Below are 72089 nucleotides of genomic sequence, written 5' to 3'. Positions count from 1 at the left end.
TTAATGAAATAAATACCTTGGTAAAATAGAATTGGTTACCACATTCTAAAAGTTATATTGGAGTGAGCAAGTTTTTGTACCAAAATCTCTGTGGGATTAATTCATAATAGTCCCTTTAGACAACATGTAAATAGTACACTGTAGTTCGTTTCCACACAAACGGACAGCTTTTCTAAATTTACAACAGCGGTTTCATATATACAAAAATTGAACTGGCATTTACTCACGCTATTGAAAATAAAAACATTATTGGTACTAAGTAAACATATGATTTGTACACTTTGACATACTCATCACAGTGTTCTGCTACTCGTCCTGAAGAAATTCATATTAAGATAAGTCGTCTCTAAAGTTTATAACCGCACGAGAACATGCGATTCGTCCTGTTAAGTACTGCTTGTGGGTGGAAAGAATCAGCTTTGTTGTTTGTACTTACCACTACATGGGCCCCGTTTAATTTGAGAGGTCTGGGGCTAATCAACGGTGAGACCATGTACAGTAGAAGTACAAAGGCCACGATAAAAGCAGCAACCACCAGCAACATAACGAGAGGCAACAGAAACCACCAAGAATGTATGAACTGACAGAGCCAGTCCGGGAGAACAGAGTTCAGACCTTCCTCCTGCAGCAGCTGCAAAGGCCAAAGCCAGGGGGAGCACATTCAGATCGAGCTCTTCAATCACTAGAGTAGCAGTAAATTCAGAGGCACTGGCTCTCCTCGACTTAGGTGTGGTGAGGAGAAAGACGTTAAGAGGAGGGGTGAGCTAAACACAGCATAGAATACAGTACACACTATATCAGTTGTTACCGCAAGCGTTTTTTTTAACAAAAGGCTACACCAGGAAGCAAAACAAGGGGAATGGTAAACAGTCTGTGCGCAAGTTCCGCCGCAGACGAGGACGACAAGTTGCGTGGCACACAGAAGTGCATTTCGGGAATTGTAGTTTTTTATATATTCGTATTTGTGCGTTCAATGAGCAGAGCTAGAGTCATTTTAAATAACTACTTTTACTTTGTTTATATTCTAATTGAATTATGAACTGTACTGCTGTTACCTGTGACAACCGATAACACAGCAGACAGTGAAACACTCATTACTGGTACGTTTAGTAAGGTACTTTACCTAGATTGCTCCAGTAAAAACCCCACTATATAAATGGGTAATTGTATGTAAAAATAATGTGATATATTGTCTCAATTGTAAGTCGCCCTGGATAAGGGCGTCTGCTAAGAAAATAATAATAATAATGTATCATAAGACATACTAGATACTGTATTATAGAACACTGATTCTATCCATGTAACATATTTATTATACTGCTGGAATGAACATGGTATGTTCATGTTTAGGTATCTGTTCAGGATTCACACATATATTTGAATAATTGTTAATTTGCAAAATGTTATTACATTATATTGTAGCTTTTCACAGGAGGCAGAAAACTGAGAGACACTTGCTTTTCTTTTCAATTTCTTTATTCACCAGAGTCCACAGCTCTGTCAGCTTCTCAGGTTACACACACACAAGAGATGACCGGGTCCAGCCCTTTTTATACCTTTCAGGGTACCGGAGCTCACGCACATCCCATTGGTCCTCGGCCGCACACTAGGACCAGTGGGCACAGACAAACAACAACCAATGGGGACAGACAGATAACAGCCAATGGTAACAGACCAGGGAAAGACAAACAAGCAGGCATGTGACATTATACACAGGAATACACACACAAAAGGTAAACAAAACAGCGGTGAAATACAGCGGGGAGGGAATAAACACGGCACGTAAACACATATAAACAGCGGGATTTACAGTACACGGATTGCTACATTGCCATCACCATAGTTCCTTTTTGTCCCCAAAAAGTTTGCAGGGCGCAATGCCTGAGAGTCCAGCTCCACAGTTAGAGCGACACTAGTCCCGCTGGCATCGCTGTGATCTGGTACAGATTTTGCTAGTAGCTGCTGTCGGTTAACAACAGCGGCAACAGCAACGCAGTCAGGGTGCAGCTGGCGATGCAATGGGGTCCTCAAACTCCGGAAACAACCCCTCTCCCCAAGTGTCTGTAGCGCAATGCGCTCAGAACCAGTACAGTTTGGGTGCCCAACTGGGTTGTGCGGCAGAGGACACAAAGTCCCTGTACTGAGCAGGTAGCTGGCGGCGTCGCTGCGGCCTCGCCTGCACTTGGGGAGAGTCCCTTGCAGGTCCCGAACTGGTGGCTGAGGTCTGTGGTGCTGTTGGCGAGTAGGGGGAAGTCAGTGGCGTGGTAGCCGGTGGGGTGGCTGCTGGTGAAGGGGGTCTCGCAGCTGACTCCGGCCCATGATAAGGGGCGAGACGGTCGCAGTGGAGCGCAACTTTGCGGTTTCAGAGTTGCACCCGATAGACCACCTCACCCACTTGTTCCAGCACGATACAAAGTCCCACCCAGGGAGTGTCCAGTTTTGGGGACCGCCCCTTCTTTCGGCAGGGGCTGTAAATCCACACCAACTCCCCAGGCTGAAAGTGGTGTCCTCTTGCCCGCAGGCCGTAGTCCCGCCGCTGTCAGACCCCGGCAGCTTGGAGCTGTTCCATGGCAATGGGGTGAGCGCAGTACAGGCGGTCCTGCAAGTGCTGGGCGTACTTCATCCCTGGCGGCTCCCTTACCCCTGGTGGTCGCCCATATGGGAGTGCAGTTGGCGTTCGCAATTCCAAGCCCATCATCAACAGGGCAGGGCTGCAATGTGTTGACTCCTGCACGGTGATGCAACACGCCAGCAGGATCAGCGGTAGGTGCAGATCGAAATCCTGTTGGTGCTCGCTGGTGGTGATGGCCATCACTTTGGGGGTGAAGTGGGGTGGTGCAGGTCTTGCTGATTCCCAGCCAGATGCAGATGTCGCTGAAGACCTTGCTCTCAAATTTTCACCCCTGGTCAGCGTGGAGCTCCTGAGTGACTCCGAACCTGGAGAAGAACCCGCTGATGAGTGCGTCTGCCACCATCTGGCCCTCTTGATTTGGTAGCATGTGGGCCACTGGCTACTTGGTGAAATAGTCCACCGCTGCCAAAATGAACTAGTTCCCGCTTTCAGAGGTGGAAAAAGGGCCCATTAAGTCAATGGTCACCATCTCCATTGGTTCACCGACCTGGTACTGCTGCAGAGGGTGTGTGACTGCTCGCCGGGACCTATCTTGGTGATGCAGTCGTTGCACTTCCCGCAGTTCCAAGGCGGCCCACTACAACCACAATCCTTTCACAGCCTTGGAGAGTGGGGCTACTGCATCCCAGTCGGGCCGGCGGGCCTCCTCCTTCCACCTGACGAGCAGTCCAAGCTCTGGGTCCTGCTGTTGCCGCTTTTGCCAATCTGCAGTCGACAGGGGCTGCACCTCCCTTACCGTCACCGCGTCCCCGTCTTCTCCCAGTGCCTCTGTCCTCCATGCTTCTTGCTTGTCAGAGTAGCGGTGCCGTGCTTCACCCCTGGTCGAGGCTGGCTGTCCAGCCATGCTGATCTTTGTCCAGGAGGTGTGCAGGGGGCTAGTGATGGTTGCAAATCCCTTCATGAACTTCCTGTAGTAGGACGCGAGGCCCAGGAAACTTTGGAGCTGCCTTGTATTGGCCGTGGTGGGCCACTGCTGCACGGCGGAGACTTTCCCAGGATTGGTGGCAATGCCCTCCTCACTGACCTGGTGACCAAGGAAGATTGTTTGTCGCTGGAATAGGTGGCACTTTTCGGGGTGCAGCCGCAGTCCAGCAGCTTGGATCCTCTGCAGCACTTGCTGCAGGTGGAACAGGGCCTCTGAGAAGGTCGGGCGTGTACCAGCAGGTCGTCCACATGCCTGTCTGAGGAACCAATCCAGTACCTTCTCCATCAACCACTTGAATGTGGCGAGGCATTGCATAATCCCAACATCATGACATTGAACTGCCAGAGGCCCGGTCCAGTGGAGAAAGCTGTCTTTGGTTTGGCGTCAGGGGCGAGCTCCACTTGCCAGTAGCATCTCTGCAGGTCAAGGGAGCTGAACCAGGAGGACCCGGCGATGACCTGTGCTCTGCTCTTGGTTCACGCCTTTTGCAGGAGCCCTTGAAAGGGCTATCGCTTGCCGGGATTTGGGTGGGGAGGGGGATACTGGATGCGATGGTGGCAGGAGCTGCTCTGGCTTTTTGCCGGTGCTTCACCCCTGGTCAAAGCCGTTTGCAGGAACCCTTGAAAGGACTGGCATTTACCAGGGTACCCGTGGACACTGTTGCGCTGGAGATGGTCGTTTGCCCATCTAGGAGTATCGGCAGCCCCGCTCCGAAGGTCACTGTCCCTCTCGCCAGATCCAGCTGCCCTCTCGCCTGCTGAAAGAAGTCAAGTCCCAGGATGCAATGATCCTGGATGTCCGTGACCCAGACCTCCTGGTCGAATGCGGTCTCATCCAGGTGCAGCTGCAGTAGTCCTGTCCCTTGCATCGGGGATAACTATCTCATCACCATCCGCAGTTGCACCGCCGTGGGTTCCACTTTAGCCTGGCTGGTCCCGCTGGTCCGCTGGAAGATGTCAGGTCTGAACAGGGTGACGGTGGACCCAGCCGGGCCCCATGCGTACTGCCACCAGTGAACGCCGTTCTCAAGACTCCTCGCTCCTTGCTCTGGGTATCCGGCACAGCACTCTGCAGGAGCCCCATGCGCTCTGCTGCTGGTAAACGCCATCTTCTAGCACCGGCCAAGACCCGTTCCTCCATCTGGGCGATCTCCTTCTTGCACTGGAGCAGCTGCTCCAGCGTGCCGCGCTTCTCTTCATCTCCTAACTGCTCCTGCTTGACGCTCGGGGGTTCCATCACGAATCCCGTTTCTGACGCCAGGATTTCGGAGTTTCACAGGAGGCAGAAAACTGAGAGAGACACTTGCTTTTCTTTTCAATTTCTTTATTCACCAGAGTCCACAGCTCTGGCAGCATCTCAGGTGATCGTGTCAGCCCTTTTTATACCCTTATGCAGAGCAGGGTACAAGAGCTCACGCATATCCCATTGGTCCTCAGCCGCACACTAGGACTAATGGGTACAGACAAACAACAACCAATGAGGACAGACATATAACAGCCAATGGTAACAGACTAGGGAAAGACAAATAGACAGGGGGGTTTCATTATACACAGGAATACACACAGCGTCGAATTACAGCAGGGAGGGAATAAACACACAGAACATAAACATATAAAAAGCTGGAATTACAGTACAACGATCGCTACAATATGTAACACTGTTAAAATTGAAAAATATCCCAAAAGTAAGAAAGGCCTGACTTTACCCTTGTGAATATATTACAAAACAAAGGATGCCATACAGTAGTTACAGTTAAATAAATCTTGTGTGCATTTCCAATAAAAACATAAAGTAGACAATGCATTTTTTTTAACAATCCCTGCCACTGCAACTTCCCCATGTGTGTAAAGATCACTATTTAGCAGCAAGTCATGTGTGCGCAGCCTAATCTGGACTCATTTTATTGATAGCCATATTAAAAAAGGGATTATATTTTGGTAAATGTGGCATATAACCCCCCCCCCCCCCCCCCCCCCTCCAACATCTACCAAATAATAAGCCTAAATCAGTGCGCTGACTGATCTTCACTAGCCAGGAAGTGGGCGCCCCGCGGATCGGTGGCGTGGTCAGCGTGCTGGAGTGAACGGGAGAGCCTGTACTTTTCCACCCAGTGAGGTTACCCGCAGTCAGGCTGGGGCCCTGACCCCTCCCTTTTAGAAGGTTCTATGGATCCCTGGGCTGGGGAATTTCACCACAGCTGCCAGCCTGGGACTTTCCGGCCCGGGACTTTCCGGCCTGGGACTTTCCAGCCAGGCGAGGTATCTAGCTCCGAATTGGCTGAAGCGGGCACTCCCTCCCTCCAGCTCCCCTATAAAAGGGAGTGGGAGCTGGATACCATGGTTAGACTGAAAGAAGGAGAACAGAACAAAGAAAAGGAGCTAAAGAGAGAAAGAGCTAAAGAGAGAAAGAGCTAGAGAGAAAATGAGCTAAAGAGAAGAAAGAGACGACTAGTAGAAGTGTGAGCTGTGGCTGACAGCAGCTTTGTTGAGCAATAATTGAAGCTAAAACAAATAAAAAGTTTAGCCTTGCATCCTTTTTGACACCACCACAATATGTATATAAGATGCCCCCCCCCACACACATTGACATACAGTCTCATTTTTCTAAATAGTTTGGGAACCGGAATCAGATTAGTTTGTTATTATTATTGTTAGAATTTATATGTATTTATAAATATGACGGCAAAGCCGTAGGTTTTGTTAATGTTTAAATGTGTTCTGGCAGATGCGAGGTCGGCAGCTCATCCTCTGCCAGTAGTATTTAAATAAAGAACCTTGTGGTAATGTGTCGCTGTTGGCTAGTGCTAGTCGGCAGTCACACGTAATTAATAAACTCGTGCAGATTGTGGCCGAGGGGTAATATAATAATTACTAGTTAGTTAAACCCCTCGGCCACAGTATATAAACCGGCAGCGCTCTCAGTTCAGTGTGGGTGTTCAGAGGAGTGAACGAGAGAGAGTAGAAAAAGGAAAAGAAAAAAAATCAGCATAGGATCAGTGAAAGCGATCTGCCCAGCCTGACCGGTGTGTTTGATATTTTGTGTTGTGTTCGAGATTTGTTTTGTTTAAAGCCTTTAGTTTGCTCTGTGAGAAGTGTTTTTTTGTTAAAATATTTTATTTATTTTTGTCATTTAAAATTAAAAACGTTTTGCACCGCAGTATTTTCGTTTTGTTTGCCTCTGGCCTGACGTCACCACATCGGCCAACCCTGTCACAATAACACACACCCTGTCATGTATTATTGCTTAAACATATATTGCGGGGCGCCACGAGAGAGCGCTCTGTTCATTGAACGCACCCCGCCTTTGCACTTCTACTCCTTGTAAAGTCCACAGTGAACCTTTTGATTACGGTCGTGCTCTATTTCAACCACAATGATTTTTGGATTAAATATCTCACAAAGTAGAAGTATACGCAGCCGCAGAGTATATCCGTAGCTAGCTTTTTTTTTCGCTGTGCACAGGTTTCTTTTGTCAAAAAGTGAGGGGGCAAGGCCCCCCAGCTCCTGCGGCCCTGTTTCAATGGACAATATATATATATATATATATATATATATATATATATATATATATATATATATATATATATATAACAAATTAAATCAGACCGATTAATCAACTAAGAGTTGATCGAAGATTAATTTTTGTTTACTATTTAATCGGCCATTTTGAACTCCATTTCCCAACATCCCCTGCTGAGAAAGAATGCGTGAGAAGGCTTCCCGCATCAGTTCCTATCTAGTTTGTTGTTGCTACACGCACACACACACACACACATACACACACACTTCTTACATTTTCTGCACTGTCCAGAACGATCCTCAATGTCTGCTGCCAGCTTGGAAAAATATGTCTGCATTTACTACAATCAAAGCAGACTATTCATTTTAAAACTATGTTGGTGAAAAGGGAGTTTTTATATTTAAGTTGGATGTACAAAGTTAATTTCAATGGATGGATTTTTTTTTCCACGATTCCTTCATTTGGCCTGGCATGGTTTCAGGCGAGTACATAGCTGTGACTATATTGTTTTGTTTTATTGATGTTAGTACTGTTAATATTACATTACTGTTCAAGTTGTTTATGTATACCGATTTTTACTAGTTTATATTGTGGAACATGGGTAGGAGAGTTGTTAACCGGTTTCATAGTCCTTTTTTTTGTTTGTTTTTTAATGCGGAAGACCAGTAAGCCCTAAATACAATCTAAAAAAAGGATGATATATGTTTGCATGAAAGACAAAAAAATCCATTCTCAGTTCTTGTGCATTATATTTTGCTATTAAACTCTTTCATGGATTGACGTTGTTCTGTGAAAATATAAAAAAACGTTTTTAAAAGGATGAAATGCCCATTGGGCGTATTTTATTTTTAAATTCTATTGATTTGTGTATGTATTACTATGCAGGACAGCCACTATAAATTACCTTTGTTAAAAAATGTGCAGAGTTGAATTTACAGATTAATCAATTAATGCCCATAAATTAACCCATCAAAAATTGTAATCGAGTGACAGCCCTAATACATATATATATATATATATATATATATATATATATATATATATATATATATATATATATAGTGGTTTGCAGAAGTATTCACCCCCCTGCAAAGTTTTCACATTTTGTTGGCACCTGAGCGTACTCCACGACGCTTTCAAATTAGACTTTACATGTAGAATCTACACAAACTACTTCACATTAATAAAGTTAAAAAATACATATAGAATATAAATAAGTAAGATTTACAGAGAAAAACTGATTAATCTCAGTTGCATAAGTATTCAACCCCTTTGCTACTGCAGCCCTAAATCAGCTCAGGTGCAAATTATTTGTTTGAAAGGTCACAAAATTAGTGAAATGGTTTCAGCCTGTGTGTACTCAAAGTGGTTTAACTTGTAGATCATTTCCCTCAGGTATATAAAGACTTTCAAGCTGCAACTCACATAGTGATCCAACAAAGCAACCATGAAGACCAAGGAGCTTCCGAAACAAGTCAGGGATAAAGTGGTAGAGAGGCACTGTAAGGAAATTTAATAGTCCATATACATTGTTATTATACATTGTTTGTATGGTACTTTCAATGGAGAGATATTGAGCAGAGAGTTTAGGTGGGGTATTTTGGAATGCAGAGTCTGTCTCAATACATTGCAGTTTGACTAGATATGACCACTTATGGGCATTTGTGGAAAGGGTCTCTGTTCTGCTCTGTTTTGGTTGCATGGGGGGGATGGGAGAATCTCAGAGATGCAGAGGGATGTTTGTGAGGCTTGGGGACTGGCCACGTACACAGGTTTAGGTGGGGAGGGTCTCAAATGATGTCATTATAGGGGAGTGTTCTATGTTATTAAAAAGAGATTGCTGCCATTGTCTGTTGCACAGATTCCATCCGTTGTGACCCAGAGCAGTCGAAAATTTATGGCGAGACTTGTAGATTGCAGTCCATCGACGATCCCCAGCAAACTTATCAGAACTGGAGCAATTCACCCGTGAAGAATGGGCAAAAATGTCACCATCCTACTGTGCAAAGCTAGTAGAGACCTATCCAAAAAGTCATAGAAGTAATTGCTGCAAAAGGTGCTTCTGCCAAGTACTGACTTAAGGGACTGAATACTTATGCAACCAGTAAATTTAATTTTGTACATTTTGTTTGCAAGTTTTGCTGACATTTAACCTCCTCCTCATATAACTGTGTTCAGTTTAACTACTACAGCTTTGAATAAAAAAAGTTTGTTTGAAAAACTGTGCATAGATGTGACAGGATTGAAAGGAGTCCCTGTCGTAATTCGCCCCCCCCCCCCGAACCACCGGCAGCTCTGTGTAGGGTTGACCGTGATTGGGTCAGGAGGCCGAACTCTGACCAGACCGGAAGTTCCGTGTTGGGCGGCCATCTTGGCCCAAGGTGGAACCATGCATCCGCCGAGTTCCATCATTGTAATCAGCTTGGCTGACGTGAGGCAGAGTCCTGATTGCAGGGATGGGACTTGGCAGTATTTAGGCAGCGTGGTTTTGCAGATCGGTCTCCCTGTCCTGAACTGAAAACACGGAAGAGACGCTCTGTGCTTTGTTGTTTTGCTTTACAAACCTGCTGTAATTCACAGAATCCTGAAGCTTTGGAAAACCTTGGTGGATTACCGCGGTGGAATAAAACCAGGACTAGTCTTTATTCCTTGGAAGGGAGACAAGAGGCGGTGAGAGGAAACCCACTGCAGTAGCACAGAGAAACCCAGTGCTTCCTTTGTTGTTGTTTTTTGTAACTGCAATGTTTTTGTTTACTCTTTTCATTTGAAACCTGAGTTTACCATTGGTGGTATCCCAGGTGGTTATCTTGTTTGTTTTCTGCAATACTGGACTGTTTATTTTTGTTTGGTGTTAAAATAAAATCCTGCCCAAATACCATTGTTGGTACAGGGCTCCAGGACTAAACATCACTTCCAGCTCCTGTGTGCTGTCATTTCTGGTCCTTCCCTAAGCTCCACCCACTACCCTCCTACAATACATTATTTGTAATTCAACAAATTGTGACATTATTGGCTGGGGGTGAATACTTCTGCAAACCACTGTATATATATATATATATATATATATATATATATATATATATATATATATATATATATATATATATATATATATACCGGATTCTGCTGAGTCAACGGCCAGGCAGTGTAAAGTTGTCGTTAAAGTTGGTGGGGATACTGTCTCTTCATCTTGAACTAAGCTGAGCAAGAATGCTACATTGGTGTCATAGAGCGTGAGATAACGCCTCTCAGGAAGAAGCAAGGGCCAGAAGCAGCCGAAGAACCCGCGGAAGGGACCTCACCGCTTCCCTGGAATGGGAAGAAGGCAGGTGGGCAACCGCCGACTGATGTAACTTAAAAAAGAGGATGGTGAGTAAGTAGATTCAAGAAACTGCACAGAGTCCTTTTCTTCAGTCAGTTGTTAGGTTTATTGAAATATGCAGGGAGTCTGGTCCCAGGTACAGGACACAGAATACTCGTTCTTACAATTGTTGCATGACATTAAATACCCTTCTGCATAGGTGTCTCTCTCCTCCTCTTTCTCTGACACTTAACCAATAGAAAAGGTACAACTCATTATCCTGTTGCCATATATTCCATTTTGTGTGAGTGTGTGTGTGTGTGTGTGTGTGTGTGTGTGATCTAGTGTGAAGATCTCTGAACTCAGTGCTTTCTTCAGACCCTGGTGTCACAAAGGTCCATACATCTGGTTTTTGTCATCTTCCTTGTTCCTATCTCTCCGATTTGCCTAAGACCCTTTGATCCCAGTATTATCTCTTTTTGGATCTCTCTGAAGTCTTAGAGCCTGGCTCTTCGGTCCCCTTGAAAACTAGCTTTATGACCCCGTCATAAACCAGCTGTATTTTCTAAGCAAAAACCTGTTAACTAGTTTTATACCCCAGTGGACTCCTGAAGGGCAAACTTCTTTCATGTCAGGGCTGGAGATCAAAGGACTTGTTTGTACAGCCGTGTGCTGCTGGCCAGCCATTTGCTTTGACACAAAATAATCTTAACTTCTCTACCATATTGCAGCCTTCATCTATCACAGCAGTGCTTGCATTTTTGGAACTAACAGTTTTTTCTATCCAATGTTAAATCACTTTTCAGAAAAATAACATGAATACAGCCGTCATTCCTCATGCGTAGCAAACTGCTATTCAATACTTGTTCCATGTTTTCCAACACCGACCACGGGAAGGAAGACACGGTCCCCAGGACCCAGAGCAGCGAAGACGTCAGGAACCAGCAGCCGCCACCCTCCCCCAGGGCGGAAAGCGGGCTTCTGCCGAACAGCCTGAACTCTCCCCCAAGCTCCAATGGCAGATGGCGGGAGCCTTCTTCGAGACTCCGGCCCAGCGGCAGCCAACGCTCCATCCCAAGCTCTCCCCCAAGCTCCAGCGGCAGATAGTGGAAGCTTTTAGCTTTTTTTGAGGCTCTGGCCCAAAAGCCGTAAATGCCCCAGCCTGAGCGCTTCCCAGAGCCTCAGCGGCAACTGGACGCAGATACTCCATTCGCTCCAGGTCGGCCCAGTGACCGTAACTTCCACCACCTCCAGGCCGGGAAGTTTAATGGAACCTCCAACTGCGAGACCTATGTGACCAAGTTCCAAGTGGTCGCCAGGTGAACGGATGGAGAGCCATGGAGAAGGCAGCCAACCTGATGGTGATCCTGGAAGGGCCCACCAAGCAAGCTCTGCGTAACCAGCTGTACACTCGAATGAGAGAAACCTGCAAGAAGCTAGGCATCCATCTGCAGCCTATCTCCGAACAAACTGCGCTGCCATATCTGGTTGGTCAATCCCAGATCCATAACCCAAGCCCTGGAGAAGGCCGAGGAGATGGAGCCCGTCTTGATGGAGGAGGCCAGGGCCCATCACCGCAGCGGAATCAAGGCAGTCAGGGCCGGAGTCTTTGCCAGATCAGACGAGAGCTTCCCTTGAGTTCGTCGGACACCTCGGTCAGGGGAGGAGCCTGTATACCCTGTGCCAACTCAACGGGCTCACGCTCTCAGGGCTCATCTACACAGGTCCACCATCATCCACCCTGGCACACTCCCCAGTGACAGAGGGGGCGACCTGGAGGCCTGGCATGCCACCATGGCACAGATATAGACAGTGAACGGTCAAGCCGCGGAACGAATGGTGCAGGAGATGGCCGCATCTGGGGTCATCGAGCCTTCCAACAGTCCTTGGGCAGCCCCCCCGCTCTGCTGGTGAAGAAGGACAGAACTTACTGGTTTTGCGTTGACTACCGTCGCCTCAACACAGCCACTCAGCTTAGCCTGCTACTTGGGACACGACTGTGAGGACGCTGCAGCAAGCACCTCCGCCAGTCCTAATCCTGACTCACCTGGCCTGGAGCTCAGCCACCTCGAAACCATCACTAACCCAACCAACAGCTCTGAGCCTGCCACCAGGAGCCCCCGTCCACAGTCAACACGCCTGAGCCAACGCCATAGAAGACCGCCAGCTTGCCTCAGCCTGCAGATGGATCACTACTCACAGCCGGGATGGCTGGGAAGCGAGAGGGGGCAGTATAGCAAGCCGGTGGATCACTCGCACTACCTCCACCTGTCAGACTGTCTCCCCACAAACACAGCAATGGAAGAATCTGCTGTGACAGAGCCACCAGGACCCGAGCTATCCAGACAATGCTCATTTGCATGAGCAGCGGAGCGGTGCATGCTGGGGGACACTGTTGTGATTGTTTGGCACTGCTCTGCCGAACCGGGACTCTTCATCATGAACCATGCTAAGCAAGAATGCTACAAAACTTTGCAGTTTAACCCTTTACGGTCCTATATCAGACCTGGTCCGACATTGCAATTATTCCTATCAGGTCCAATGTCAGACCCTGTCCGACATCATCAAAAAGACGCAAAAAACGGGTTTTTAGTCGTTTTTCCTACGGAAAAAGCCGAGAAAACCATTCAATGGCCAAGTGGGAGCGACAGGAGCCGAGACAAGCCGAAAAAACCCCCCCCAAAAAATGGCGTATCCCATGAATAGTCATACTTGCCCCTGGCATCAGATAGGGGCAGTCATAAGGAAACAAGCTGGATGGTACTGCATCAGCGTTCAGAGAATATCACAGAAATTTGCAGAGCTTTTTTGAGATGTTATAGTAATAAAATAATGACTTGGATCGCAGTATTGAGGAGTTTGGTGATAAAACGAGTGATCAGGAGATGATTGATTGGTTGGTACGACAATTTTTATTATTATAATTTATTTGTTAGCATATGTGAAAGCTATAGCGAACGAAAGGGTGGGGCGGGGCTGGAGATGCCTAGTGAGTGCTTTGTTGATATGCAGGGCCTTTTAAACCCGTTTGACTGTGGAAAAAAAAATACTTTTTAACAGCGCCTGACGCGCACTTAATAAATTGACTGCAAAGGGTTAAAATATACTTCTTCTATAATACATTTAACACAGAAATAAAAATAAGGGGTCACCAAATTAAAAAGAGATTTATCCTGCCTCTAAGGCAGCTTATTTAGATATTTTTTAAAGAATGGTCAATAAAACAAGGTTGTGATTTTTTTTTAAAATAAATTAAATGGGCACCTGGATACCTAAAACTATTGTATTTAATTATTGGTAAAAACAACAAAAAATGTATACTTAAGAAATAATAAAGAAATAAAAAAATGTTTTGAAACTTTTTTACAACATGAATTTCACAAATGTAGTTTTAAGACTTCTTACATAATGTGTAAGTAATACTACAACGATGTATCTTTATTAAGAAAGATAATTAAATTGCCGATACAATCCAAAAAAATCTGAATTTTATTTTATCATCATTTATGTTATTAAATTAATAACTTTCAAGGCCCTGTGCATATTTGTACATGTGAACTGATACCTGGTACCTTATACAGCAGTAGTGTAGATCTATTACTTATTAACTAAGATTTGATCTCAACCTACAGTTTGTATATCACTAAGCAAAACATATTTCTAAAAAACAAGTGAGATAAGTAATAATTCTGTTGTTACCGGTACCGGAAAGCTGACGTTTCGACAGAGCGAAATGGTTGAAGAGCAAGAGCAATCCACTCCAGTATAGCGTGATGTGATTTTCCAGATGGCATTCCCGAAAAAATCTTTTAGCTGAGGTTGCTTTTTTTTTGCTCCTGAAGTATTTTGTTGTAAACACTTGAGTGATGTCTTTCCAGGTGCCTTTTCCAGTTGAATGTTTTCTCACCAAGCTTCTCATGGCACAACTTGCACTGCGTGTTACCCATGTTTCACCCTGTACATATTGAAAACAAGTTGTAGGTTTGCTACCTTTTACTCAGACCAAACCCGGACATATTTCTCAGTCAGCCTAGGTCTATCCAAACTGCAGTATACTGTAATACAGTCTAACACAATACCACCAGATCTTGGTACAATCAATAATCATGCAGTATACACAGTATTGTGCTCTTGATAGTTCCAGCAGTCAGATAAGTAGTAGCTACATCATTGTATGTTAGAGGCTAATCTTAGACAGTAGCTGTAGTGATGAGTAGCACCATGGCAAATCAATGCATTTCTGAAGCGACAATCCTGTCTACCTGCATTTTTTTTTTACAAATAATTTTTCCAGAAAGTCACTGGATTTCTGAGCATAATTATTTCACAGCCTACTGTGTAAAGGCAATAATATGTTAATAAAAAAAAATAATAATAATGTAATTGTATGTAAAAATAATGTGATATCTTGTAACAATCATAAGTTGCCCTGGATAAGGGCGTCTGCTAAGAAATAAATAATAACATATCAGTAATTGGAAAAGACTACTAACTGCAGCACACTTTAACGATAGGCATATGCTAACTCTCAGTTTTAAAACGTAGCTCTGGTTCTCTTACATAACACAGTGGAATGATCACAGTATCATTTAATAATTGAACCCTAACATTCAACGTCCTTGACCAATCAGGTTTCAGGAAAAACCCTATCCATATTGTAATATAATTTAAAAGCACTCGCATTTTATCCTTTAGATATATTTCCTTCTGGATTAAATCTATAACATGTTTAAAATATTTAATTGAATTGAGGTTTCATTTAGACTACTGTGCTGCTTGTCAGAGAAAGTAGTACAATTAAAACTGTAGTTGCATGAATTCAAAAGATAGTAAGTAAAGTAATGCATCTTTTTCAAGCCGAAAGGATTTCCCAAGGAATGAGGTTTATTTTTATTTTTTGTTTTTGTGAAAGCCAGCTTTTCTATTTACACTGTATTCCCCTTGTGTATTATACCAGTATAAATAGGAAGCTGAGCTGAAAAACCTGGGGCACAGCTGGGGAACCATTGAAAGACTTGCCAGAAACAGACAGGAGTGGAGGAGCTTCGTCGCTGCCCTAAATGCCAGAGGCGTAATGGGTAGTAAGTAAGTAAGTAAATAAATACAACATTAAAGTAATTCTGAAATTACATTTAGGGAGCTTGTGTGCATTCTACTGTATAGAATTATTTATTTTATTAATTAAAATGTTTAAACTTAATATGTCAAGATGGTTTATTATATAAAAAGTCAAAGGTAGGAGAAAGTGGAGCAGCTCCAGATCCTCAGCTGCTCCGGTGAACCTGACTCCAGCTCCGCTCCGGCTCTGGCACCCCCAGCTCCAGCTTCGCTTCGGCTTTGGAGCACAGCTCAAAAAACGGGACAGCTCTGCTCTGACATCAGGCCTCGGAGCTCGCTCCGGGTTCCAAAGCTGAAGCACGGCCAACCCTACAATGAACACAGCGGAGCTGAAGGGAACTCACCTGGGAGAAGGAGCGCCCGAGCAGGGGGAGCTTGATACAACTGTCTGGGACAGAGAGTGGATAAAGGCACTTTATAGGAGAGAATACAAGACGCTACCCCGAGATGTAGACCTACAGTGGGCCGAGGAAGAAGCTTCAACCAAGCTGGAGAACCAGAGAGATGGGCGCTGGCACAGCAGAGCCTGGTCTGAAGCAGACACCACGCTGGAGCTAGGAATGTTCTCGCTGCTGACCACTCCACCCTCAGCTCGACTGGGGAAGATGGCGGGCAGAGTAAACATGCACCCGCTGGGGAGAGACGGTAGCAGAGCCCAGCTACCAGCAGACGCTGTGTTGGAAACAGGAACTTTCTCGCTTCCCGTACGAACCTACAGTGAACCACTGAGGGGAACGACCGGCGTGCAGCCAAAGAACTACAGCCCGCTGTATGAGAGACACACCCAGGGGCAGCAGCAACAGTATGAGGTGCTCGAATCAGGCAATCAGACAGTGAGGGAAATGAGAGAGAAAGTGAGAACGGCATTAATCGAGATGAGAGTGCGAAAAAAACCCTGTAACAAACAAAACGAAAGCGATCGACAACTGCACCGTGAGTGAGATGAAAAAGAATGCAAGCCCACCATTAGATGAGAGGAGAGAGCTGGCAACTGTGCGGGCGTACCAAAGACAACCATGCCGTGAGGAGAGTGCATGGGAGACTCACCCATTGAGTGCAATGCGAACGTCCAAGAATCAACCACCCAGCGAGATGCAAGGGAAGGAACAGCCGCAGCAGGGTACAGTAAATGCGGCCACAAGCAGCGCAACCATCGAGGCCCCAACTAAAATACCAACCCAGCCACTGCTGTTATCCAGTGGCTTTCACATTCAACCGTTATCTAACCAAAATCCGACATCAGAGTCTGACGTTTATACAGCGTCTTTCCAACTGACTGTGCCTGCTGGGCCAATAAAGCGCTGTGAACACGGTTTATATTTTCTGCACTCTTAATGATAGTTCATACACTACAGGGTCATATGTGTTCGTGGGTTGCTTTGAGCTCCCTATGAGATATTCAGATACAAACAAGCCCAGCATAAAGCTAATTTGATCATATGCAAAGTTTGAAATAGGTGAGCACACCGTACATCGTAGGAACCTGTTAATTGTCTTCAAATTGAATTAGATCATTTATCTGAGCACTTTACGTAGGCTTTTTTCTTTGCTGATCATAGCTGGGCATGAGGCTTGTTAAACTGTGCATACCTTTATTGCCTTGTACCATATGACAGAAATCACATGTTACTGACGGGAATACCTATCACTCATCCTGGACACAGATGCTAGTGACCATGGGATAGGAGCCGTCTTGTCTCAGATGTGGCTGGATGGAGAACGCATGGTTACGTACTACAGCCACTCCCTCAGCAAACAGGAGTGGCGATATTGTGTGACTCTCAGGGAGCTGCTGTCCACAGTGGTAGTCCCCAAACAATTCCACCCCTACCTCTGGCGCTAGCATTTCACTCTCAGGATGGAACATGCCTCCCTGCAATAGCTCCGAAGAACCTGAAGGACAATTGGCACGTTGGCTGGAGCAACTGCAGGCATGTGATTTTGCCATCCAACCCAGCAAGAGAATGACCCAGACTTGGCACCAGTATTCCAGTGGCTGGAGGAAGGTACGAGACCCAACTGGGAAGACGTGGCAGGCCAGTCAGATACACTCAAAGGACTAAGGGCACAGTGGGACTGTCTGGCACTGAGAGAAGGGGTGTTGCAGCACCGCTGGGTCATCCCCTCATTGGGGGAGGAGGAGTGGCAGCAGGTGGTCCCCGAAGACCTGTGTCAGGATGTCCTGCAAGTAGTCCATGGGGTCGTGGGGACAGAACATTTTGAGGTCAAGAAGACCCTAAACTGCCTGCAGCGAGGCTACTACTGGGGCCATTGCTGGCATGACGTGGAAGACTTCTGCTGCAGGTGCGACCTGTGCACCGCCCACAAGGGCCCTTCTGTCCGATCTCATGCAACGATTAGGGATTGACATCCTGGGGCCCTTCCCAGTGTCCATGCAGGAGAATAAGTATGTGATGGTGGTGATGGACTACTTTTCAAAGTGGTCTGAAGCATATGCGCTCCCTTACCAAGAGGCTGGCACGATCATGGAGGCTCTTATTGGGGGCTTCCTTTCACACTTTGGAGTCCCTGAAGAGATACATTCAGATCAGGGAAGGAACTTCGAGTCAACAGTGTTCGCTGAGATCTGTCACCGCTTGGGAGTAAGGAAGACTCGCACCACCCCACTACACTCTTAGAGCGATGGTATCGTCGGATGGTTTAACCAAACTCTCCTCTCAACTCGTCGTCGCCACCAGTCATCACTAGAAGGACCGGGACCAGCAGCTGCCTATTATACTGCTCGCTATTAGGAAGGCAGTGCAAGAGTCCACAGGCTGCACCCCTGCCCTCCTGCTCTTTGGCTGGGAGCTCCGCACCCCGGCTGAAGTAATGTTTGTCTGTCCCCCGGATACCCCTAGGCTGGAGTACGTTCATCAGCTCCAGGATCATCTGGATGCAGCCTACAGCTTCGCCAGGGACCGACTCCAGGCTGCCGGTGTACGACAAAAGTGGAACTACAACCTGCGGGACAGGGGACGACATTTCGCTGTGGGACAGGTAGTGTGGGTTTACGAATATTTTTTGACATGTACTTGGATACAAAATTCAGATGTTCATATTCGCTAGAAATGACAAAAATACCTTGTACTTATTTACCACCTCACCAGAAGTTGCTTGACAGTTTCAAAAATGGCAAATGAAAAAGAGCTCCTTGTGATATTAATATATATATATATACAGACGTGCTCAAATTTCCTGGTACCCTTACAGCTCATTGAAATAATGCTTCATTCCTCCTGAAAAGTGATGAAATTAAAAGCTATTTTATCATATATACTTGCATGCCTTTGGTATGTCATAGAATAAAGCAAAGAAGCTGTGAAAAGAGATGAATTATTGTTTATTCTACAAAGATATTCTAAAATGGCCTGGACACATTTGTTGGTGCCCCTTAGAAAAGATAATAAATAATTGGATTATAGTGATATTTCAAACTAATTAGTTTCTTTAATTAGTATCACACATGTCTCCAATCTTGTAATCAGTCATTCAGCCTATTTAAATGGAGAAAAGTAGTCACTGTGCTGTTTGGTACCATTGTGTGCACCACACTGAACATGGACCAGAGAAAGCAAAGGAGAGAGTTGTCTGAGGAGATCAGAAAGAAAATAATAGACAAGCATGGTAAAGGTAAAGGCTACAAGACCATCTCCAAGCAGCTTGATGTTCCTGTGACAACAGTTGCAAATATTATTAAGAAGTTTAAGGTCCATGGAACTGTATCCAACCTCCCTGGGTGCGGCCGCAAGAGGAAAATCGACCCCAGATTGAACAGAAGGATAGTGCGAATGGTAGAAAAAGAACCAAGGATAACTGGCAAAGAGATAAAAGCTGAACTCCAAGGTGAAGGTACGTCAGTTTCTGATCGCACCATCCGTTGCTTTTTGAGCGAAAGTGGGCTCCATGGAAGAAGACCCAGGAGGACTCCACTTTTGAAAGAAAAACATAAAAAAGCCAGACTGGAATTTGCTGAAATGCATATTGACAAGCCACAATCCTTCTGGGAGAATGTCCTTTGGACAGATGAGTCAAAACTGGAGCTTTTTGGCAAGTCACATCAGCTCTATTTTCACAGACGAAAAAATGAAGCTTTCAAAGAAAAGAACACCATATCTACAGTGAAACATGGAGGAGGCTCGGTTATGTTTTGGGGCTGCTCTGCTGCGCCTGGCACAGGGTGCCTTGAATCTGTGCAGGGCACAATGAAATCTCAAGACTATCAAGGCATTCTGGAGCGAAACGTACTGCCCAGTGTCAGGAAGCTCTGTCTCAGTCGCAGGTCATGAGTCCTCCAACAGGATAATGACCCAAAACACACAGCTAAAAGCACCCAAGAATGGATAAGATCAAAACATTGAACTATTCTGAAGTGGCCTTCTATGAGTCCTGATCTGAATCCTATCGAACATCTATGGAAAGAGCTGAAACTTGCAGTCTGGAGAAGGCACCCATCAAACCTGAGACAGCTGGAGCAGTTTGCTCAGGAAGAGTGAGCCAAACTACATGTTAACAGGTGCAGAAGTCTCATTGAGAGCTACAGAAAATGTTTGATTGCAGTGATTGCCTCTAAAGGTTGTGCAACAAAATATTAGGTTAGCGGTCCCATCATTTTTGTCCATGCCATTTTCATTTGTTTTATTATTTACAATATTATGTTGAATAAAAAATCAAAAGCAAAGTCTGATTTCTATTAAATATGGAATAAACAATGGTGGATGCCAATTACTTTTGTCAGTTTCAAGTTATTCTTCGTTTTTTGTGGAGGGGTACCAACAAATTTGAGCACGTCTCTATATATATATATATATATATATATATATATATATATATATATATATATATACAGTGCTGAGAAAAAGATTGCGAACCTTTTAGGATTTTCACATATTTCAAACCTAAAATGTTATTAAATCTTAATCTAAGTCCTAATAATAGATAAAGATAACCTGATTAAACAAATGATACAAAAACATGATACTTTTTCAACATTTATTTATCCACAAATGATTCAACATTCAATATCCATGTGTGAAAAAGTATGTGAATCGTTTGAGATTCATTAACTGGTGGCACCCCCTTGAGTAGCAATGACTTCATCTAAGTTTCCTGTAACTGTTGGTTAGTCTTTCACATCGGTTTTGAGGAATTTTGGCCCATTCCTCCTTACAGAACTGCTTCAACTCGGTGACATTTGAGGGCTTCCTTGCATGGACAGCTCGCTTCAGGTCCTGTCACAACATTTCGATGGGGTTTAGGTCCGGACTTTGACTAGGCCATTCTAAAACGTGGAATTTCTTCTGCAGCTATTTTTTTGTATGTTTAGGATCATTGTCTTGCTGCATGACCCACTTTCGGTTCAGTTTCAGCTCACGGACGGATGGCCTGACATTCTACTCTAGAATCTTCTGATACAATGCAGAATTCATGGTTGTGTCAATGATGGCAAGCTGTCCAGGTCCTGAGGCAGCAAAGCAGCCCCAAATCATCACACTCCCACTACCATGCTTGACGGTTGGGATGAGGTTCTTCTCTTCGAATGCAGTGTTTGGCTTTTGCCAAACATAACGTTTCTCATTGAGGCCAAAAAGTTCCACCTTTGACTCGTCTGTCCAGAGAACATTGTTCCAGAAGTCTTGTGGATCATCTATGTGCTCTTTGGCAAACTTCAAACTTCAGACGGGCAACAATGTTCTTTTTAGAGATCAGTGGTTTCCTCCTGGCTATCCTTCCATGATCATCATTCTTGTTCAGTCTTTTTCTGATAGTTGAGTCATGAACACTCACATGGCGAGAGTGGCCTGCAGATCCTTGGATGTTACTCTGGGGTTCTTTGTGACTTACTTGATGATTCTCTGGTTTGTTTTTGGAGAGATTTTGGTAAGATGACCGCTCCTGGGTAGAGTGACTGTGGTCTTGAACTTTCTCCATTTGTAGACTATCTGTCTGACAGTGGATTGGTGGAGCCCCAAATCATTAGAAATGGTTTTGTAACCCTTTCTAGACTGATGAACATCAATAACTGTTTTTCTGAGGTCCTCAAAGATTTCTTTTGTTCGTGGCATGACGTGTTTCCACACACCTGTATGGTGAAGACCAAACTCATAAAGTTTCTGATCTTTATATAGGGTGGGGCCTCCCAAACTCACCCCTGAAGATCTACCTAATTATTTAAACACCTGATTCTAATTATCCCCTTAATTGAGCTGATAAAACCAGGGGTTCACTTACTTTTTCACATACCCTGAATCTTAATTACTCATTGTTTGTCCAATTCATACATCATTTTGTTTCAAAAGACATGGAACTGGTTAATATAAACCCTATTGGATATTTAAGAAAAGACTGGTTTTCATTCAAGAAGGTTATCATGGTAAAACTATGGAATTTCCATAATTATCATTGGGGTTCACAAACTTTTTCTTGGCACTGTATATATGTATATATATATATATAAAACAAACAGAGGATCAACACAGCAGCTCTTGAGCCTCTATTTAAAAGTTTCAGACATCAAAAACAAACCAGATTATGCGTGTGCGCATGCACAGTGATCTCTATGGAATGCCATCTGGGTCAAAAACGTGTTAAAGCGAGTCAGAATCTCATGGGACAGAAAAAAGGCAAGCATGTCATCCTGAAATGCCTCGCTTAAACAGTGCCCAACTTGCTGGAAATGTTGCATAGTGATTTTTACATAGATTGTATATATTATACATTTTTTGTTGTGACTTCCTGTTATGTGAAATGTAATAAACAAGAACCAAAATGATTCTTTTTTTTTCCCTTCAGTTTACAACGGTATTTCCATGTTTATTTTATTTTAAGTGTTTCAAGTTGAACTTCTGTTTTCGTTTGCTTGTTCAGCTACAAAAAGGCACAAGTAAACCTCATGTTATTATTTCATGAAAAGGTGTCTGGCCAATGTTTACTGTGAAGAAACAGCAATGGCAAGGAATGAAAAAAAAATAAATAAATAAAATGCAGTGTCAACTTTATGTACTATTTATTTCAGGAATAAACAAAACAGCGTTTAACTTGAACTGCTATTTGTCATCCTTTGTTTTGTAGTTAATTCACTGGGGTAAAGTAAGGTGTACACAATATATTCTTTACTCCTGGGATATTTTTGTACTAGAACATGTTACATTACATATTGTAACATCTTGCTGTAAAATAAAGGCACACACAGGGACTACGTCCCCCTGCCCCTGCTGCTATGCTATTTCTGCCTGCGTTCTGAGCAACATAATGGCTTTTATTACTTTTTGAAACTGAATGAATATGCAAACGAATATTTAAATTATGAGCGAATATCCGAACATGAAAATCCTGTGTTCATCCCGGCACTAATATAAACTCACACATTTGGTCACTTGTTTGTGCCATTTTTTCTTTTAACCTTTTTTTTTTTTTTTACCCGCTATTTTTGATGTTTGTGTCATGCATGACCAGTTGACTGGAGATAGAACTGGCGGCACAGTTTTACAGACTGGTTTCATGGTGCAGATGGAAGCATGATTTTAGGTAGAATTATTTTGACTCCTCTGGCTATACATACATTTCATACAAATGGTGGTTTATGACGGAAATTAGATGTGTTGCCTTTTTTCAATTTTACATGGGGCCATTGTTTTGCCATTCAGCATTCAAGGTTGTAATACAGCTTGTCAATTCACGCATCACAAGCTTTCAGATTATATAGACAAATGTTTGAAAGCTTACATTTTCATTTAACTTTTTTTATTTAGTTTTGACATCAATCTCACTCCATAAATCTACATTTGGTGATTAAGGTACATTTGAACATTGGAACAAAAAATTTGTGAAACCCTCCATTCAAAATAATGTATTATTTTGTGACACAGAGATCATGAATATATTGATTACTTACATGGCAGTAATTCAGTAAACAATGTGGAGAGCTTGCTGATAGAAGAATGAGTGAGACCAAGTATAAATGCTTGCTGTTCTAAGACAAAAGTTTTTAGCAGATAAGTATAACTTACATCAGACATAATACGTTTCAATATACTTTTCACACAATGAAACAAAGTTTGAATACGTAATAGCTTTATTTACATATGCATGAAAAACCAATGGAAAAAAATTTAAAGTTTTGGGATTTGAGATATTCTTAACATCTCTTGTATGAAGTAATTCTTACCATGGAGCACTGAAGGCATATATATATATATAATTTAGCAGTATACTTCATAAAAGTACTACATGTTAAACTAGATCGCTATACTTTCTTTTAAAGGATACAGAGTTTTATAGGAAAGCCAACACCTTAAGTGCATAGAAGTACAGTCTTGTATAATCATTGAGCACAATTGTTAATGAAAGGTGCAAATCTTTAAAAGATGCAATATTCCATATCAACCTGACAGAAGAGTACATATTGAAGATGCTACTCACTATTAGACAAAAGTCATTAACAGAAATATGTAGTAAGTAACCCATAGTAAAGGCACATGGTCTAAGCCACCACTAGGAGTGCTCAACAGGTAGCAGTAGATCCCAATTACAAAAAAACCTCCATGGTTTAATTCCGGGGGTTGTATAATGGATACATACTCTCTTCTGTTTATCTGTGAACTCTTCACGAGCCATTTACAGGTGTGGAATACAGATACTGTGATATCTACAAGATCTTTTTTTACTCCCCCAACCCTAATAAGTAATCTACAGCGAAAGCATTCTCGCATATCAAAGGTACAGCATGCAGAATACCTTTAAGGCGTATCAGAGTTGAGCTACACATTTTCTTAACAAGATGGAACATTTAAGATGAACTTTGCTGAAAAAAAAAAATATTTAAAACTATACTGCTGTATCCCATGGTTTACCATCTGCTACAAATGATCATGACCTGGTCCGTCCTGCCTAATGACCTGAATTAAATCCAAATTATAGTTCGCCACTGTGTCATAATGGCTATAGAGCGCAATAGTCATGCTATTTTTTTTATAAGGTCTATAAAAATAAAGAAAATGTAGTTGATTTTTATTGGCAAATCGAGGAGTATTAAGAACATGAAAAACATAGCTACACACCTCTTGTCCACCCCTCAAGACTGCTTTAGAAAATCAGTCAAGTTGAATTTCCCATAGAGAGCTGAACAGTATTAGAATGCCACCTTTAGATGAAACCATAAAAGTAAGAGAGAATGAATACATTTATTTTATTTTTAGGTTTAGCCCTCTTGGCCGAAGTCATCTGTAAACTTCTTCAGTTTCTCCAGGTCCTGCTGGTTAACGGTTGGCTTGGTGCTTGTAAGGGATCTCAACATGTCAGACTGTAAAAAAAAAATTAATAATAATAAAAATCACATATTCTGACAGAATTAGTAGGTCTTTACTATTAAATACTGCCCACCACTATAGACTAATAAAGTATATAATTCATAAGATTACAAATGTAATTTCTCTGCCATTCACTTTTATTGGGATTCCAAAACCATGACATTTGTTTTTTGGAAGTGAACTATCATCACTAAGACTGACAGCATAGCATAGCAGCCTGTGGCTACTGGCTAAAAGTCAGGAAACGGCATACAACTGATTTTTTAAATTAAAATTCTGGATCTTAAAAATAATATACCAAAGCACTTGACATGTAATAGCTAAACTATAAGACACGGAGGCCCAGATTTATAAAAGGATTGCGCATGTAACTGAGGGTTCTGAATTCTTGGATGCGATTTATAAAACACACGCAATGGCATAAACATGCAATTAAGACGTGGTTTGCGGGGGCAATGTCTCTGTGCGCTTTAGCCCTTGATGCATATGTAATTATATGCATATGTAATTCTGGGGCGTTTCTGAACAAAACCGCTAAAATTGGGAGGGGATTTTGCAAATGAGGTCTATTAAATATTCTGTCTAATTTATTAAAGCTGCCGGTAATTGCGGGCCTCGTATTTGCTTGATTATTTTAAGAACTCTGAAAAGCAGGTGTTAATTTGCCGCAGTCACACAATAGGCTATATAAAAGGCAAGGTGATGTGGGAGACTTGTCTGCAGCAAGAAGGAGACTTCGTTTTCAAGGAGAAAAAAACATTTACTAACATTTTGCAAAGAGCTAATTTTTTAACCCTTCTGATCGTCAGTTTGTAAATTGTGGTTTATAATACCGTATTGTTTTGCAAACTCCAATTTTCAATACATGTTTCATAGCTTACATGACAATAAAGAAAGTCTGCAAATAGAGAACATAGGATCCTTGTAAAAAAAAAAAAAAAAGGTTCTTAGAAGCACCTAAAAAGGTCTCCCCACAGTGGCAAAGCAAAGTTCTAATGAGAGCCTTTACTTCCAGAGTGTAGGCATTATTATAAGAACGGTGGAGGAGATTAAGAAAAGATGGAACGATATTCCGAGGCGCACTAAAGAAAAAGTCTCATATACATGTAATACAATGAGGGCTCATGCTCCACCGTTATTTTAGTAATGCCTACAGAATTTATGTTTAGTAATATTGTATTCTGGTATTTAACAATACTGGTTCAGGCAGTATTGTTAAATTCGAATTTGAAAGAAAAGGATACAAAAAAAAAAAGAAAAAAGGGACAGATGACGCAGTTAGTTTGTAGCTAGAGCAAATACAGTACAGCTGGTTGTAGGCACATCTGAATAATGTAGCTATATTATAGACCATACAGATCTGCTTTAAAAATCATACAGAAAGTCAGAAATACATACATACATAAGACATAGGAGAGTTGTAACTGCATAAGAAATTAAGAAGATATAAGTCATAGTTAAACTGAAGACTGTTCATATGAAGCTGTATGGAGTTGTTGTTGGACATATTGCTGTACAATGGAAGGATTTTCCACCCGTTTGACTGCCATTATTGTTCTTAAGTTTGAAAAGTCTATACGCCTGGAATTATTTATCCAAAATAAGAAGTTGAACTAATATGCGAAGCACAGTTCTGGATAATGCGTCGTAATGTATAAGCAACCTAGACTACAAACTCTAAAGTGGTACATTTGTTTATTAAGAAGCCACCACACACTCCATATTTTATTCCTTTGTCCTGGTGATGTATTTTAAGCTAGTACTGCTTGTACCAAAATCTCCAATTCCTTATTGGTAAATTTCAGTTTTCGCTTCCGAGCATCCTCATCACCATGGCTAGTACCAGTCTGAGGTCTTTATGTGCCATTCATTTTATTTTGGAATGTGTAACCTACACACGCAGGGTTGACTCAAACCTGCTATTTATTGTGAGAGGTGTGTAATTCTCCACCGCTAATTGCAGTGAGGGATATTAAAATTGTTTGATGGCGGAATCGCCGCTTCACCTAATTAGTCTTATAAAATAGGTTGTTATTTTGATGCTGAGTGCGGCCGTACTGAACACACACATTGCGTGGCTTTTTGCGGTCGGTTTTTCCCCCTTTATAAATTTGGGCCTAAGTGTACTTGGATCCAATTGTCAGACAAAAAGGTGAACTACCAGTAGGTAGACTGAAGGGTAGATGTACTAAGATGGGCCAGTCGCAGCGCAAACATACCGGAATTTGCATTTATGTTGCAACTATTCGCAAAATATACATTTTGTCGTATGTACTAAGAGAAAATATGTTAATAACAAGAGCTGCAATATACTAATTTAAATATTTGTTGCATCATCTTAACGAGATCTCTAGCATTGCGAGAGTCGTGCGGCATTTTTTCGAATAAATAATGAAAGGCAATTTAATCCCATCAGATTCTATAGTGGGGCCCCCACCTTCACTGCCAAATAAAAAATGTGTTTTTATCATTAAACATAAATCATACAATAGCCCCTCGCTAAACCGGACATGTTTGTCCGACATAAGGTGTCAGGTTTAAAAAAAAATACAATAAAAATCGCAAACACATACACTTATAGTGCTCAATGTATTAATCATTGTGCAAAATGTGTTTTGGGTAGGCTACACATTACATTATGAAAAAAATATAAATCTGTACAGTACACCTATACAGTACAGTTGTAAAATCAAATGAATACCTAGCGCACTTTCTTTTTACTTTAGCCTGTAGGCTACCGATAACACAAAATAAATCATGTTGCTGCATCGTACAAATTGGTGTACAATGCGAATAAAAGATTATTTTAAACTGAAACTAAATGATTTTAGCGTTTTTTAATTATTATTACAAAATAGATCATGGTGCCGCATTGTCAAGTTATGATACTTACAGGAGGACAGTCCTAAATTCTCGTTAATACGAATTTCAAGGGACCAGCAACAAATGTTGCATAACATCACTAATTTGTATTATCATAAGTAGCCTATAAGCCAAATGTATGCTGTCAGTTTTTATTTAAGTTAGTCAGTGGTGCAGTGCTAAATTGTGCACAATTACACACCACCTGCACATTAATAAAATAGGTGTTTCCTATTCCTATACAGATGCTCAGAATGAGTTGGAGGGGTTAGCAGCACATGTGTGCAGTCTATTGCTCCCAACACAGGGAAACCAGTAATGTCATAGAAATTTGTTTTCAAGGCTTGTAAGTAAACTCTGCTTTTAGGGAAAAATAGGCATTTGGGTGTTCACCTCAAAAATGCACGGAGCACAACTTGCAACACACGAGAAAAAGTGAACTGGGAAATGCCAGCAACAACTGTGACTGTTTTAAACATGCTTTCAAAAGTTCTTAATAAATTGATGCAATTGTAAGCATCACAACTGTCAGCAGCTTTAGTACATCTCATTATAATATTTGAGAACACCTATTTGCACTATCTCCACCCTCTTTTTGATAATTTATACAGGAACGCCTATAATTACATATTAATTTATGTTTGAACTGGAAAGAAAAACTGCTGCCGCAAAGCACTCCCTAAAAAAGTCGCTAACAGCATTGCGCATGTTTAGTACATTTCACCCTAGACTGACGACTCATTTGCAAATGGTTTGCGACAGCCACAACACTTCAATACAATCTACCCCTCAGTCTATTCTATAAAAGAAGAAGAGAATTTGGCTTGAAACCCAGCCTTACTGATCCACTGGTTTGCACTAGCCATACAATTGGTCTACATGTACCTTTGCTATATCCCTGTCACCAGGGAGTAATAATGTAATTATGTTTCTTACCATGGAAACAACTGGCTCCAAAAGTTTATCCCCAGGGACTTCCATCCAGGTCATTTCTATAGCATTGGGATCTCCTGGAGAGCATGGGGTCAAGAAGTCTTCTACCAGCCGTTCTGGGTCCTCTCTTGATGATCCTCGTACCTGTACAAGGTAATCGGTGCCACTAGAGTAAACATGTACACTAACTGCATAAACTAAACTTTACCCTTAAAAGTTGGTTGTTTCGTATTCAAGAAGTATGGTCTTAGGTCCAATTAATGTAACAAAAATAAAGCAAATGTAGAACTTGTCTGGTAAAACTGTACATTGCTAAAACAGTGCTCCACATTTATGCATCAATTTCAACTGGCTGATGTCTGCGGTTTAGTTTAAAATGGAATGGCTCAACATTTGCTTGCACTAAACTTAATTGAAGTGTGCACACATTCAACATGGAACCCTTGTTGTACTCCACCATTTCCCTTTACTCAAAATCCTACCCATCAACAAAATATGCAAAACAAACTGACCTTTTTAAAGTGAGTGGCTGACTGCACTTTTCTGACGGGCTGCATGAGGGCATCTCTCACGATGATGCTGACGTCTGCTCCAGAGTACCCGTCAGTCTTTTTTCCCAGGGTGTGGTAGTCTGCTTCAGTCAGGCTGGTGGGAGTAGTGCCCATGTGTAGTTTGAACACGAAGGTGCGGGCATGTTCTTCTGGGAGGGGAATATAAATACGCTTCTCAAACCTGAAGAGAAACAAAAACAAATACCCAATAAAAAAAGGTGTTAAAAACAAGCCTCGCTCAGGACAACTGGAAGCTGCTAGAGACTGGAAAATGCTGGCAGATGTTGGTCAACAGCTTATTTTTCCACCTGAGATTGCCACCACTAACCTTCGACCAGATATTGTCTTGTGGTCTGGATCAGCACGCCTTTTTCACCTGGTAGAGTTAACAGTGCCATGGGAGGATGCTGTAGATGAGGCGTATGAGAGGAAGAAACTACAGTATGCTCAACTAGCCACTGAAGCGGAACAGCGAGGATGGAGAGTCCGGGTCTATCCAGTGGAGGTGGGTTGTCGAGGATTTGTGGCACACTCTACAACCCTGTTTCTCAGAGACGTCGGATTTAGTGGCCAAGAGTTGCGTCGCAAAGTGAAGAACTTATCTGAAGCAGCAGAGAGGAGCAACAACTGGCTGTGGTTGTGACGGAAAGATTCTGGTTGGGGATCTCAAGCACAACAAAGAAAGAAACGCTGATGTACGGGTAAGTAAGCTGGGCTGAGTTGAGTGGGGGGTGATGCTGGGACGCCAGAATCACCGTCGAGCCCTCTTGAGGTGTCGTGGGCTAGTCAACGAAACACCGAGGATGGAAGGTGCCCACTTGAAGAGATATATATATATATATATAATATATATATATATATATATATATATATATTAAATATGTAATTGAATGGCACTACACTGATGGCCTAACTCTTTAAATTCAGTTGGATAGCATGGCATTTTAATATTTGTGCCACTAAGCAGAAATAATTATGCATCTCAAGTTGCTCCACACTGGATTTAATCTCTTGTAATTTTAGTTGCCCCTTCATTTAACATGGAGAAATGGTGATCCAGCCTTCTTTCAAACACTCAAAGAGAACTAAGCATTTTGATGTCCAAGGATTTTGCATTAAACAAACTATTAATGCAAATGGAACTACAAAAAAAGTGTAGAGTAAAATAAATTCTCCTTTACAAGTTAATTTGCACATGCTCTTTTATCCATGAATGTGACAGCTATCAATTAGGTGTTGCACTTGGTGTTTTTTTTTGTGACTGTTAAAAAAATAAAAATTTGGTGACGTTGGTGTTTTTAACTGAACTGTATCCCGTTAAGATCGCTCACGCAGCATTTGACAGGCTGCACAAAATGTCAGTTTATCAGCCGAGATGATTATTGGTTGTTAGTTGTGTTGGAAATTAATTCTATCTTGTGATTACTTAGTAAACCCCGGCCACGCAGCATTTGACAGGCTGCACAAAATGTGATTATAAGCGGGTTTATGAGGTGATATTAAGAGAGGTCATTTCACAAAGAACCTATGGTGCATAGAGAGTGGTTTTTGAAAAACTGTGATAATAAACGGGGCATGATATTAACACTAGAAGCCCCGCGGCAGTCATTTTGGCGTTTTTGTGTTTTAAAATGTAATTTCCTCCAGTTGTGTAACACATATGGGGCTGCGCATTCATGTACCTTTCAGTCCTTATGTATTAACTATTCTCACAAAGCATGAAACACGGAAGTGCAGAAATAAAGGAGATATATTACATTATACCTAAAAGCCCCGGGAGCAGTCACATTGACGGCCACACAGAAAACAATTGTATTTTGATTATACAGAATGGTATTGTACTTTATCATTTTTATTTACCAGACCGCAATGTGTTTAGCTGTAATTAGATTACTCTCTGCCTGAGTGAATGACTGACAGTCTATTGTTTTTTCAATCAGCCTTTTCAAAGGCTGGTGCCCGTTTGCCAGCTATGCTGTTTTGGTCAGTCAATTAGCATCGGGACAATAAATACCAGACACCGTGGGGTTTTACAACACAAGAAACTTTGATGTTTTGATGTTGATGTTTTGGATCAGATGGCACAGAAGTATTACATGAAAGCTGGCTCCCGACTGTGGCCTTTTCACGTGTTTTACAATGTATTGGACCTAGCAGCCATCAACTCCTGGGTACTTTACAAAGAATGCACGGAGAAGAATTTACCAAGGAGAGAATATATTTTACAGTTAGCACAGGAACTTCGCAAGAAGCATTTGGAACAGAGGGAGACTGCCAAGCGTGTACCCACAACTGAAGCTGGCAACCCTGATGAGAGCCGCAAGTGACGCCAATCCCAGGTTGGCAAGTGCAATAAAAATAAAACTTCGGGCAGCTGTGCCCTGTGCAGAAAGGCGGCGTGGAGAAGTGCATTATCTGTATTGACTGTGAACAGCCTTAGACTCAAAGTAAAAAAAAAAAAAAAAAAAAAGAAATACATTTTTAAAAACTTCTTGTGCTGTGCGCTTCTGTAAAATGTTTTCTTTAAGGTTATTTATCTACGTTATTCAGTTGCTTTTGCGCATCTGATAATAAAACGATTGCTATTGAAAAGTTAAAAATGTATTGCTATCGTTTCAGTTTTATAAATATGTATGTTGTAAACTGCATGTCTGTTCAGATGTTTATTTACATTTTCTTGTTTTGATTTGTAAAGTAAATGTTCATATGTATATAATATGCTTCAGTTGTTCAGATGTTTATGTAACGTACTCAATAAAAAAAAAAAATACAGACTGTTTCTCCTTTCGTTATACAAATTTACAGTGTTTTGAATACAACCGTCAGAAAGACTGCTGCGGGGCTTCTAGGTATGAGTTTATCTCCAGTCTTTCTAGTGTTAAGCGAGGTGATATTATACGGGTTCATTTCCCCATGCCAATTAATTTAAAATCTTTATTGGTGCTGTATCATACATAGCACTGTATTTATTAGGGAGGATAAAGCTCGGAGCCGGCTACTAGGCAGCATCACAGAACTCACAGTCTGGTCATCGATTGCTGACTTAATGAGAGGGTGAAATTTTAAATCTAACTAAATCAGTACGTTTACATGAGCAAGTTTTCAGAAAACGAATAATTGGAAAACTGAATTAAAAAAATTGTTTTTCTGAAAACGACACGGTCACAGATTGGTCGATGGTGACGTCAGGAATCAGGATACTGCACGCAAAACACAGGTAGTGCAGGGTGAAAATGCTTTGTTGCACAGTATTTTTATTAAATGAAACAAAATACCTTTCAAAACACAAGATAAAACAGCATGAGGGCCAAATAAAAGGTTTACACAAAACACAAACAAATCCAAATAAATCACAACAAAATGAATACCTTTCAGAATATTACAGACACTTTTCTGTGTTTACATGACTTGGAATAGATAATCCAATTACAATTCTGATAAATTAAACTGTGTACATGATGGGAACAGACAGGGCTCAGTTCAGTCTGCATTAAAGACTGAGGCATGAATTATCAGGTATTTTAGTTTTAGCGAAGTTGCATATTCTTATGCTGTATTCAACAGATTATTATCCCGTACATCTCTCTTGTTCAAACTGTCCACGCCTTGCAAGCTCATCCTTTTCTTCATATGCTACTGTACTTTACATACAGTACTGTAAAATCTGAATGCATTTTACCAAGCTAGAATGAATTTGCTGCTCCAACAGTATAGACAATTTCTGTGTGAACAACTATAGTTGTAATAATGGAGTTTTCTTTTGATCAAATATCATATTACTTTGATTTAATGCCGCAACATTTATTTTAAATTGCTAAAAACAGCTGCGGCGCTTATTCAAGGGTGGCGGTAATTAGAAGTAATATGGCTTTCAAAAGATGCAATTTTTTACTGCGATATTTGAGGGAGGCATATATTGAAGTTTATTTCTGCGGACACAACTTGATCAGGATGGTGAAGAAGTCCTACAACTTTAAACTGAAAGCTGTTGAGCTCGCAGATCAGATCAGTGTTTGACAACGTGAGGATATATACCAGTGTAGCGTGGAGAAGGAAATAATAAGACTTCTTTTCTTATATTAATATAAACGCACTGAATGATGTTGCCATTTCGTTTTGAAAAAATTGTCACAATACCTGCCACATACAGTATAAAAAAGTCACATACAGTATCAACTAAATATGTTGTGGAATTTAAGCAAAAAGATGTTTCTGTTCAAAGTTAACATTATCTTAACTAACTTAATTTTAATCCAACAAATAAAACAGCATTTACAATCCCTCAATATTTAACTTCGATTTAGCTACTGAGATAAAGATGCCAAGCATTAAAATTACCTCCTTCTGATTGCAGAGTCTAGTGTCCATGGAATGTTTGTAGCCCCAAGTACCAATATTCCATCATTATCTACCCCAACACCTAGAGAGAAATGAGTAGTTACATATCTTTAAGGAATAGCACACATCCCAGGAGACTTGTTGACAAATAAGAGAAGGATCTGAAAGGCTTCAATATATTTGCACTTTAACACAAACACTGAATGCAGGTAATGGCCAAGAGACACTTGGCCACTTTAGTAGAACAAGTAGCTAATTTCAGGTTGGGCCAATGTTGCCCTGACCAGTCTTGACAATTAGGTGTAAGACATTGGGAGGGGTCTTTAAGGACGTTAGTCCATTCAGTCATTCATTTTTCAGACTTAACTAGCCTCTCTATCCATCACTAAATGTTTGAAACCACAGCTGTCACTCTTATCAACCACTTTCCCTTTCACTCTGATGTCTTAGAAGTCTACCAGCATGACTCTCCTTGCTATGTTGGTACCCTTTTTTTTTATCTTTGCCTTTTCCCCATTTATGGTAGATTGCTTGCAATCGTACTGCTTTCACAGCTTTATAGTGCTGTAGGGATCATATGTCACATCACAAGATCACAACAGCAATCTAATTTACATCACTAGTTCAGGGTGATACCAAAGCCAATCAAGAAGACAAGTCCTAATAAAGTTTCCAGTCAATTATAACGGCCAACAAGGATTTAAAGTATACAGTGCCTAGAGAAAGTCTACACCCCCTTTCAAAATTTTCACCTTTCCTTGCGTTATAGCCTGGAATTAAAATGCATTAAAATAGTTTTTTTTCCATTTATCTACACATCCTACCCCACAACTTAACTGAAAATTAATTAAATAAAAACTGAAATAGCTTGGTTGGATAAGTGTCCACCCCCCTTGTAATAGCAATCCAAAATTAGCTCAGGTGTAACCAATCGCCTTCAAAATCACACACCAAGTTAAGTGGCTTCCACCTGTGTTAAATTGTAGTGATTCACATGATTTCAGGATAAATTCTGCAGTTCCTGTAGGTTCCCTCTGCTGGGTAGTGCATTTCAAAGCAAAGACTCAACCATGAGCACCAAGGCGCGTTCAAAAGAACTCCGGGACAAAGTTGTTGAAAGGCACAGATCAGGGGATGGGTATAAAAAAAATATCAAAGGCCTTGAATATCCCTTGGAGCATGGTCAAGACGATTAAGAAGTGGAAGGTGTATGGCACCACCAAGTCCCTGCCTAGATCAGGTTGTCCCTCCAAAACTAGATGACCGAGCAAGGAGGCTACCAAGAGGCCAATGGCAACTTTGCAAGAGCTACAGGCTTTCATGGCCAAGACTGATCAAAGTGTGCATGTGACAACAATATCCCAAGCACTCCACAAACCTGGCCTGTATGGTAGGGTGGCAAGAACTAAATCACTACTCAAGAAAGCCCACCTTGAATCCCATTTCAAGTATACAAAAAAACATATGTGGCAAAAAGTTTTGTGGTCTGATGAAACTAAAATGGAACTTTTTGGCCTAAATGCAAAGCGTTATGTTTGGCGCAAACCCAACACAGCGCATCACCCAAAGAACACCATCCCTACTGTGAAGCATGGTGGTGGCAGCATCATGTTATGGGGATGTTTCTCATCGGCAGGCACTTGTCAGGATAGAAGGGAAAATGAATGGAGCAAAGTACAGAGGTCCTTGAGGAAAACCCGCTGCCCTCTGCAAGAAAGCTGAAACTGGGTCGGAAGTTCACCTTTCAGCATGACAACAACTCAAAGCACACAAGCCAAAGCTACACTGGAGTGGCTAAGGAACAAAAAGGTAAATGTCCTTGAGTGGCCCAGTCAGAGCCCTGACCTAAATCCAATCGAAAATTTGTGGCATGACGAAGATTGCTGTCCATCAACGATCCCCAAGGAACTTGACAGAGCTTGAACAGTTTTGTAAAGAAGAATGGTCAAATATTGCCAAATCAAGGTGTGCAAAGTTGGTAGAGACCTATCCCAACAGACTCACAGCTGTAATTGCTGCCAAAGGTGCTTCCACCATGTATTAACTCAGGGGGGTGGAGACTTATCCAATTATGATCTTTCAGTTTTGTATTTCTAATATATAATTTGTTTTCCCCTTAACAAAATGTGAAAAAAGTTCAAGGGGGTGTAGACTATCTATAGGCACTGTACATAATATCTGGAGATACCACAAACAGTTTGACTTCAAGAATCATTATGAGTGAGCTATGAATGGCTTGTGTGGTTGGAAGAAATCAGGTCTCACATTAATACTTATGGCTGGGTTAAAGTATAGAAGCGATACATAATTAATGCTGTACACATCATTATAAAATAGCGTGGATGAATTAAACACCATGATTGGCTAAACAAGATCACATGGTCGTGCAGAAAGAACCATCTTATACATGGCTAGCGAATCCCCTCTGAACATCAAAGTGGGCCTGGGTCAACAGCTTTAAAAAATAAAAATAAAAAAACTCTTGACGCCACACTGGCAGTTAAGTACTTAGGGCCAAATAGATATTCAACATTTGTATTTTTATTTATAGTCAAACACTAACAGAAATTTAATAGAATGAATCAATTTAAAGTTTAAAATGCTATTACTTTTGTTTTCTTTATAAAATAAACATTTTATAAGTGCAATAACCCACTCCAGGACATATCTTACTGCACTTCTCGGTGGTTGAAGACACTCGGCCTATGGCCTAATGCAGTGTTTCTCAACTCCAGTACCTGGTCCAGGTCCATACAGTCCAGGTTTTTATGTTAACCAGGGATCTAAATCTTTTGTAAAAAAAAAAAAAATGAATGTGTACTTTAACCTGATTTTGGCAGAATAACTACCACGACAACAGTCTAAAAGGTTTTGAGTACCATATTTTATGGTCTGTATTGGAAAGCAATGCAGATTTTAAATTAAAGTGTAGATTCTGGTTAAGACAAAAACTTGAACTGTATACTGCCACCAGGTACTGGAGTTAAGAACCACTGGCCTAGTGCATCACAAGGCACCCAGGTTATTGCTTACATATACAATTCAAAACATTATAGTCTTACCTTGCATCTGAACAAGAAATTCTGTTTTAATGCGCCTTGCAGCCTCACTTTCATTTTCACTCCTGGATCCACAGAGGGAATCAATTTCATCAATGAATATAATAGAGGGCTTATTCTCTCTAGCCAGCTGGAACAGGTTCTTTACCAGCCTGAGAAAAAAAATATATAATGTGAGATATAAAATAAATATGTGTGTGTTTGTGTTTAAGGGATACATATACAGTAAACTTGTTAATAAAGTACATTTTATTGAAAATACCATTTTAAAAAGAACGTATTGCAACTAGAAATCTGATCACAGGCATTTTTAAAACACAAAAGCAAGGCGTCCTCAACATCAGGGTACTGAGCAAATCTAAAGTAAGCCTGTATTTTTGTTAGAGCTTGAATTTTTCAGTTTTTATTTTTTGTTCTGTTCAGGGTTTTTTCAGTTTTTTATTATTATTTGGCCAGGTAGGACTTTCCAGTTCCAGGTGGGCCAAACAGGAGAATCCCTCTCCATGGAGTTCTTTTGCCTTACCAAGTTAAGGTTGAAGTAAATGTTACATAACTGGCAATGTATTCCCATGAATTAGCAAAACCATGAACTTCCCAAACCAGGGCAATCCTAATAAAAGTGGGATTAAACGTTTAAACAACCATCTACATTTAAAGTAATTGTAGCAAACAAAATAAACCATAACTAATTGTGAACAGCCATTAACATGGGTCTCAAATGCGCAGTTTTGCAAAACATTTAAAACAAAAAAAATGTATTTTCATTTTAAAAAACAGTATCTGATGCTTCTTTAGGTGAGAAAGTTCTCAGTTTCTATGCCTTATTCTCAGGTTAACTGTTACATTTGCACTTCTAGCGTCTTCTGGCTTGAAGCTTGCAACTGGCTATTCAGTATTCAGGAAGGAATCAACTGGTTGGTTGACAGTATAAAAGCCATTGAAAGGGTAGGGCAATAGATGAAATAAACAAGACAAACCGACTCGAGCCCGAGACCTTTGAAATATTTGCATACCCGACCCGACTATCTCCACAAACATATTCCAAACATACGCTATTGAAACTAAGTACCTTCAGTGTAGAGTATTCATAGTTTCCAGTTAAATAAGAAGAAAAAATCAATTAATCATATCTCATTTACTTCCTTTCCTAGTTATCCAACACTGCATGATTTAAAAGACGACAACAAGAAGCTTCTTCAAAACTGTTACCATAAATAGCCACACATTAAGATGCTCTTGCAAATTCGCATACTAATTTTGGACAAGCCCGGATTCCGCCGAGTCAACACCCCAGGGGCGCAGAGTTGATGTTATAGCAAAAGTGGGGGAGAGGTGTTGACTCAAGACAGGGGCGAAATAATATTTTTAACATTAGCAAGATAGATTACGTTTAGAATTAGGCATGTTTAAAATTGAAAAGGTAAAGCACAGCACACAGTTACACTAAAGAATCAAGAACTGCAGCTACAGCGCTTCGGCAGAAACATTTTGATCAGAAATCTACTAAGCATGTAGCAGCAGGCTGCAGCATCCCAACCTGGATTCTGTGCTGCACTGAGTGACACACAAGCAAGAGAAAACATGTTACTTTCATTTTTACAGTTTTGTATGTACATATACCTGTTTACAGACTAGTTTCTTTTGAAATGTTTATTTTGTTAATAGTTTTTCATTTTTTGAAGTAGTGCTTTATATGTGGTAAGTTAGAAAATAAACCTTTTTATGTTTAATTGTTCATTTAAATACGGCGTTTCGGTTGTGCAGATGTTTGATATGATATGGTTGAATAAAACTGGAGTTGTATCTGATAGTTTGTCTTTCATTTTAATATTGATGTTGTTTAAAAATTAACCATCATAATGACTGCCACCGGTGGTTTTAGGTATGAGTATAAGCGCGACGGTTCTAGTATTAAATGGTGAAATACAAAGTAAAGGGTTTGTCTGAAAAAAGGGTGCTGCGGAAGTCCACTGTAATGTCATTTTATACAGCTCTGGAAAAAATTAAGAGACCACTGCAAAATTATCAGTTTCTCTGGTTTTACTATTTATAGGTATGTGTTTGGGTAAAATGAACATTTTTGTTTTATTCTATAAACTACTGACAACATTTCTCCCAAATTCCAAATAAAAATATTGTCATTTAGAGCATTTATTTGCAGAAAATGACAACTTGTCAAAATAACAAAAAAGATGCAGTGTTGTCAGACCTCGAATAATGCAAAGAAAATAAGTTCATATTCATTTTTAAACAACACAATACTCCTGTTTTAACTTAGGAAGAGTTCAGAAATCAATATTTGGTGGAATAACCCTGATTTTCAAGCACAGCTTTCATGCGTCTTGGCATGCTCTCCACCAGTCTTTCACATTGATGTTGGGTGACTTTATGCCACTCCTGGCGCAAAAATTCAAGCAGCTCGGCTTTGTTTGATGGCTTGTGACCATCCATCTTCCTCTTGATCACATTCCAGAGGTTTTCAATGGGGTTCAGGTCTGGAGATTGGGCTGGCCATGACAGGGTCTTGATCTGGTGGTCCTCCATCCACACCTTGATTGACCTGGCTGTGTGGCATGGAGCATTGTCCTGCTGGAAAAACCAATCCTCAGAGTTGGGGAACATTGTCAGAGCAGAAGGAAGCTGCCCGATTCCAGGCTTGCTGAAGCACCCCCAGATCATCACCGATCCTCCACCACATTTCACAGTGGGTGCGAGACACTGTGGCTTGTAGACCTCTCCAGGTCTCTGTCTAACCATTAGACGACCAGGTGTTGGGCAAAGCTGAAAATTTGACTCATCTGGGGGTGCTTCAGCAAGGCTGGAATTGGGCAGATTTGTCTTTGTGAAGGACGCATGAATCAAGCCAAGTACAAGGTTGTCCTGGAAGAAAACTTGCTTTCTTCTGCTCTGACATGTTCCCCCTCTGAAATGTTCCCCAACTCTGAGGATTGGTTTTTCCAGCAGGACAATGCTCCATGCCACACAGCCAGGTCAATCAAGGTGTGGATGGAGGACCACCAGATCAAGACCCTGTCATGGCCAGCCCAATCTCCAGACCTGAACCCCATTGAAAACCTCTGGAATGTGATCAAGAGGAAGATGGATGGTCACAAGCCATCAAACAAAGCCGAGCTGCTTGAATTTTTGCGCCAGGAGTGGCATAAAGTCACCCAACATCAATGTGAAAGACTGGTGGAGAGCATGCCAAGACGCATGAAAGTTGTGCTTGAAAATCAGGGTTATTCCACCAAATATTGATTTCTGAACTCTTCCTAAGTTAAAACAGGAGTATTGTGTTGTTTAAAAATGAAAACACACATTAACCTTTAAAGCTGAAGTCTATTGTAAAAAAATTTAAATTAAAAAAACAGACTGTAGCTTAACAGGAAAGCGTAATCAATTGGACTCAGAGTCTGTATTGTCGGACCCAAAACGAAAAGTGCTTACAATTTATTCAGTCAATGCACAGAGCAACTACTGTACTGCACAGCTTGTTCTACTCACTTGAAGCACAAGACTTGAAATCTCAGGCATTATTTGAACATGGTTATTTATTTATTATTGCGCATTGTTATTAGAAACAGTGAAAAATTGACACAGCTAAAAGCGGGGGTGGGGCAATAGTTCAAACATGGGCGTTGACTCGACAGAATCCAGTATATCAAATCGCTAAATTAACGTTCAACAACAAAAACTACACCACAACTATGGCTTTTAAAACAGCTACAGGATGAATACATCACTTTTCGGTGTGCACTGCAGAGATTACTTATATTAATCGCTGAATACAACAATGTTGTACTTTTTCCAAACATTGGATTTAGCATATCCTTTCCAGTAACGGAACACTGCTACACATTCTCCTGTTAGTTTTTACTCCATGAGCCTATATACAGATAAACCCCTTTATATCATGGTTGCCGTGCAGGCACAATTCGCGGTGTAAAGCAGGTCATGATATAAACAGAGTTTCACGTTTACCAATACAGCTCATTACAAGTGTGAGAAAAAAAAGAAAGATAACTAATGGTGAATTAAAGAGCAGTGTTTTAATACTGTACATTTAGTCGTTCTTTACATTTAAACAAATGCATATAGTTTACTACAGGACAAATACGTTTTGTATCATTAACTGGAATTAAACGTTTTGTGTGTGCATTTGTATAAGACTGTGTTAAAATTTGGTGACGTTGGTGTTTTGCAACTGAACTGTATCCTGTTAAGACCGCCCACGCAGCATTTGACAGGCTGCACAAAATGTCAGTTTATCAGCCGAGATGATTATTGGTTGTTAGTTGCGTTGGAAATTAATTATATCCTGTGGTTACTTAGTAAAGCCCGGCCACGCAGCACTTGACAGGCTCCACAAAACGAATAAGCGGGTTTGTGAGATGATATTAAGACAGGTAAACCTCAATGGTGCATCGTGAAGCAGGAGTTTTAGGAAGCACTTTCACACAGAGGAAGAAAAAAATACTCACTTAAAATTAAAAACGCCATAATCCACTCACTGAGAACACACTGACCCAACCTGAGCCCGAACCATAATATACAAACTACACTTATTGTCGGGTCCCGTCGGGCTTGGGTCGGGTAGCAAGGCTCTGTACTGTAGTAATTAAATCTCAGCCAGCATAGAAGAAGTTAATTACAATTTTTCCTAAAATTAAACATTCGTCATGGTGCTTTAATATGCATTAGTAGAAGCATAACTGTACGGCCATTTTTTATATTTACAATAACGTTTTTGGTTCAACACTGAATAAAAACTTAACACCATAAAAACGAACTTGCAACACCATATTGCTGGTTTGTTTACAACCAGGTTCATGGCTGTTAAGCCTGTGCTAAGCAAATGACTTTCCTAGCGTATTATGTAGGTCCACAAAATTGATCAGTAGCATGTCTTTGCAAACTGCCTGCTTTCTGAAAGCCATTTTCTTTATGTAGAAACAGTCATGAATGATTGACATTATTTAAAATATATTGCCAAAACCCAGGTTTAGCCCTAATTATTAACTCACGGTTTTGTTTGCAGCAATGTTTAAATCTGTACAGAGGTGCATTATTCACACCTTTCAACACGTCCACTTTTGACTGCAAGGATAATGCACTTTTTTGTGCTGGCAACTCATTTCTATGCTTCATGGACATGGAATTGATGCGTGAGCATTATGGCAACTCGAAATGCATTACAGGATCAGTAATCCCAAAACAGCAATACATTTCCCAATATCCTTTGCACTCAACTGTTTAAGCTTGGGCAATTTGTTTGGAGAGCTCCGAACTAATTTTCACAAACAGGAAATTTGTGTCAAGTGAATTTGTATTATTTACAGTAAGTGACTGCTAAATTTGGCCAGGACCATACAGAAAATTCATACCATCAGGAAATTTGTGACATCTCAGTTAGTCTTAATGAGAATTGAATGTATATCAAAACAACATTGTGATACAGACTGTGCTTATTGTCAAGTCTATTCCCATATGAGTGGTACTCCCCTTTCACCTAAATGAAATCACTGCAATGACCTTTGATGGCAACCTATTTCAGATGCAATTGCTTACCTCTTTTTTAGCTCAAATACTGCTTTTTCTTTTTCTTTTTTGTCCTTTACATTAAAGTGTATGTGGATTTTAAAACTACAATGCTGCAGAATAAATGTTAAACTGATACTTTGATATGGAGCCTTACTCCAACAGTCTTTCTGCAACTGCAAAAAAAACTTTTAAAAGAATTCTCTCAAATGAAAATAGGTCTATGGAAAATCTGTACCACACTCCAATTTAGGGGTGTTCCAGTTTAACCTGTAACGGTCACTTACTTTTCACTTTCACCAAGCCACTTCGACACCAGATCCGAGGAAGACACAGAGAAGAATGTGGAATTGTTGGCTTCTGTTGCCACAGCTTTGGCCAGGTAGGACTTTCCAGTTCCAGGTGGGCCAAACAGGAGAATCCCTCTCCATGGAGTTCTTTTGCCTTACCAAGTTAAGGTTGAAGTAAATGTTACATAACTGGCAATGTATTCCCATGAATTAGCAAAACCATGAACTTCCCAAACCAGGGCAATCCTAATAAAAGTGGGATTAAACGTTTAAACAACCATCTACATTTAAAGTAATTGTAGCAAACAAAATAAACCATAACTAATTGTGAACAGCCATTAACATGGGTCTCAAATGCGCAGTTTTGCAAAACATTTAAAACAAAAAAAATGTATTTTCATTTTAAAAAACAGTATCTGATGCTTCTTTAGGTGAGAAAGTTCTCAGTTTCTATGCCTTATTCTCAGGTTAACTGTTACATTTGCACTTCTAGCGTCTTCTGGCTCGAAGCATGCAACTGGCTATTCAGTATTCAGGAAGGAATCAACTGGTTGGTTGACAGTATAAAAGCCATTGGAAGGGTAGGGCAATAGGTGAAATAAACAAGACAAAGCAACAGTAACGGAATGCATAGCTTGTAATCTAGACATTTGAGACCTATATAATGACTAGGAGAAAATAATGATGAAAACAATGTTAAATAGTGCATCACACATTTATTTTAATAAATATCTACATTTCCCTAGAAAGCACCAATCTGATATGTATTTAGATATGCAAGTCACAGTTCACTTAATCTTTATTTACCTGTGAAGAGATGTGGAAATTTAATGGGCAAAATCACAGCCTCTTTCAGGGCCTCTTTGGCACCCTCCAAACCAGCTACATCACTCCATTTTACATTGGGCTTCTCCATAACTATGGCGCCTGCAATACAATTATAAGGTATAATTATGAAAAAAATAGCCAAAAAAAATAGATGACACATTGGGGTTTACAAAATAAATTAAATTAATTAAACTGGTTTTCCTTTCCCAGCACTATGGAGGCAAATGTTTTTCTGCTAATAAGCATGTTGTTTAATAATAATAATAATAATAATAATAATAATAATAATAAATTAGGCTGTCAAGCAATTTAAAAAATGTATCACGATTATTCTCATGATTAAAATTTTTAATCTCAGTTAATCTTGGTTTTTGGTATATTTCTTGTACAATTACTGCATCCATCTCATTCAAGTTTGTTTTATTACTGATGCTATTATTATTATTTTTTTTTATTATTATTTTAAAGTTCTTCTTATTACCTATAAGGCCTTACATGGTCTTGGACCTTATCTTCAAGATCTGCAGACCCCATATGTCAGTGGTTGTTCCCTGAGGTCAGAAAATGCTAATCAGGACATTTAGTTGCCCCTCGTCTTTGGAACTTGCTCCCAATTCATATCAGGAATGCTAGCACAATTTAATCTTTTAAATCCTGTTTGAAAACTTATTTGTTTGGGTCTGTTTATTTGTAGCTGGGTTATATATCAAGACACTGGCCTTTTTATATTTATTTTGTAAAGCGCCCTAGAATGCTTGCATGAAGAGCACTATATAAGTGAAATTTGTATTATTATTATTATTATTATTATTATTATTCAAAAAACAACCCAGTACAAAAAGAAAAAACCTTGTGTCCTATTTCTGGATTAAAATTGTTGCCCCTTCTTTATAGTTTTATATTTATTTACACAGAATTATACAGACAGACTCCAGCATTCGATGTTACATTGTTTGAACCAATTGCTAAATCACAATGGAGTCACTTTATTGCTCACCTTAAGGCATTTCAAATTATACTTCATATTTTCTTATCAGTTTCCTTTACTGATGTTTTTCATTGCCATTTTTTTAAAAAAAATCTCTTCTTAATTTAAAATTGTCTAAATAAAACAAAGCATTCATTGAGTAACGGTTATATTCTCTTTAATTGTAAATACTATTATAGTATTATACAAGGGTTTTCAAAATAAAGAACAGCGAAAAACTAATATAAAAATACACTTAAGGATTGTGTGTTGGACATAAACCATTTAACAAAATGCCGTGAAAATAAAGAAATTGGATAACTGCTGTTAATTGGGAACAGCCACAGGATATAAAAGGGATCTTGAAGCACCATTAGAGGAGACTACCAGGCAGGTGGGAACAAAGGTATGTGTTGAGGCTAAGGCCTGTGTGAAGCCTAGGTGTGTGCAGACCTGGAATAAAAGGTATTTAATGCTTGTACTTTAATAAGTGTGGGGTTTTGTGACCGGTAAACAGCTTAGCTGTCCGGGACAGTTTAGAACTGAAGAAAAGTTTAGTTTAGCGCTCCTGGAAGGAGTTAGGCTTTTTGTTTATTTTGTTTTGTGTGAAAATACATGTGTGTGTTTTAAAATGGTTAGGTTCATTTGCTTTCAGAATATTAAATAAGACTATAAACTTGATTTATACCACAACTGCTGAAAGATAAAGCATTGAATAACATTTTTGAATTCAACACTGCAGAGCTGAATTTATTCAAATCCAATGACAGAATGACAAGGCATTTTTCCAAATTCAACATCTTTTCAATAAATGCACTTTATTTTAACAGAATAGTACATGAATGTTCATGTGGTGCTGTGTTTATTTCACTCACGAGGACGGCCGTAAACAAAACCCTTCCTTGTAACATACTGTATAGGGAGTGTATACCTTGGAGCTGGTTTTGGAGCTTCTTTTTCTCTGGGTCACCATCTTCGTCACTTTCATTCCTAGACACAGTAAAACAAATAAGAGTCTAACAGTGCTGAGTTTAGTGGGCTGAAACTGTACTTTTTGTACAAAATGTAAATAAAACAAGTGGTATGCTAAAACTCAATGAGAAACTTGCTGAGGTCACAGGGCTGACACACAAAGATGAAATAACTTCCTACCCTTTTTCATCTGGCTGTGATTCTTTTACAGGCTTAGCTGGAGCCTTTTCCTTCTTTTTCAAGTACTCCTTTAGTTTTTCTGCTCTGTCCAGGTATTCCGCACATTTCCCTCTGATGCTCTGTTTGGCTTTGTCACCCTGTGCTTCATCTAGAGGGGGGAAAAAAAAACAGGAGAAATAATCCTACATTCTTAATTGTATTTCTATTTAGAATATCCAACGATGTTGCCCCAACAGCTCAGGAGAACTAAAGGTCAGTGGTTGTCCACTGATCCCACAAGCTCGAGAGAGGATGTTGGCAGGCTACTGACGCTGTGAGGAAAAACAAGCCCTGAGGAATACCCAGTGAGATATGAGCTTTGATACAGCAAACATATATTGTGTTGCTAACACTGTTTTAGTGTGTCTAGCAAACATTTTGTATATACAGTAACTTTTATACTGTATTGGGGCGTGTCAACTGATGAGCAAGTCAAGGCATGGAGGGAAAAATGAATGACAGGCACCAGTCAACATAACCATCTATTTAGTTTTACAATATATGATCTGGGAAATCCAGACACCCTACAAAAGCAAATAACTACTTGAAGATAATGGTACAGGACATATCAATTGAGGTTCTATTTTCACAATCTTGCACAGAGGAAGTGATATATAAGATTTTTTTATGCCATGTGCAGTACTGGAATTTTCTTCAAAATATGCTCAAAGCGAACAAGATCATTAGTTACTGGTTACGGCAGATAACATACTAAGATCCAACCAGAAGAAAATATGGCTATGAATGTCTCGAATTGTAACTAAATTGTAAATAAATAATACCAATAATAACAAATACTCACATTTCACTACATGTAGGAAGTACTGCACAGCATGCTGGTATAAACGAAGGGCTTCTTCATAATTCCCTGCTTTGTCTTCTTGAGCAGCCTTGCTAGCAAGGTCTATAGCTTTCTGAAATAAAATAGCAATACAGAAACAAATGTGAGTAACATACATCCCCTGACAAAGTGTGTTAGACTTAGGTAATGGCTCAAAACAAGAACTGAGTCTAACATAGTACATTCTCTCAAAAAACCCTGGTACTCTTAAGGCAAAAGATTGTCCTAAATTGCTTTTTTCAACCTTCTACATTTTGTAATCAACGATTCGTGGTTTCAATTTTATCAGCCAACGTACCCCAGCCCTGCAGTTGTAACTCTGTTGACAAACTATCTAATTGTGTCATTCACCTGCCTCACAGTTTTAGTAAAGCAAGATGGCACAACATGCAAACAAGACACTGTCTAAAATTAATTTTAAAACTCAGATTATTTTGTTTATTTTCCTTCTAATGCTGCACAATTTTAGCTGTCATTTTTCCTATCACCAAAGTTTAATCAAAGGCTTACATATCGTCTAATTACAAATTTAGATTTTTGATCAATATTAGCTTCACACTTGCTTTATAGTTACACAAGATGCAGGTATCTGAGGAATGCGTTTTTAGGATTCCTCGCTCTGAACTGCTGTGTGTTTGAGACTGAATGCAAAAATAGAGCAGTTAGACAGCAGTAAAATGGTTAGAAACAAAGAACTTCCAGAGTGTAGACAGGGCATGACATAGTTGTGGGTGCCTGACTAATCTCTGGTGCATATTTACCCGTATCCCAGAAAATATCATCTGGAAACCAAGGATCAATGTGTATGGTGGCAACTAAAACTGATTGGCCTGTGTGTGGTCATAAGTCACCGCTGACTGATAGGGAAGACAATGATAGACAATAATTGTCAAGGACTGTGAAACCTGAAATTGTCAAGGAATAGGCACTATAACCCTGTGGCAGGATGGCTGATGTGGTGATGTGTGTGACGTCAGGTTCCAGGAAAGCAGTACACCAAAGGCAGGAATGCTGGGCAAAACACTGTGTGGCTGCGCAGTTTTTTTATTAAACAAAATAAAGACTTTTCAAAACACAAAATAAAAGGGGACAAGGGCCAAACAAAACAGAGCTACAATACAGAAAATAAACATAACAAATACCTCAACAAAACAAAGGTAGAAGTCATTTTCTCACAATGCTGTCTAGCTTCTCCAAACTCTGTTCCTTCTCCTAACTCCAACCAACACTAATGAGCCTGGAGCTGGGCTTGTATAGCAGGTGGTTAGGAGTTAATTGCACAATTGACAATCAATAAACTCCTAATCACCTGCACCTGAACCTGGACAATCATCCCTGGATGGGAATTAAACCCATCCTAGCCAAACACTAATATAACTGCACTTTAACTAAAACATAGCCGTATACAAAATACCAACAATAATAATAAATCATAATAAAATATATAGGGGGGCACCCCGTCACAAACCCAAATATTGAATTATTGCAAGCTACATTAACCAGAACAGTTGTTGGTAGCATTCACTCAACTTACTCCTTAAAAAAAAAAAAAGAAAAATAATATAGATATATCACACTTATTGTGAAAACACTACCATATTACAACTACTTTTGTGTAAATATAGAAAGGTATTAACTGTAATAGGTTAATACGATACATATAACCTTCGATATCAAGTACGCTTATGATGCTTATCATCCATGACAGGTTACAAAATCAGGCATGGTGTGACAGAATAAAGACAGCTCTCATTTCACTAGCAAAACCAAGTTTGAATTCTGAAACTATATTTGAAGTACTGTGCTTGCCTGGGCATGCACAAATGATTTTAGCTCACAAAACAAGGAAACGTCCATCTGAAAGGGGTACGATGTACTGAGTTTGGCCCTTAAAGTTCTTTTTAATATATATATTTTTCACAATTCAGCAAATATGTGACTTTAACTGATGAGCAACAAATTGAGTTATCTAAAATTGTAAACACATACTATTTTGTAGTTGAACTACAGTTTGTCTTGTTCTTAGTGATTTGTGCTGTAGTCAATCACAGCACTAACAGGGTACCATTTTCTGACGTCACACGGGCCAAGTTTTGGTACGTCTATCCTATTCTGACGATGTACCACTTTCTGGCCCTACGCCGGTACTTCCATTTTTTTTGTTTATTTTTTTCTAAAAACATTCTCTGCCACTTGGAAGTTGGTTCAACATCACGCTCTGCTATACATATATGAACACTTTTTTTTAATTTTATAAAAAAAATAAAAAAAACCCGAAACAAAGAATGGTAACATTCACTAACTAAACTAACAAGAAACACAAACAATACATACAAAAAAGCGTGGTACGACATACAGCATTTTCACGTAGAACCATGGAAAAAATAATTGATTTAATAATAAAAACATTTAGAAATTAAAAACAAATCAGCAAAAGGGATGTGTCTTTTAGAACAATTTCCTTACTCCCTCCCGAAAACAAAAGTAGTGTTGTTATTGTTGCTTTTCGTACTCCTTACCTGTAAGTTGCCATTGGTAGCCATGGGCGCTGAGAGTGAACCGACGGGCAATTCAACAAATAATACCTGCTAGTCTATTAAAAGTACATTAACGTATAAAATGCAATTCTGTGGCCGTTCCTTCTTTCTTTATTTTGTTTCCTTCTGATACAGCTGGATTATCACAGAATAAAAGCTCTTCCGCATCAAGATGTTAGACGTCACTTCCGTCTGCTAGCCACACGTGATCAAAGGAATGACGTGACGTACAGCCTTACACGCATAACTGCTGTGGCGAGTCGAGGGATAACTCCTGCAGGAACAGCTAAAACTAAACAAAAATAAGATCGAGGGAGACTAAAATGGAACCACAAAATTCTTTTAAAAAATCACATTGCCAGTCACATGCTTTTTAAGTGTAAAGGATGATCTGCTGTTATTGTTACATTATTTATGATTCAATTGCGCTGATTGGATAGGTACTAGCTATGAGGAGATACAGATTGTGGTTGGGAATATTACTGTATATGCTGTGGTATTCTTTATATTTGTGGTTTCTGCCAGGGGTATAACGGTTTCTGTTTTTACAGGTTACAGTAACCATCTCCAACTTCTTAAAAGCTCAGGTAAATATAAAAGTGAGGAAAACAATTAAAAGCACCTCCTGTACTGACTCATACATTACAGTCTAAATATAGTTTATTGTTATGTTCTCAGCTGCATGGTGAGTTGGAGCTTAATTTCCAATGTCACAGTCAAACTGCTTGCCAACAAGATAGAAAAGACAAAGCTGATATGGTAAAAGCTATGGTATAGGTGGCTGTGTGGTCCAGTGGTTAAAGAAACAGACTTGTAACCACGCGATCCCTGGTTCAAATCTTGGCTCAGCCACTGACTCACTGTGTGACCCTGAGCAAGTCATTTAACCTCCTTGTGCTCCATCTTTCGGATGAGACGTTGTTGTAAGTGACTCTGCAGCTGATGCGTAGTTCACACACCCTAGTCTCTGTAAGTCGCCTTGGATAAAAGTGTCTGCTAAATATTAATAATAAAACAAAATCAGCATCACAACGCAAGACAAAAGTACCTGTAGAACTTTCTTAGCCAGCAAAGACCATATTGTTAAAAAGGACTGATGTGTCTGTGCTATATAGGGCTGCCAACTTTCCATTTTTTTACATCGACATCCCGATAACGACTGTGCATCACCATGCTGTAAAGTGTTTCAGCCAGTCAGAGTGCTGCATTTCTGTTCTTTCCCGAGTTCCCCTTTCTAAAAATGAATAAAAACAGCACAGGGGGCAATGGGTTGTCTCTGCCGTGGCAAAGAGATTGACCTGGGCTTCCCTGAAGAGTTCCCAAATGCGGGTGAGAACCCTCCCTGGAGAGGAGGTCCGCTGCCCAGTTCACCACTCCTTGGAGGTGTACATCCCGGAGGGACAGAAAGTGTCTCTGTGCCCAGATCAGTAGCTGAAAGGCTATGCATTGTAACCCCAGGGACCGAAGCCCTCCCTGGTGGTTCACATATGCAACTACTGACACGTTGTCTGTGCAGACAAGGACATGTTGGTTGCGGAGCACACGGAGGAAATGTTGCAGCACGAGGTGAACCGCTTTCAGCTCTAGCGCGTTTATGTTCAGGGATGTCCAGCGACCCGACCAGGATCCGCGGACTCCTCTGCTTGCCCAGACCGCCCCCCAACCGGAGTTGGATGTGTCTGTCGTCACCACTTGACGGTTGTAAATCACTCCCATCCTTACGCCTTCGCGTAGCTGTTTCCAACATAAGCGAGACACTGTCAGCCGACAGTGTCTGTCGTGCTTGGGGTGTAGCTGAAAGGCACTGAGCCACGCTTGAAGCGGGCGCATGTGAAGAAACCCCAGTTGGATGGCTGACGAAGCTGCGGCCACACCGTGTAACAATTCTTTTTTTTTTTTTTTGTTCCTGGGTAGTAAGTGTTATTTCCTAATTGCTTATGCCTCAAAAGTATAGAAAATGGCTATTATTCCCCACAAACTTTGCTTTTTTGACCAGGACAGTGATATTTTGAAATTGACCTATTTCCAATGAGAAAACGGGCGAATTTGTGTCTTTTCGTTCATATAAAGTCAGAAAAAAACAACATATGAATCCAAATTAACATGTATTTATACTAAAGTAATACAAAAATGACTACAAAAGATTTAGAAGTGAGTAGTTTTTCGAGATTTACGATTATACTGTAAATCACTTTCAAGAATCAGCCCCCAAATGTAGTCTCCCATCATGTTCTCGTTATACTGTCCTTCATTGACAGCTCATCCAGGAGCCTCAAAGCCGTGCTGCTCCATAATGGTAACAAGTCTCCCGGCCAGACAGACTGGAGGATGTGTTGATGTGTGACCATCTGGAACCTCCTCTGTCTCAAGAACCCATTGAGGTGTCTCAGGTCTAGGATGGGGTGAAGGCCGCCATCCTTTTTTGGCACCAAGAAGTATCTCGAGTAGAACCCCTCTCTTTGAGATATGTGTTCTACGAGATGCATGGCTTATTTTTGAAGTAGTGTTTCTACCTCTTGTTTGAGGGCCAAGACCTGGAAAGGGTTGTTCAAAGATGCGACCGTGATCCCTCGAAAGGGAGGAGGTCCCAAGTGGAATTGCAGTGCGTAGCCGGTGTGTACGGTGGCGAGCACCCAGGAGTATTGCAGATGGTGTTAAGCAAATGGGTGGGTCTGAGGCCGCAAGACTTCAGGGCCCCTGCTGGGGCTGCTGAGGCTGGGCGGAGGCTGCCTTGGAGGCTGCCAGGGGCGGTTCCGTTGGAACTGTCTCCCTGGGTGCTGGTGTGCTGGGGCCCCATATCCGGCGTTTCCCCATCCTTGCTGACTGCTGGCGGAGGGGGGAGACCTGAGATCCCGAGGCTGAAGACGGCTTTCCCAGGCTAGCCGCAAGGGTCTCGCCTGCGAATTGCACCATTCTATTCTGTAAGGTTTTATCTTTCGATCTGGCACAAATGGAGCAGGATGTCCTATATGCCAAGGCAGCAGAGGTGTGTTCTATGCCCAGGCACTTGACACACAGGGTGTGTTTGTCCTGTGGGGGCAGATTCTGCCTGCAGGACGCGCATGGCTGACAAACACCGAAGCGTCGAGGCGTCGAAGCTCTGGAGCATTGACGAAGCCGAAGCACCGAGGCGTCAAGGCTATAGGCACTGAGGCACCGAAACCCTCACACCCTCACTGGTGCAATATGTGATTTTTGGGCCGAGGGCGTCGATGCACCGAGGCGTCGAGTCCCTGGGGCACAGAGGGTGTCGAAGCACTGAGGATCCGGGGTACTGGGGTTGAGGGTGCTGAAAAACACAGATGACACTGCTGTAGGGAGCTGTGGTGCGTCGCAGGTGTCGAGTGCCAAGGAGACGAGTCCTCGAGGCACCGAGGGTGTCAAAGCACCGAGGTACTGAGGCTATGGAGCACCAGAGACCCGCAGGTCTCGAGGGTACTGGAGCACAAGGCTTAAAAGACCTAGAAGCATCAAAGCGCTGAGGCGTAGAGCTTATATGCCTTGAAGGCATCGAAGTGGCGAAGTATATCGTCCTTGAGGCACCGAGGGTGTCGAAGCACCGAGATACAGAGGCTATGGGGCGTCAGGGCACTGATGGCACCGATGCGCAGAGCTTATAAGCTTCGAAGGCATCGAAGTGGCAAGGCATGGAGTCCTCGAGGCACCAATGGTGTCAAAGCACTGAGGTACCGAGGCTCTGGGGCAGCGTGGCACCGAAGGTGCTGCTGCACAGGGCTCGAAAGGTCTCGAGGGATCGAAGCGTCAAGGCATGTAGCTCTCGAGGCACCAACGCTATGGAGCACGAAGGCACAAAGCCACCAATGTCGGGAAGCACTTGAACACCTAGGGCGCTGAGGCACCGTGGCGTCGAGGCTTTAGTGCACCGAGGGCGCTGAAGCACTGAGGCTCTGAGGCGACGAGGACCCGAGGGTGTCGTGGCATCGAGGCCTAGACACTGGGCGCCGAAGGACCGAACACCAAGTACCGAGGGCAAAGCACCAAGGTACTGGGCTGTATGTCTGTGTCTGGGATGCTTGCAGTCACACAACCAGGAACAGCGTGTAGCTTGCAATGGTGTGGAGCGTAGCCTACAGATAGTTGCAGTGCAGTCACACAACCAGTGCAGTGCGAAGCTTGCAGTGGAGTGGAGCAGCTAAGATGGCATCTGGATCGCGTGCAGCACACAACCGGTGCAGCGCGTAGCTTACAGCGGGGTGGCACAGCCTACAGACCTGGAGAAGAGAGAAAAGAGAGACAAAAGAAAAAACACTTGCACGCAATTTTTTAAAAACATCTTTAAACCTACTCACCTCTTTATGGGTGAGTGGATCAATGTGCTTATCTATTCAACAATAGGGCCAGATATTGGGCCTAATGGAGGAAGTACAAGGTTGTTTTTATTATTATTTTTTTAAACTGCAAGGCTGTAGTACACACAGACACTCAATGAGTGGGCTTGCCGAGGTCACCCAGAGCCCTTGAGTCAACAGCGGCGCAGGAGGGTCGCGTTCTCCCTTCTCTTTTTTTTTTTTTTTTAGCTGCAAAAAGCAGAGAAAAAATACAGAGAAACACATGCAGCAAGCTGCAGGGTTAGAAAAGCAGACTAAGATCGCTATGCGGTGTAGGCTGTTGAAGATATATAAATATATATTGTAGCAACTTCATAGGCTGTGTAGAATATGCATACAGTACTTTGTAGCGGGACAGTATTTAAACAGAGACAAAATACTGTGAAGATAATTCCAAACAGGATGGTACCTGTTAGTGCTTTATTTACGTGTCCATACAGAATAGAATAGTCGATGAAACAGGCAAAGGTTCATACACAATCCAGGATCTTCAGTCCAGGTATAAAGCACAAAGAAGACGGCCATCTTGTTTCTGGTATGACCGAAGCCAATCGTCACTTCCTGTTTGTCAGCCATCTTGCTTCCGGTATGTCTGAAGCAAGAATTTGCCATCAAGACTGCCCTAATGTATCTCCCATTTCCCACCAATCCCCTCGTTCTATATCTCCCCCCCAGCTTGAGCTTCTGGGGTCGAGCTACTGTAGAAAAGAAGGAATGAATTCTAGAAAGTCCATCAGCATTCCCCATTAGTTTCCCCACTCTGTGTTTTATGCTGTATTTATACTGTTGGAATGACAAGAACCAACGCATTACTCTAGCGTTTTTCTCTTTTGCTTGGTTCATCCACGTTAGGGGAGCATGGTCAGTAATTAAGATGAACTGTCGTCCCAGCAGATAATACCTCAGACTTTCTATAGCCCATTTTATTGTCAGACTTTCCTTCTCGATCACTGCATAATTGTGTTCTCTGTTTTCCAGTTTTCGGTTGAGAAACATAATGGGGTGTTCTAGCCATTGACCTCCTGTGACAGTACAGCTCCTAGCCCTACTTCGGAAGCATCTGTTTGGACCAGAAATTCTTTAGAAAAATCTGGTACCACCAATACCGGGCTGCTACAAAGAGCTTCTTTTAGTGTGGTGAACGCTTTTTCAGCTTCGGAGCTCCATTTCACCATGAGGGGGCATCTATGTCGGGTTAATTCAGTGAGGGGAAAGGCAATGGTGGCAAAATCTGGAACAAACCGGCAGTAATATCCCGCTATACCTAAAAACGCCCGGACCTGTTTTTTGTTTATCGGACGTGGACAATTTTTAATGGCCTCAACTTTGTTTTCCTGTGGCCTAATCATACCCCTTCCCACAACGTACCCCAGATATTTTGCTTCCTCCATGCCCAGGGTACACGTTTCAGAATTTGCGGTCAGGGCAGCTTTGTGAATCAAATTTAAAACCGCCTGTACACAGGGCAAATGACCTTCCCAGTCTTCACTTTGTATGACGACGTCATCCAAATATACAGCTGCGTATTCTCTATGTGGCCTTAAAATCTTATCAATTAACCTTTGGAACGTGGCCGGCGCTCCATGTAGCCCACGTGGCATGATGGTATATTGATACAACCCATCTGGGGTGGAAAAAGCAGTTTTCTCCTTGGACCCAGGGGATAAAGGGATTTGCCAGTATCCCTTGGCCAAGTCTAAAGTGGAAATGTATCGGGCTTTCCCTATACTTTCCAGTAATTCGTCTATTCGGGGCATGGGCTAGGCAACGAACTTTGAAATGTCATTAACTTTGCAGAAGTCATTATAAAACCACCATTTGCCATCTGGTTTGGGCACCATAACTATAGGGCTTGACCATTCACTTGTTGATTCCTCTATCACTCCTGCCTCTAACATTTCCTTCGCTTCTTCTCTTATGGTGGTGCAGTGTGCCTCAGGTCCCCAAATACAGTCGCATGCAAACTTTTACACCAGGTTGCAAAATGATTTTATGACTAACAAAGTGAGTTTTCCCGGGAACCCCTGAAAACACCTCTCTGTTCTTGTGCACAAAAGTCTTGACCTCATGTTTTTGAGCTGGGGAAAGTGTCTGTGCTACCCTTACTTCCGGAGTAATTGGCGAAACTTGTGGTATTGTAGCCGTGAACACCTCCCTCTTCTTCCAGTGTTTGAGTAAATTCAGGTGGTAAATTTGTATTTCCGGGCGTCGGCCCGGCTGTCTCACCCTGTAATTCACCTCCTATTTTTCTACTACCTCATAAGGTCCCCTCCACTTAGCCAAGACCTTACACTCCACTGTGGGAACTAAAACCACCACCTTATCTCCTGGTGCAAAAACCCTCACTACAGCCCCCCGATTATAAGTAAATCCCTGTCGCTCTTGTGCTTGTCTTAGGTGTTCTCTCACTATGGGAATTACTGTGGCTGTTCTCTCCTGCATGTTATTTATGTGCTCAATCACCGTTTTGTAGGGAGTGTTCTCCTGCTCCCAACAAAAAGTTTCCTGTGCAATGTCCCCTAGGGTGCCTCCCATAAACCAGTTCGAAGGGGGAAAAACCCATTGATTCCTGTGGGACTTTCCTAATGGCAAACATTAAGTATGGCAACATGTGATCCCAATTCTTCCCGTCTTTATCAATCACTTTCCGCAACATGGATTTCAAAGTCCGATTGAAACGCTCTACGAGTCCATCGGTTTGGGGGTGATACACAGATGTTCTAAGCTGTTTGATGCTTAACAAACCACACAAGTCTTTCAGAATTCGTGACATAAATGAGGTCCCATGATCTGTCAGGATCTCTTTGGGGAGGCCTACCCGGCTAAACATTAACCAAAGTTATTTGGCTATTCCTTTGGTTGCCATTGTTCGAAGCGGAATGGCTTCCGGGTATCGGGTGGCATAATCCATCACAACGAGGATATACTGATGACCTCTAGCTGATTTTGGCAATAGGCCCATCAGATCCATGGCAATCCTCTCAAAAGGGGTTTCTATTATAGGCAACGGTATCAAGGGGCTTCTAAAGGCCGGTTTCGGGGTGGTCAACTGGCAGTCGGGGCACTCACCACAGTGTTTGGTAACTGCAGCGTGTACCCCAGGCCAAAAAAATTTTTTTCTCCTAGATGCCCCCCTAAAATATGCCCATGTGCTAAATTTAACACGGTGAGGTGGTACCTATTGGGAACCAATAACTGCTCCACCTCATCCACCCCTAACTTATCCACCCGATACAACAATCCCCCTTTAATTGGCTTCCGGGTATCGGGGGTCACAATATATATATATAACTATCAACAGGAGAATGTCTAACGTTCAGTTGTTGGAAAGGGTACGTCTAAATCCACTGTTTAATATTTGTTGTTGAACGTTAATTTAGCGGTTTGATATGAAATAGGCTTGTCCAAAATGAGTATACGAATTTGCAAGAGCATCTTCTATGTGGCTGTTTATGGTAACAAAGTTATGAAGAAGCCTGTTGTCTTCTTTTAAATCATGCGGTGTTAGATTCCCTTTCAATTCGAAGACGACCACCAAACATTATGTATGGGATATTCCTTCCCTTGAGGTATTGGTATTGCTGAGCTCTCTATACCAGAGCTGCCAAAGGCCCCTTCCTGGGATGACGCACTCTGTCCTGCCCACCGAGGGTATAAAAACGTCACTCACAGGAATATCTCATTTTTCCTTCTCATGATGGTAAGGTAAGACCTCTGTGTTTAGCTGAGTGATAAGAAATAGCCCTTGAGTCGATTCGGGTCTGTTGTATTTCCCTAGCATTCGTGCTGAAAGCTGGCTTGCCGCTTTCCTGGAATCAACGTTCTTTTATCTTTCTGTCTTTCAGCGGCTTCACCGACTGGTGGTAGCCCGCTCTTTTTTACTGTTGTATGTGAGCGACTGTCTGTGCAGTCATCCACGAATGAGTTGTCTTTTCTTCTTGAGAGTAACACAGTATCCTCCTCGGGGTCAGGCCTGGCCGTATCCCTGCTGTCGAGTGACCCAGCCGCGCTCCTCCTCGGGGCTAGGTACTGCTGTATCCCCGTTGTCGAGTGGAGCCGCCGGCAGAACCTGACCGCTGCGGTGAGTCGGTTCGTGTGCATTCGGTGTACTCTCTCTCTCTCTCCTTCACTTCCTTCTCATTGGAAAGTGTGATATTTTTTGTCTGAATAAAACATCACCCACCGCGGCTTCGGCCTCTGTCCCCCCCTGGTACACGCTCCGCACTGGCCAGGTGTGTGTGTTGAACATGCGGTCTGGGTAGGCACTTTGCGTAGTGGCCTCTCCGGTGCTGCGGTACCGCGGCGCACGCATAGCCTGTGATTCTATCTCGGTGCGCAAGTGCGCAACGCAGGTTGCGTATTTTCCAACGCCCCAGCATAGGCCACGATAGCGTAACACTGTATTATTATTATTATTATTTATTTCTTAGCAGACACCCTTATCCAGGGCGACTTACAATCGTAAGCAAATACATTTCAAGAATCACAGTACATGTAATAATACAATTAAGAGCAAGATAAAAATACAATGACTTTGGTTCTAGCAAATACAAGTATATGACAAAATACGATTCAATACCAGAGCGATAACAGTGTCAGTGATAGTTACATCAGGATATAATTAAATACAAATACTACAGATTAAATAACACTTGTGACAGATTACAGTACTCTAAAGTACAGGATTAAATGCAGTAAAATAGGGGGCAGATAAGAGCAAGTAAAGCACATTTAAGGAAGAGTGATAAGTGTCCAGAGGGAAAACAGGAGTTCTACAGGTGCTGTCTGAAGAGGTGAGTCTTGAGGAGGCGCCAGAAGGTCTATAGAAAGGTCATTCCACCACTGCGGGGCAAGGATGGAGAAGGAGCAGGCTCTGGAGGCAGGGGAGCGTAGAGGAGGTAGAGTCAGTCTTCTAGTGCAGGAGGAGGGGATAGGTTGAGTGGGGGTGTAGGGAGAGATGAGGGTCTGGAGGTAGCTGGGTGCAGTCTGGTCAAGGCATCTGTAGGCTAGTGAAAGAGTCTTGAACTGGATGCGAGCGGTGATCAGGACCCAGTGGAGTGAGCAGAGCAGTGGAGAAGCGAGGCAGAGAGAACACCAGGCGAGCAGCAGAGTTCTAAATGAGCTGGAGCGGACGGGTGGCGGACTCAGGGAGGCCAGCCAGGAGGGAGTTGCAGTAGTCTAGGTGGAAGAGTACCAAGGGCTGGACATGGAGCTGGGTGGCGTAGTTGGTGAGGAAGGGTCGGATTCTTCGTATGTTGCTCAGGAAGAATCAGCAAGTGTGTGCCAGAGTGGAGATGTGCTGGGAATACGAGAGGTTCTTAGCTGAGGAGGAGGGAGAGAGTGGTAGATTCCAGAGGAAGGGAGATAGAGAGATCAGAGGAGGGGGAGGAGGGAACAGGAGGTCAGATTTAGAGAGGTTGAGTTTGAGGTGATGCAAGTGCATCCAGGAGGAGATAGCAGACAGACAGGTAGAGATATGGAAGGGGATGGTGGAGTCAGAGGTGGGGAAGGAGAGGAAAATCTGAGCATCATCAGCATAGAAATGGTATGAGAAACCATAGGATGCAATGAGGGAGCCCAGGGAGCGGGTGTAGAGAGAGAACAGGAGAGGACCCAAGACTGACGTTTGGGGGACTCCTGCTGAGAGAGGGGCGAGGTGTGGAGGTTGCTCCATGCCAGGTTACCTGGTAAGTGTGGTTGGAGAGGTAGGAAGAGAACCATTGTATGTAAAAATAATGTGTAAAAAATAATGTAATTGTATGTAAAAATAATGTGATATCTTGTAACAATTGTAAGTTGCCCTGGATAAGAAATAAATAATAATAACCAGGCCAGAGCAGTGCCAGAGATTCCCAGGTCAGCGAGAGAGGATAGTAGAATAGAGTGATCGACAGTGTCAAAGGCAGCATAGAGGTCGATTAGAATTAGGACAGATGAGAGAGAGGCAGCTCGGGCAGAGTTTAGTGAGTTGGTGACAGACAGGAGGGCGGTTTGAGTGGAGTGAGCAGAGTGGAAGCCAGATTGGAGAGGGTCGAGCAGAGAGTGGTTGGACAGGAAAGCAGAGAGCTGGTGTACAGCCCGCTTGAGGGTTTTGGAGAGGAACGGTAGGAGGGAGACAGGACGGTAGCTCTGGACGGAGGTGGGGTCGTTTGAGGAGGGGAGTGATAGAAGCTTGTTTGAAGGCAGAGGGAAAGAGACCAGAAAGGAGAGAGGTGTTGAGAAGGGAGGAGATGAAGGGAAGTAGAGCAGGAACGTGGTGTACGTAGAGCCCCAGTACTAGGGTGTACACAGTGCTCGGTATTCACAGCGCATGTAGTGCGCAGGTGCTAGTACCCCTACCTTTCTAGTGCAGTTATGCACAGTGCGCACGGTACGCAGTTCACACAGTGTACGGTACACATTGCGCAAGGCATTTGGAATGCTTGAGGCAAGCAGTGCAGTGCACGTTGCGCTCGTTGCGTAAGTACTGCTCTACTAGCGCATAGCTCGTGGTGCTGCACAGTAATACCCGTGTGCAGGGAGCTCAGCTCAAGCGCTGCACGCGATGTACATAGTACACGGTGCAGGCGTAGTTGTTTGTGGACTAGTGCCCATACGCTGCGTAGTATTAGTACCTGTGAGTCAAACGCAGTAAAAAGCAGTGCTTAGTGCTATGCACAAGCCAGACGTCCTGTCTCAGGACTCCCTGCCTAGCATCCCGAATGCAGTACACAGTGCGCTTTGGACGCACGGGTTGTTGCGTAAGCACTGCTCAACCTAGCGCATAGCTCATGGTGTTGCACAGTACCTGTGAAAACAGGATACTCGGTGCGCACGGGGCTCAGCATACACGTTGCACGCGGTGTACATAGTGCACGGTGCATAAGTAAACTGGTTCTACACTAGTGCTCATAGGCTGCACAGTAGGCGGTGCACTACGTGCCCACGGTACTCGACGCGCAGTGAGCAGTGTTAATACCTTGCTGTAACGCTAGTAAGTGTACACACTACGTTAACACTTACCAGTGTTCAACGTAGTGCGAGCAGTGCCTCAGTGCTAATGCACAAAGTCAGGCCCATATCGCCATGTACGGGCTGCAACGCCATCATCCCACAGGACGTACGGTGCTCGGTAGACAGGTGCTTAGTACATCAGGGCGCATAGCGCCCTCGGGTACACAAGGTGCCTCGTTGCCCTCTGCCTGTAGACGGTGCTCCACTCCGCGGTAGGCTACGCGCTGACCCGGTCATGTGCCTGCACGTAGTCCAGGCTAGACACCCCTGTCCAGTTACTATGCTGTGTTTACTCTTTTTCTGTGTAACAGCCTACATCACTTTGCGATTGCAGTCTGCTGAAAGCCTTACAGTGATCGCTGTTTGGTGTTTTCCTCTGATATTGCAGTTTAAAAGACGTGTGATCCTCCATCGGACCCCGGATCTGCCGTGCCGTGCTGTGGAGTTGACTCTGCTAGACTGCCTCAGCCCACCCTCTCGGTGTGCTTAAAAAATTCAGTTCACCCGCATTGCCGTGGTGTCTGCTTTATTACCCTCACAGCTTGCTGTTGTGTGCGTGTATGTGTGGTTTTATTTCACTGCCTTGCAGTTTTAGGAATAAAAAACGATACAAGCGCGGTTCCTCCATCGGGACCCAGCTACGCTGCGCCCCGCTGTTGAGATGCTTACGCCGGCTTGTTTCAGCCCGTCTACTACTCGGTGGGCTGGTAAAAACAAACTAAACTAAAATCAGTTACCCGCGTTGCCATGGTTACTATTATTTCTACCCGCACAGCTTGCCGTGGAGTGTGTATATTTTCGTTTCTTTACTGCCTTGCAGTTTAGAACTAAAAAATAATACAAGCATGACTTCCACCGGGACCCAGCTCAGCTGGCCACGGGGTTGAGTGGCTTCTGCCGGCTTGTCTCAGCCCGCCTACTCGGTGCGCTGTTTTAAAGCAGTTACATGCGCTGCCATGGTGACTGCTATCTTACCCTCACAACCTTGCTGTTGCGTGTGTGTATATGTGTTTTTCTTTACTGCCCTGCTGTTTTAAAAATAAAATGTAGTATATCCACCGGGACCCAGCTCTGCTGCGCCCCGCTGTTCAGTTACATACGCAGGCTTGCTTCATACTGGGTGGGTTGGAAAAACAAAACAAAATCAGTTACCCGCGTTGCTGTGGTGACTGATATTTTTACCCACACAGCTTGCTGTGGTGTGTGTGCGCATTTGTTTCTTTACTGCCCTGCAGTTAGAAATAAATAATAAGTGTGATTCTTCCACGGGAACCCAGCTCTGCTGTGTCCCGCTGTTGAGTTGAATCTGCCGGCTTGTTTCAACCTGCCTACTCGGCGCGCTTGGTCACCCGCTTGGCATGGTGAATGTGTTTCTCCCATAGCCGAATGGCTACGTATAATCCTGTATGTTTTCCTATTACTGCCTTTGCTGTTAAAAAGAAATAACAGGTTGCAGCTCCTTGAGCCTGTGCTCCACCCTGGCATACACTATGCGCTGCCATGTTGTGTGACTGCACGCGGTCCAGAACCAGCTTATCGCCGCTCTGCACCATGGTGCAGCACCGTGCGCTCCCCTGTACTGCTCTCCTGATTGCCTGCCGCAACGACCCGAGTCTGTACATCCACTCTGGTGTATGCTATGTGCTACCCCGAGTTGTGTTGACTTCACGCGGTTAAGGCTGGGCACCTCTCATTTGGCGCCCTCAGTATTTAGCACCACAGCATGTCAATAACACCTGCACTCGGTGCCCCTGATGCTTTGGTGCACCAGTACTGTATTCTACCTCACTCAATGTCCTCGGTGCGTCTGCACCCTTGGTGCCTGAGTGCTTCAATACAAGGCTGAGCTGTACACGGCGCTGAGAGCCCCTGGCCAGGCAGCAGGCTCAAGCCCTTGCTGTGGTCCTAGCTCAGTCAATAACGCCGGCCCCGGACCTGACCCTGCCTGCACCAGTGGTTGCCCTGGATGTTAGGGAACCGGATTTCAGCTTTGCTGAGGAGGACCATGATGTGATTATGTCACGGCCTCATGGGAAGGTGGCTCCTTCCTTCAAAAGCAGCCCCTACCTCCCCGGACCATTACTTGGACCAGCAGTTGAGGAATTGCTGCAACGCTCCCACCGAGAACACAAGGCGTCTCGGCAGGTAGAGAATGAGACGCTGGCGTCTGCCATACTCGCCAGGCTGTCTGGCCGGGCGAATGGTTTATCACACTGGACTGAAAGAACGTGGATTCCACGTTCCTATTCGTCCAGCGCACAGGAAGTATCTCCGCTTCGCCTTGCAGGGGAGCGTCCTGAGTTTTCTGTGCTGTGATTCAACCTCTCCTTAGTCCCCAGCACATTTCAAAGTGCAGGGATGCCATCCTAGCTCCCTTGCGGCTGCAAGTGATCAGGGTGATGAATTAGCTGAACGACTGGTTGATCTGCCCAGTCGCAGGAAGGAGCAGTGGCCCACACAGTGCAAGCCTACCTGTCGGACGAGAGAGTAGCTGCCATTTGCAACTGTCTGGCCCTGTTCAACAAGGGTTCACAGTACAATTGGTGGTGTGTTAAAAACTATTGGGTCTGATGGCCTCGGCTTCATCACCCACCCAACTAGGGTTACTCCACAAGCGCCCGATCCAAGTGTGGCTCAGTGCCTTCGGCTGCACCCAAGCACGACAGACACCGTCAGCTGACCATGTCTCGCCTATGCTGGGAAGCCCTACGCTGGCGTATACGAGTCCAGTATAATATAGTATAGAAATAATAGTATGGAGATAGGAGGGAGCAGAAAGGTCGAGACAGCGATAGGCAAGTTTTTGATATGCATATAAAATTGATATAACAACCATGTTTGTGCATTAATTCGTGTCAACACTGATAATCGGATAATATAATTTATTAGTATGTATCCTAGCAGCCTCACATACCAAGTGTGTCGCTAAGGATGTTACGTCAAGCCCGCGGGAAGCTGAGTGGAGGCGGGTTATTAATGTTCTTGATCGTCTCATCAAGCTATGGAGGGTGAAATTCGACTTACTCTGGCCGGTTCATTTTGGTTTTAGCTGCGTCAAGGACTCGCCCCAATTTCTTGATAAGACTTGAGCTGTGTGTAAAATATGCAAGGCTCAAATCAAGTATCCAGGGAACACAACCAATCTGAGTTTTCACTTAAAACAACACCATCAGGTTGACGGCACACCATTATTATTTTTTTATTATTTGTTTATTTAGTAGACGCTTTTATCCAAGGCGACTTACAGAGACTAGGGTGTGTGAACTATGCATCAGCTGCAGAGTCACTTACAATCACGTCTCACCTGAAAGACACAAGGAGGTTAAGGGACTTGCTCAGGGTCACACAATGAGTCAGTGGCTGAGGTGGGATTTGAACCGGGGACCTCCTGATTACAAGCCCTTTTCTTTAACCACTGGACCACACAGCCTCGCTTGCTGGGTAACACCATCATCATCGCTGTCACCATTGCAGTTACAGATGGCAATGGCAAAGGAAAGTATGACCATTCGTTATGCACAACCTACAGTAGAAAACTTTAGTCATTCAAAATTATCTGCAACATCAGTGCAAGCTAAAAATATTACCCAGTCCATAGTGCATTTTATTTGCAAGGATTTGCATCTCTACTGTACTGTGAAAAATGATGAATACTTTAGAGCCAAGCCACTGTTCCTACCCATCGTTATATTACTGAAACTGCCGTTCCTATTTTATACCAGCATGTTAAACTACAGGTCATGCAAGAGCTTTCTAGGGCAGAGAGGGTAGCGCTCACATGTGATAGCTGGACCTCAAGAGCAACAGAATCATACGTGACAATTACGGACTGGACACTGGTCTCGAATGTCCTCCAGACAAGGGCTTTACTGGGAAGCCATACCAGTGAGAATATCGCAGATCTGCTAAAATCAGCTTTCGAAGAATGGAGCATTGCAGACAAAAATCCCTCAACAGTGACTGATAATGCCTCTAGTATGGTTATTACTGCTTGTGAAGCTAATATGCAACTGTGGCAAAGTGGTTAACAGTGTGCAGGTGCAGGTGATCAATAATCAGACAAACAACGATAATCCAGGTGCAATGAAGGTTTAACTGTATAATCCAATGTCTGATGGCTAACAGCAGTAAACAATAACAATGTTAATGAAGCAATACAGTGGCGTGTATTGTTTATTTATAATCTGCGGGTTTGCCCTGAAATAATAACAGTCCCGTTTCAGTTCACCCACATGTAACACATACACAAACACAAACACCAGTCCACAGTGCATGCTCTAGTGCTCGTGGTGAATACAGTTCTTTAATGAGATCCGGGTTTAGTGCTGGCCTTTGGCGACAGCTCCAGATCGTGTTAGACGTCCAAATAATTACAAACAGTATTATTAACGACAAACAAAAACAAACAAAACACTCTTGTTTCACAGCACAGGTTCTCCTTCTGCTCATTCAACATAACCAAAGGAACAGATCACATCACTACGTCCCCTTTTTATAACGTCACCCATGACCCCTTGGTCAATGAGCGCATCTGCTCCTCCAATCCGCTGGTGCCACGCCGTTTCCCGTCCGGGTCATTGAGTTTGTATACCATAGCTTTGCCCCCTTTCTAGATGGCTGACTTCCACCTAACCCTGGGAATAAACTGTCGTGCCATTTAGTGCAGGGTATTCTGTTCCCCTTATGCAGCTGCCTCGCAGGTCGGGAGGGAGATCTAACACCAAGAATATTCGATCTCTGTCACAGACACACATTAAGTGTTTTGCTCATACTTTGAATTTGGCGTCTCAGCGTGTACTGAAAATATTTTCGCTTGCTGGGTAAAGTTAAGTGAATTGTAAATTTCTTCAGACGAAGCATGACAGCAAGTAACATTCTGAAAGAGAAGTAAAAAGTACTTGCTCTACCAGAACACAAGCTGAAAACCGATATTGTTACCAGGTGGAACAGTTCCTTTGATATGGTTGAAAGGTTTTTGGAGCAGCAGCCAGCTGTATATGCCACATTGCTCTCAAAAGAAATTCGAAAAAGTGAAAAATATATCAGCACTAGGAGCAAAACAGACTTGCTCAGAAGACTTTATCAAGGTGCTGAAAACAATGAAGATTGCCACAACTGTGATGTGCGAGGAGAAAATCCCCACTGTGTCTATTGTGGCACCGCTCCATGCCCAGCTCCTACAGAACGCACAGAGCTACGATGATGACTTGACGATTGATAAGGAGGTTAAAGCCACTAGCACAAGTTCTAAAGAAGAGGTATCTGAACGTGGGACACACTCTGCATGTTGCTTCAACCTTTATCCTCGCTTCAAATCTTTGCCTTTCCTCTCAGAATCTGAGAACGTAAACATCTATGCAAAAGTGACCACTGAAGCAGCAGAACTGTGGGAGTCTCAGAACCAGGTAGGCTTACGTCACTCAGAACTTGCATGTAAATATTTTTGTATACAGTAGTTAAAAAGTACTTTAATATGTAACTTAATCTAAAATAAAAAAAAATGCAATACAAATTGGTAAAATATTATACATAAAAAAGTATTAGTAAATATTCAAATTATTTTTTGTCAGTATATTTTATTTTGTATTATTTTACCCACTGAGCTTATTTTACCATGTATTTCATGTCTCTGCATACCTTTTAAAGATTAAAAAAATAACTTTATATATGTATAGTTTTAAAGTTATAATTAAAGTTATATACAGTTTACTGCATTTTTTAGACAAATGCTGCTTCACTCTTTAAATATTATTTGTTTGTTATATGCCCAAACTTATTAACAAAAAGTAAAGAATAATAAAGTTGCCTAAAGAAAGTAACATTTGGAAAAATGTAGTTAATAGATTGATATTTATGAAACTATTCTGTATTTAATATTTTAATCAAATACATTCTTTAAATAGCTAATGAGTTGAGCTCCCAATGATTTTGCTGTGTTAGTTTTTTTGTTGATTTTAATGTTTGCATTTCAGCAGCAAGTGACTGTGTGTGGCACTGAACCTGGTCTCAGCCAGCCTGGAGATGATCACTTTGCCAGGCAAGAAGAGCCTGCCCTAGGCTTATCTATAAACCCACACAAACGTGATAATGCAGATCCTGATGAAGAGCCTGCCCTAGGCTTATTTATAAACCCACACAAACCTGATAATGCAGATCCTGATGAAGAGCCTGCCCTAGGCTTATCTATAAACCCACACGAACGTGATAATGCAGATCCTGATGAAGAGCCTGCCCTAGGCTTATCTATAAACCCACACGAACGTGATAATGCAGATCCCGATGAAGAGCCCTGACCTAGGCTTATCTATAAACCCACACGAACGTGATAATGCAGATCCTGATGAAGAGCCTGCCCTAGGCTTATCTATAAACCCACACAAACGTGATAATGCAGATCCTGATGAAGAGCCTGCCCTAGGCTTATCTATAAACCCACACAAACGTGATAATGCAGATCCTGATGAAGAGCACTGACCTGCTCCCAGTGCAAGAAAGAACAACAGAATATTCTGTTTCTGCTTCTTGTGCACTTGCAGATTTGTTTGGAGACACATTTAGTGTTGAAGTATCTGACAGACCAAAATCTTCTTTTGCAAAAGCAGAGACCGAGGTCATAAAATATAAAGAGGCAGCGCCTTTACCTTTGAATGAAGGCTCATGAGGTGGCATATCCATTGTTAGCCAAGTATTATCTGTGCATCCCAGGGACCAGTGTTCTCCATCGCTGGAGATGTGGTAACAGCACAGAGAAGTGCACTCAAACCAGAACATGTAGATCACTTCGTGTTCCTCAAGAAAAACCTCAGTATGTAACAGAATTGTATTTGTTTTAAGAAGAATCTGCATTTACAGAAATGAATTTTTATTTTTTTATTTTTTTTAAATATCAGGTTCAAAACTTTAAGAAAAACTTTTGTTTTCAAGAACTGCAAAGTTTTATTTAAGTTAAATGTATTTGGTATGTCCCACTGGCGACCCCCCAGCCCCCACGGTACTACATTAATCCGACTTTGTAGTATACTGTAGTCTAAACCAAGCTTCTAAACCAAACAATGATACTTGCAATCTTAGCAGTGTCTGAGGACGATCATTTCAACCGATACAGTATTTTGATAATGGGTTTGAAGGAAACTGTCAACGACGCATAGAAGTTTCAATATCTCAATTAAAATCTGCAGCAGGATAGTTTACTCTTTCTCAAAGTAGTTATGTTTAAGTTATTTACAGTATTCAAACTTTAGGTAAGTGACTAAATATATTTTTTGTACAAACTCCACGTATAATAGTCATTAATTGGAAGCTTACATAACATCAAATAACATACGTTTTTAGTATAAACTAAATTTGAATGTTGTTGCTATACACTATTTTATTTATCTCCTGCCAAAAATAAACCACTCATCTCTGCTCTTAACTAATAACCTGTATTGGTAAATACATTTGTATTTTAAGCAATATAACTGGTCATTCTCTAATACCACCAGCTGAAGAAAGTACTTTATTTATTTTACACAATTTTTCTAACAAACTACTGCACCACATTGTTTTCAGCAAATTATACATCTTAATAATAGAATAATTCATACTGTGGTATATATTGTGCAACTTTAGGGTAAACTTTTTAAAGTTTTTTAAAGTTTTTAAAAAAATACATAAAATTGCTATGCCTTTTTTCAGCTTTTTGGTGTAGTAAAATATGAAATGCGAAAGTTCAATTGTGTGAAAGGAAGTGTTTGACAGCGCCTGGATACACAATCATTACACAACAGAAGCACATCGGCTCGGTGTTCAGTACGGGAGTTTTTCTTTTTAATGTGGTCATGGGAACCCAAAGGGTCTTGTGAAGGGCTAGTTGTTTTTAAATATTTTATATATATTACAAAAAAAAAGTTCCCCCTTCATCAGGGCCCCCCTTCGGGGCGTTGGGCCCCCTTCGAGGTGTTGGGCCCCGGAGAAATTTCCCCGTCCTCCCCGCCCTCTCGGTGGGCATGGAGAAGAGAGTTAGTGACAGAGAGAAGAGCAGTTTCAGTGGAGTATGTCGGACGAAAACCAGATGGGGGGGGGGGGGGGGGGGTCAAGCAGAGAATGTTTTGACAGGAAAGCAGAGAGCTGGCGATGTACCACTCAAGAGTTTTAAAGAGGATAAGGGAGACAGGACGGTAGTTCTGGAGGGATGAGGGATTTTAAGATGGGTGATGATGCAGGTCTGTTTGATGACAGAGGGGAAACAACCAGAGAGTAGAGAGGTGTTGAGAAGAGAGGAAATGAAAAGGAGTAGAGCAGGGGCAGCAGCCTGGAAGAGGTGAGTGGGGAGGGGGTCCAGAGCACACATGGTGGGTTTATGGCTCTGGAGCAGGGAGCAAAGATCAGAGTCCGAGAGGGGCAAGAAGGAGGGTAGATTAGTAGGGGTTGCAGAGGGTGATGGAGAATGAGTGAGCAGAGGACGGGGTGGGTGGGGAAGGAGGCGAGGTATTGAAGAGTTTGGGTATGTCTGTGATTTTGGAGGAGAAGAAGGAGGCAAAGCCATCAGCCAAGATAGAGGAAGATGGAAGGGGGGCTAAGGAGAGAAGAGAAGGTAGAGAAAAGTTTACTGGATTGTTAGTAGAAGACTGAATGACAAAGTGGAAGTATGACAGTGTGACAGAGTTAAGTGTAAAGGAGAAGGAAGAGTGGAGCTAGTGATAGAGATCCAAGGCAGCAGGGAGTGGTTTTCTTCCATTTCTTTTCAACAGAGCACAGTTCGGTACGAGCCTAGCAGAGAGGAAAGCCAGGGGCAGGGAGGGGCGGGCAGGTCAAGAGGTGAGAGGGCAAAGGGAGTCGAGGCAGGTGAGTGAGGAAAAGAGGGTGGCATTAGCCTTGTCTACAGAGAGTTGGTAGAAGGAGTTGATTAGAGGGGAGGTGCAAGAGAGCAGCAGAGGAAAAAACAGAGGGGAAGAGAGAACAGAGAGGGCTGGCGGAGTGGGAAGGGATGGGAGCGACAGAGAGAAGGATATAAAGTAGTGTGGCAAAGTGGTAATGACGTGCAGGTGAGTGCAGTGCAGAAGAATCACACAGACAAACGTTGGTACAGGTGCAAGGGTGTTTATTTAAATTAATAAATGTCCAGAGCCTCAAGGCAAAACCTGTAACTAATAATAATGCTGGAAGTGATACAGCGGCGTGTATCACTTCTCGTTATAATCCTACGGGTTTGACCCGCAACCCCAAAGTCCCGTTCCGACACCCACACTAAACACAAACACAAAGACAGTGCGTGATTTAAGTGCTAAAAGGTGCAAAACAAAAGACAGTTCCAGTAGTGAAAAGGTGAGTGGTGAAGTCCGGGTTTGTCGCTGGCCTGCGGCTGCAGCTCCGGATCGTGCTCAGTAATCTTTAGTGAGACAACAACACACAAGACACACAGTGTTAGAACACAGACACAAAACACTCGCGGTCGATCTCACAAACGGGCTCCTTCTTGGTCATATAATTTAACCACATGCAAAGGAACAGATCACTCAAGCCATGCCCCCTATTTATACCCTTGCCCATGACCCCGAGGTTAACGAGCGCATCCGCTCCTCCAGTCCTCGGATGCCACGCCGCTTACCGTCTGGGTCACTGAGCTCGGGTGCCATAGCTCCGCCCCCTTCCGAACTGACCGACTTCCATCTACCCTACGGAATAAATTGTCGTGCCATTTCATTAAGGGTACTCTGTTCCTCGTACACCGTGCTCTCACAGGTCGAAAGGGAGATCTAACACTAAGACTCATTCGATCTCTGTCACATATCCCACCGCTCAGAGTGGAGCCGAAGGAACACTCGGCTAAACCTACCTTTCCCATTACTCCCCCCTCCCGGGAAAATAATCCGCATTTTGGTGGTCTTTCCCTGCACGGTGTACCATATGGTACATGAAGGGCTGCAATGCCAGATACCACCGAGTTATCCGGGCATTGCTGTCCTTCATTGTGCTTAACCACTTGAGTGGGGCGTGGTCAGTGACAAGATCAAATGAGTGTCCCAGCAGGTAATATCTTAAAGAGTGAGTAGCCCATTTAATGGCCAAACACTCTTTTTCGACGACGGAGTAGTTGCGCTCCCGAGGGAGCATTTTTTTACTTATGTACAGAACAGGGTGTTCTACTCCGCCTACCATTTGAGACAGGACTGCACCCAAGCCGACATCCGAAGCATCGGTGTGGAGGATGAATCTCTTAGTGAAGTCTGGCGTGATGAGAGCAGGGGCCTGGCAAAGTCTCTGCTTAACAGTATTAAACGCCCCCTGACATTCTTCTGACCATTTAATTGAATTTGGTGCGCTCTTTTTGGTGAGGTCAACTAAGGGATTAACCACTGTGGCATACTCGGGGATAAAGCGGCGGTAATAACCGGCTAACCCCAGTAGCGACCGCACTTGAGCCTTGGTTTTGGGGATTGCCGCGTCTACCAAGGCCTGGACCTTGGAGACAACGGGTTTCACCCTGCCATTCCCCATTACAAACCCCAAATATTGCGTTTCTTTTTTGGCAAACGCACATTTTCGCAAGTTAGCTGTCAGCCGGGCTGCCCTTAGAGACTGAAGGACGGCTGTGATCCTAGCCAAATGCTCTCGCCAGGTGGAGCTGTAAATGACCACATCATCAATATACGCTGCCGCATATTCACGATGTGGGTGTAAAACCTGGTCCATCAGTCTCTGGAAGGCAGCAGGCGCACCATGTAACCCAAACGGCATGGTTGTAAAATGAAACAGCCCCTCTGGTGTTGAAAATGCGGTTTTCTCTCTAGAACTACGAGTTAACGGGATCTGCCAATATCCCTTCGTCAGATCCAGAGTGGAGATGAACCTCGCCGTCCCCAGTCTATCTAGGAGTTCGTCGACCCGAGGCATGGGATACGCATCAAACTTGGCAATAGCGTTTACCTTGCGGAAATCAACGCAGAAGCGGTTGGTGCCGTCCTTTTTGGCCACTATCACAATTGGACTGCACCACTCGCTCCTGGAAGGCTCAATCACCCCAAGTTCGAGCATGTCCCATACCTCTTTGCGAACGCCACTCCGTCGACTTTCCGGGATCCGGTAAGGTCTCTCTCGCACTGTGACACCTGGGGGAGAGATAATGTCATATTCAGCGAGGTTAGTTCTACCGGGCGTGTTAGAAAAAACATCGCTAAATTCCTCAATTAACCTACGTAGTTCACGTTGCTGATCAGGAAGTAACTGTTCCCCCATCGAAATGTTCTTTGTGCTAGAGGGTTCTAGCTCGGGCCCTAAATCATCCTCTATATTGCCTGGGGCTATAAATAACACCTCTCTTGCCTGCCAGGGCTTTAATAAATTTATATGATAAATTTCTTTTTTGTTACGGCGATCGGGCTGTTTAATTTCGTAATTCACCTTTCCTATAGCCCGAATCACCTCATATGGCCCTTGCCATTTAGCACATAGTTTGGATTCCGCTGAGGGAAGTAGCAGCATTACTTTGTCTCCAGGTCGAAAAGTTCGGATTAATGCATTTTGATTGTAATGCTGCTGTTGTCGATGCTGAGCCGATCTGAGATTGTCTTGGGCCAAACGACCGACCAAATCTAGGCGATCTCTCAGTAGGAGCACATGCTGCACTACATTTTTGGACGAGCCTTTGTGCTCCTCCCACCCCTCTCTCAACAGATCGAGAATGCCGCGAGGCTGTCGGCCGTACAAGAGCTCGAAGGGGGAGAACCCTGTCGAACTCTGCGGCACCTCTCTCACCGCAAAAAGGAGGTAGGGAAGAAGCGATGCCCAATGTTTTTGCTCCTGATTCACAAATCGTCTCAGCATCGCCTTTAGAGTCTGATTAAAACGTTCCACCAAACCGTCCGTCTGTGGATGGTAAACCGACGTTCTGATGGGACGTATTTTTAGTAATTTATATACCTGCTGTAGCGTATTTGACAAGAAATTAGTTCCATGATCAGTCAATATCTCGTTGGGGATCCCTACTCTTGCCATAATCTGCACTAGTTCTTTGGCTATCGCAGCAGC

At 42.6% G+C, this 72089-nt stretch overlaps 2 protein-coding genes across 2 annotated transcripts in view; both read right to left on the bottom strand.

The window, feature by feature from the left end:
- Positions 1-901, bottom strand: part of LOC117400511 (3-ketodihydrosphingosine reductase-like) — a 14834-nt gene extending 13933 nt beyond the window's left edge. Inside the window, exon 1 of the mRNA XM_034000590.3 lies at positions 437-901. Coding sequence (XP_033856481.1) covers positions 437-661 — 225 coding nt within the window. The 5' untranslated portion in view covers positions 662-901. The remainder of the gene's footprint in view (positions 1-436) is intronic.
- A 22320-nt stretch (positions 902-23221) lies between these two features.
- LOC117399318 (vacuolar protein sorting-associated protein 4B) lies at positions 23222-48968 on the bottom strand. Its single transcript, XM_033998412.3, has 11 exons — positions 48721-48968; positions 46163-46274; positions 45322-45469; positions 45101-45159; positions 43182-43301; positions 42372-42528; positions 36550-36698; positions 33488-33569; positions 29111-29330; positions 28602-28742; positions 23222-24796 (listed from the first exon to the last, which is right to left on the bottom strand). The coding sequence occupies exons 1-11, from the start codon at positions 48742-48744 to the stop codon at positions 24695-24697; spliced, it is 1314 nt and encodes a 437-aa protein (XP_033854303.1). The 5' UTR covers positions 48745-48968; the 3' UTR covers positions 23222-24694.
- Positions 48969-72089: the final 23121 nt, after the last annotated feature.

Source organism: Acipenser ruthenus, chromosome 4 (genome assembly GCF_902713425.1).
Source record: "Acipenser ruthenus chromosome 4, fAciRut3.2 maternal haplotype, whole genome shotgun sequence".
NCBI lineage: Eukaryota > Metazoa > Chordata > Actinopteri > Acipenseriformes > Acipenseridae > Acipenser > Acipenser ruthenus.
The sequence above is the reverse complement of the archived record's forward strand: the minus strand, read 5'-3'. Positions and strand labels throughout refer to the sequence as shown.

Excerpts from the sequence above, each read along its gene's own strand:
- LOC117399318 (XM_033998412.3), bottom strand. The coding sequence starts at position 48,744 with ATGGCTACCAATGGCAACTTACAG. Across the intron at positions 33,570-36,549 it reads ATTTCTTGTTCAGATGCAAG|GTGTTGGGGTAGATAATGAT; the intron begins GTAAGACTATAA and ends ATTTCTCTCTAG. Across the intron at positions 29,331-33,487 it reads GACTCTGCAATCAGAAGGAG|GTTTGAGAAGCGTATTTATA; the intron begins GTAATTTTAATG and ends GTTTCTCTTCAG.